Source organism: Puma concolor, chromosome D2, assembly GCF_028749965.1.
Source record: "Puma concolor isolate L17-30 chromosome D2, mPumCon1.1.hap2, whole genome shotgun sequence".
NCBI lineage: Eukaryota > Metazoa > Chordata > Mammalia > Carnivora > Felidae > Puma > Puma concolor.
Genome location: NC_141677.1, coordinates 17,114,804 through 17,186,120, shown reverse-complemented (window position 1 = coordinate 17,186,120; position 71,317 = coordinate 17,114,804). Strand labels below are relative to the sequence as shown.

At 47.8% G+C, this 71,317-nt stretch overlaps 1 protein-coding gene across 2 annotated transcripts; it reads left to right on the top strand.

The window, feature by feature from the left end:
- The first annotated feature begins 16,520 nt into the window (after positions 1-16,520).
- On the top strand, positions 16,521-70,802 carry TRIM67 (tripartite motif containing 67). 2 transcript variants are annotated; one of them, XM_025915063.2, is made up of 11 exons: positions 16,521-18,453; positions 53,458-53,553; positions 54,706-54,828; positions 55,868-55,978; positions 57,322-57,481; positions 59,515-59,660; positions 62,209-62,347; positions 63,684-63,987; positions 66,624-66,786; positions 67,924-70,035; positions 70,347-70,802. In XM_025915063.2, exons 1-10 carry the CDS (start codon positions 17,410-17,412, stop codon positions 67,987-67,989), a joined length of 2,352 nt encoding a protein of 783 aa, XP_025770848.1. In that variant the 5' UTR covers positions 16,521-17,409; the 3' UTR covers positions 67,990-70,035; positions 70,347-70,802. The 2 variants fall into 2 exon arrangements, with proteins under 2 accessions (XP_025770848.1, XP_086535814.1); XM_086679688.1 differs by lacking the exon at positions 70,347-70,802 and having other exon boundaries at positions 57,322-57,475; positions 67,924-68,614.
- The last annotated feature ends 515 nt before the right edge of the window (positions 70,803-71,317 follow it).

Genomic DNA, 71,317 nt, shown 5'->3' with positions numbered 1-71,317 from the left:
ATGTGTCAATGGCTCTTGGTCCTCCAACAGCTAAATCCCAGATGTTTCTGTAGTTTTATAGCTTAGAAAAGATGCGCCAAACACTTCTGAAGGATTGAAGGACAGACCCCACTCCAGAACCCTTCTTTGCGAGGCACGATTCTGTTCTGCCTAGCTCCTTGGTATTATTTCTTGCTTCTGCAGGAGCCTTGTCTTAACATCCAGACCAGCGTTTCTCAACCTTTTCCCCTGAGAGCACACTTCAAAAATGAGGACATGGGTGTAGATTGTGGGGGTAGGCAGGGGAAGCTTCTCTGGCCTCCCCTGACCCCTGGTACCCTCAGCCCATTGAAGACACTCCATTGAGAAACTCTGCCACCCCTCCCCCAAGACACCTTGATGGGGGCTACTTACAGCTTTGTCTCTATCACCCCTTTGTTCATGTTCCTTCTTTTTCTTGTTAGAAACAGAATCCCTGAATGACCCAGCTTTGTTTTCTGACATTTCTGCTCTCAAGTCCATGCATTGGAAGTTGTGCCTGCCTTCCCTTCCCCTCTATCTCCACTCCTATCATTTCCTTTGAATCAGAGGCCCTTTGATGCTTTATTTATGTAAAATGTCTAGCATGTGTCTGGCACATGGTAGACACTCAAAATATGTTCTCTCAGTCCCCCTCTCTCCTATCCTAACATATGTACCAGGAAAATAACTAGATCATATGGCAACGATATATACCAGATTTTCTGGGGCAGTCCCAAATTTAAATAATTTTATCCTTTTCAAAAAGGCAACATGTTAAATGTATAATTACATGAAATTTAATTTTTGAAGAAAGATTTATTCAAGTATGGTGCGGGCAGAATTCTATGATGGCCTCCAGGAATTCTTGCCCTGCATAATCCCCAGGACTGATATAATATGGATTTTACTCTCATACTCAGGATATGTTATATGACACAGTTGATCTTAAAATGGTGAAATTATCCACGTCGGCCTGACCTTTTTATATGAGCCCTTGAAAGCAGGGCTGGTCACAGAGTAGGAAGTCAGAGATTCAACATTGCTGGCTTGAACATGTGGAGGGTCATGTGGCCAGGAGTATGGGTGGCCTCTAGGGACCAAGAGCTGACCCAGCTGACAGCCAGCAAGGAAATAGGGACCTCATGCTTATAGTTACAAGGAATGAAATTCTGTCACTAAGAAGAATAGGCTTGGAAGTGGATTCTTCTGCAGAGTGTCCAGACGAGAACTCAGCCTGGCTGATCTCATGTTTTCAGCCTTGGGATGCCCTGAACCGAGAACTCAGCCACAGATTACCAGACTTCTGACTTGCAGAACTGTGAGCCCAATGGGTGTTATAAGCTGCTAGGATTGTGGTGATTTGCTACTGCAGTGGAAAACCAACACGGATATAACTTATATAAAATAAATTCATCACTTTGAAGTGGTCAGCTCCATGGGTTTTTCTAAAAGTTTATTTATTTTGAGAGAGAGAGAGGTAAAAAGAAAGAGAGAGAGAGAGTGTGTGTGTGTGTGTGGGGGGGGGTGATTCGGGGAGGGGCAGGGAGAAAGAGAGAGAGAGAATCCCAAGCAGGTTCCACACTGTAAATGCAGAGCCCCATGCTGGGCTCTATCTCACAAACCGTGAGATCATGACCTGAGCAGAAATCCAGAGCTGGTTACCTAACCAACCAAACCACCCAGGCACCCCTCAGTGAGTTGTGTTTTTTTTTAAGTATATTTATTTTGAGAGAGAGAGAGAGAGAGAGAGAGAGAGAGAGAGAGAGCGCATTCATGCATGTGCATGAGGAGGGGAGGGTCAGAGAGACGGAGAGAGAGAATCTTAAGCAGGCTCCTCGTTGTCAGCACAGAGCCCCACGTGGGGATCGATCTCATGAACTGTGAGATCATGACCTGAGTCAAAATCAAGAATCAGAAGCTTGACAGACTGAGCCACCCAGATACCCCAGGTTTTGACAAATTTATTCAGTCTTAAAACCACCATCATAATCAACATACAGAACATTTCCATCCCTCCAGAATTTCCCTACTCATTTAATTCTCTCCTTCCATCCCCAGTCCCTGAACTACCTGTTTCCTATCATATTTTTGCCTTTCTAGAAGGTCAGGTGAATGAAACACAGAATCTATAACCTTTTGTGTCTGATTTATTTCACTGAACACAATGCTTTTGGGATTCCTCTGCTGTTGCATGCATCTGGGGCTCCTTCTTTATTGTTGAGTAATATTCCATCAGATGTGTGCATCATAATTTATTCACCTGATGGTGCCGGTTTGGATTGTTGTCAGTTGTTGGCAATATTCTTATTTCTTTCAGTAAATATGTAAGTGTGGATTGTATGATATATTTGTATGTAACTTAGGAGAAATTGCCACACTGTTTTCCAAAGTGGAATATTTTCACCAGAAATATATGAGGGTTTCTGTTGTCCCACACACTCATTGACACTTCGTATTGTCAGACTTAAATTTTAGCCACTCATGTGAGTATGCAGTAGTATCTCATGAGATTTTCATCTGTATTTCCCTAACGGCTAATGTTGTTGATCATCTTTTCCTGCGCTTACTTGCCATCTGCGTCTCTCCCCTGGTGAAGAGTCTATGTGCATTGTTCGTCCGGTTTTTATTGGAATGTTCTAGATACAAGTCCTCTATCATCAGCCAGATATTTTGCAAACATTTTCTTCCAGTCTGTGACTTGTCTTTTCATTTTCTTGACAGTTTCATTTGAAGAACAGGAATTTTTAGTTTTGATAAAGCCCAATTTATGAATTTTTCTAATGGTTTGTGCTTTTTCTATGCCTAACTAAAGATCACAAAGCTTTTCTTCTAATAGTTTATTACAGTAGCTCTTATATTTTCTATGATCAATTTAAAATCAATTTATTATATATGATTCAAGGTAATTATAAGGGTTTGTTTTCTGCATATGAATATCCGATTGTTCCAGAACCACTTATAAAAGAGTGTCCTTTCTCCATTGAATTGCCTTTGTATCTTTGGAAAAAAATCAGTTGACCACACATACGTGAGTCTATTCTGTTCCATTTATCTATATATCTATTTTTAATCCATGCTCATTCTCTCACTGTACTTTTATAGTAAGGTTTTAAGTTATGTAGTGTGAATCTCTCAACTTTGTTCTTTTTTTCAAAATCCTTTCGGCTGTTTGAGATCTTTTGCATTTCTGCATACATTTTAGAATCAGCTTGTCAACTTTTATGAAAAAAATCTTCAGGGGTTTTTACTGAGATTGTGTTGAAACTATAAACTAATCTGGGAAGAAATTATATCTTAATAATATTGAGTTTTCTAATCTATGAACATAGTATATCCCTCTCTTATTTAGATCTTCTTTAATTTCTGTCAACAATGTGTTATAGTTTTCAGTGTACAGGTCTTGCACATATTTTGCTAAAATTTTTCCTAAATATTTAATTTTTTGATGCTCATATAGTGGTTATTTCAGCTTTTTAATATCCAATCATTCATTGTTAACATATAGAAATCTAATTTTTTTTATCTTGACCTTTGCAACATGGCTAAACCCACTTAGTTCTAGTAGCTTTTCAGTAGATGCCTTGGAATTTTCTGTCAATGATCATGTCATAAGCAAATAAAAAAATTTTAACCATGGGGCACCTGCGTGGCTCAGTTGATTGAGCACCCAACTCTTGGTTTCAGCTCAGGTCATGATCCCAGGGCTGTCGGATTGAGTCCTGCTAAGCGTGGAGCCTGATTGAGATTCTCTCTCTCTCTCTCCCTCTCTCTCTCTCTCTCTCTCCCCCTCCCTCTCTCTCTCCCCCTCTGCCTTTTCCCCTCTACCCCCCGCCCCCCCCAAAAAAAGTTTAACTCTTCCCTTCCTAATCTGTAGGCCTTTGATTTCATCTTCCTGGCTTATTGCATTGACTGAGACCACAAGTAAAATATTGAATAGAAGTGGTAAAAAGTATTCCTGGCCTTGTTCTTGAGGTTAAGGGGAAAGCATTCAGTTTTTCACCATTAAGTATGTTGTTAATTCTAGATTTTCCATAGATGTTCTCTGTCAGGTTAAGGAAGTTCCTGCCATTCTTAATTTGCCTAGAATTTTTTATTGTGTGTAAACCTTACCTTTCTTTCTTTTTTCATGCTATTTCTTCATTTATTGAGAGGATCATAGGTTTTTTTTCTTTTTCGGTATTATTGATGGGTGATTTATATTAATTAATTTTCTAATGCTGAAACAGACTTGCATTCGGGGAAAAGCCCTTCTTGGACATGAAGCACTTTTTATACATATTCCTTTTATATATGGAAGGATTTGAGTTGTTAAAATTTTGTTAAGGATTTTTGCTACCATGTTCATGAAGGATATTGGTCTGTAGCTTTCTCTTCTTATAAGATCTTTGCCTGTTTTTGGCATCAGGGTAATGCTGGTCTTACAGTATGAGTCGGAAAGTGTTGCCTTCTCTCATATTTTCTGAAAAAGCTTATATAAAATTGCTATTATTTATTCATTTTTTAAAAGTATATTAAGAGAGAAAGAGAGTACAAGCAGGGGAGGGGCAGAGGGAGTGGGGAGAGAATCTTAAGAGAGCTCCACGGTCAGCTTGAAGCCTGACATAGGGCTCAAACTCAGGATTGTTAGATCATGACCTGAGCTGAAATCAAGAGTCAGACGCTTAACCAAATAGGCCACCCAGCTTCCCCTTATTTCTTAATTTTTTGGTAAAATGCCTTACTTTTTTGGTAGAATTCACCAGTGAAGCCATCTGGACCTGGAGTGTTCTTTGTGAGAAGGTTTTCAACTATAAAGTCATTTTACTTATTTGATACAGGACCAATCATTATCTAGCTCTTCTTGAGTAGTTTGTGTCTTTTAAGAAGTTATCCATTTCATTTAAGTCGTAAAATTTATTGGCATAAAATTGTTCATGATAACCCCTTTTTTTCTTTCATGACAAGGGATTTACAGTGATGGTGCCTCTCTCATTCCTGATACTGGTAATTTATTTCTTGTCTCTTTTGCAGATTAGTCTTTCCAAGAGCTTATCAATTTTACTGATCTTAAAGAACCAATGTTTGGTTTTTAATTTCCTCTGTTATTTTTCAGTATCCTATTTCACCGATTTCTGCTCTGATCATCATTGTTTCCTATCTTCTGCTTACTTTTGTTATAATTTGCTCTACCATTTCTAGTTTCTTAAGGTGTTTTTAAGTTTAGGTTGTTGATTAAGGTGTTTCTTCTTTTCTGATTACAGCCATTTGGTGCTGTAAGTTTTTCTCTAGTCATTGCTTTCTCTCTAAGCTGCATCCTATACCTTTGATATGTTGTATTTTTGTTTCCATTCTGTTCAAAATATGAATTTCCCTTTTGATTTTTCTCTGATCCATGGGACTAGAAGTGTGTTATTTAGTTTCCAAGTGTTTAAAAATTTTCCAAAGATTGGGGCACCTGACTGGCTCAGTGGGTAGAGTATTCAACTCTTGATCTCACATTTAAAATTGCTCTCTCCTCTACATGGCCTGGAAATTCTATGAAGATAGCAATCATATCTGTCTTCTTTGTTAAGGGTCCCTGATACATAATAGGGACACAACTGCCTTCAAATGGATGATGATGTGAAATCAGAAAGTGTGGGTTAAATTTCAGCCCCACCACTTAATGGGCAAGCACACCTGAGCAGTAATGTATTCCATCCTTTACATTTTCTTCTAAAAAGTAGAGTCATCATAATCCTATTTTACAGGGACTTTGTGATGATTAAATTGGGGAATATACACATCAGGTATGATTCTCATGCCAAACACTTAGGAAAACAAGAAATGTAACTTTTTTATTGTCTTTGTAAGTGAATTCAGTTTCTATTTCAGCCACCAGTCTGCTGGATGATGGAAATATAATAACAATAATAATAATAATCTGCCAATTAAGTGTTTTCTTAGTCACGTCCAGGCAAACACTCCCTACTTCTGTCCTCCCTGGGGTTAACATGAGTTCTGGAGGGCTTTCCACTGTGAGAGCATGTGCCGTTGAAGAGACACTAAGCATCTAGTCTCATGTAACCATCATCTTCACGCACATTGGCATCAGCTGGCATATCCGGTTTCCATCTGGCTTCTAGTTATATGGTAGATTAACTAGTAGATTCTAGTAGATTCTAGTAGATTCTAAATCTAGTAGATTTAATCTACTAGAATTTAAATCTAGAATCTAGTAGATTCTAAAAGGTTGCTTTAGGTTTGCCAGATTTCTGGGGATAGATCTGAGCCATTATAAGTCACACACAAAAAAACATTCTGGTGCTTCTGGAACACTTGTGGGGAGTGCAGGGACCCAGCTGGGCTGCCTTGGCCTGTCTGGACACAATGTGTAGCTATTTCAGCTCTCCTGCCTTTTCACCCATCTGGGCCCTCCATGAAGCTTGAGGCTTCTCAGGCTACTCCCAGAAATTAAAACTCTGGTTCCCTCTGCTTTCAGATCCCCTGATCTACATGAAGTGTTTGCTCTCCCCATCCCTTCCTGCTGGGTCACTATGGGATCAGGGGTCAGCAACACCCACCTAGTGACATGCCAACACTCAACTCTCCAGCTCTCTTTCTGATTCTGTATCATTTTCTCTGAAGGACACTTTTGTTTGTTTGGTAATTGTTTCTTCCTGAAGCAGGAGAAACTGATTCTAACTGATCTTGTGTTCTGTTAAAAACTATTATTTATGACATAAATTATGTGCGCTGAGTTATTTCAAGCTCAGAACTTTTTCTATACTCCAAATTTGAAAATTACTTTCTTTTTTCTTAAAATATTGTCTTTGCCATGAGTTCAAAACCTTATTTGGAAGTCACAAGCCAAGACTTGACTCTTTTTCTCTCTCTGGTTCTACTATGAACACCATCCCTTTGAGATGGGTATGGAGTTTCAATGAAAGGATCTTGATATGAAGAGAAATCCTTGAAAATAAATTATTAAAAAATACTGAGACTGTTTGACTAATACATCAAAATATCATCCAGTTACATGCACATAAAAGACGTGCAAGTATGAGTTGGTCACAATTTTTTAATTTAACATTGTTTCACTAAAAGCTTTCAAATCAATGCTGTTAAACTTTAATCAATGCATAGTGTAAGCACTTAAAAGTCTCTCTTTGCTTCCTTTGTTTTAAAAAAAAAATCACTGTTCTCTATTTTTAGCAAGTTCATTACTTGCTGTTTTCTTTGTTCTGACTGTGATATCTGTCTTAGATATTAAGCTCCTCTGGAGCAGAGATTGTTTTTCCTAAATACTATACCCATTTCCTGATAGATTGGTTCTGATAGCTCATCTATCTTTCTCGCTCACACAAGACATGTGGCTCACTTTCCCTACTGTCCTCCAATGCGGTCCTATATTTGAGCCCAAATAGTCTACTTGCAGTTCATTTATTACCAATATCCATTGAGAATATAACACAACATATGTTGGGGGTGGGAGGCAGAAAAGTAAAAAAGTATTTATACCTAATATTTGTTGAAGACTACACACTGTCCACTTTTCTTGATGTTATGTTTTCTTATACATGTTACTTCACTAAGCTGTCCCAGCCCAAGGTATATGCTGTTATTATCTCCACTTACAGCTGAAAAGTCCAACTCTGAGGAATTAAGCATCTTGCCAAAATTTTTCCAGCTAGATTCCAACCCATGTAGTCTAGCTCTAAAGTGCACACTTCTAATCTGTATACTGCCTCAGAACCCAGAAGGTTTGTCATATTTCTCTTAAAACCTGAAGAATCCTTAGGTAGAAATAAGTCAAATATGACTGATGTTAAGAAACTACAGTGCTGGGGTGCCTGAGTGGCTCAGTTGGTTTAGCGTCCGACTTTGACTTGGGTCATAACCTCACAGTTTGTGGGTTCAAGTCTCACATCTGGCTCTCTGCTGGCAGCTTGAAGCCCGGAGCCTGCTTCAGATTCTATGCATCCCTCTCTCTCTCTCTCTCTGCATCTCCCGAGGTCTCTCTCTCTCTCTCTCTCTCTCTCTGCATCTCCCGAGGTCTCTCTCTCTCTCTCTCTCTCTCTCTCTCTCTCTCAAAAATAAGCAAACAGTTTTAAAAATTAAAAAAAAAAAAAAAAAGAAACTACAGTCTACCTAAGTTTGTAGTGACTTCCCTGTCATAAAGTAATGCTTTTGGATAGTGAATTGGATAGTGATGTGGTTTTGAGTGGTCTTCGGCACTTTGCCATAAAGAAGATGCCCTGTCTGGTGCCCTATGTGTTTTCTCTCCTTGGTGATATATCTTTACAGGGGAGATGGGTGAAAAGCTATCAGAGTTTGAAAGCACTTCTACACGATATTCCACTTCTTCTCTGATCTCTTATTCCCACCGATTAGCCAACAGGTTTATAAGCTTTGGGGGTTGGCCCTTTGTTTTAATATAGGAGACTGTTGGACTCAGAGGCACTACCATCCCATTCTAACATCCCATTAATTTCCTGTCTAAGAGAATATTGAGTGGAGAAAATAAGGACATCATGGAGCCATGACTTCTGCTGTGGTCAGTGAGAAACATGGAGGCCAACAAAGGGAAGTCAATGGCCCATTTGAGTTGGAGATTAGGGCAGGAGCAAAGGGTGAGGTGAAGTTTAAGAGACTGAAAAAGGACAAGCTATGGGTAGAAAACAGCACCTAATAAGGAAAAGAGCAAAAACGAAGAAAAGTTAAGGCTATTATTCAATAAAAACAGGTTGAGAGCAGAAAAATATCAACATCCAGACACAGTTGACTAAAGTATTCAACTAATCAAGGGCATTACCTTAATCATTTGAATAAGCAGATGGTCAACCCAATCTTGTCTTTCTGAACTCCTTTCTGAACCCGTATCTTTTCTGAAAGGAAAAGAAGGATATAAAAATATAAAAGCAGAGGGATATTTCATGAAACCTAAAGGTAGGAGTATAGCTCGGTGTCAGAACATGCAAGGTTGTAGGACCCTCAAAGGCCCTCTTTCTTCTCTGTCTCTGCATTTCTCCTTAATTCTTTACTGTTGCTTCTTTTGCTTTTTCTAAGATCACAACGGCTCATTAACTTTGGTGTTAGAAGCCCATCCCATCCAGATTCTTTCTCTGGATTCCAATACTACATTCTAGGAAGAGAAGATTCGAATTGACTCAGTCTGGTCAGATGACCACCATTGGACTAAACAATTGTGCCTAGGTTTGGGATCCAGTTATATTAGCATGGCTGGTGAGAAACTACCATGTAGGCCAGAGCCCATCCTTCAATTTCACCATCTCCCAGGCCAGTCTGTTTTGCTGTAAGGATCAGATTAGGTAACATACAGGAAAGGGTGCCATGAAAATGTAAAGTACCATTACAATTTTCGTGGCTGAAATTTGTAACCATAGAGAAATATTTGAAGCCAAATTGCTTTTATGGTAACAGGTATTAGTTTCCATGCACTATAAAGATACTCTGGGTATATAAAGAGCCCTGTAAATTGGAGTCAATTTGTTTCATCTGATATTTTATTCTAGACCTTCTGCTCGCAAAGGATGCTGTGAGAGAAGAACAGGCTTTCCGAGACCGTGTTTCCTGATCTGCAGAGAAGAGTCTCAGCCTTAGAGGGTGAGGCAGTCATTATTTGGTACTCAGAAAGTTAAAATAGAAGGTCGTTAGGCATCCATCAAGGATGTCTGAAGGAGAAAGTGGCTGGGTTTTAAGATTCCTCTATAGAATCTGTCTTCTGGAAAAGAAACCAATTTTGTACCCCGGAGAGGATGTTTTATGTTGCTAGTGGTAATTGTTCCTCATCAACTTTGCCACAAAAAAACTTTGGTGCACTGTGCATAGAGGGGGGGGGGGGGGGGGGGGGGCGTGGCAGCTTTTTTCTAGTTAAATGCAAACTACTTTAGACCATATGGTTCCTGGGCTGTAGATTTTGATTAAATTTCCTGAATCCTCCTATACCATAAAAAATAAGCCAACGAAAACGTAAAAGAAAAATATCATAAGCTTTCATTTAAAAATTTCAGAGATTCTTATGCCTGAGAATACGACATCTATTTTTAGTTGGTAAAGCCTTAAATACCATTCCAATTCATACTTGTAATTTGAAGGACAAATTAGATTGATTGTTTTACTTGTAACTTGCTGTGTTCATTGGAGTGAATTATTTAACTTATTTGTACTTTTTTGGGAGGAGAGGCAACATTATCCTGCCTCTTGAGTGTTTCTGGGACGCTTTAGCATAAAAAGTATCTGAAGCACAAATAAAAACTCATGGCAGAGTGTTTTTCTCTGCCTTGATGACAGTGCATTGTGGAGTTTAAATTACTAATGTGCTGTTCCAATGTGTCCAAATGCTTCCCTTTTAAAAGAAACAGGGCCATAGAAAATGGAGTGCTTAGTATGACAGTAGAGGGATTTATGTTCATAACCAGGAATTAAATATGGGGCCATCTTTCTGAGATTCATAAGCAGTTTAAAATAGAGATGGAGGGGCGCCTGGGTGGCGCAGTCGGTTAAGCGTCCGACTTCAGCCAGGTCACGATCTCGCGGTCCGTGGGTTCGAGCCCCGCGTCGGGCTCTGGGCTGATGGCTCAGAGCCTGGAGCCTGTTTCCGATTCTGTGTCTCCCTCTCTCTCTGCCCCTCCCCCGTTCATGCTCTGTCTCTCTCTGTCCCAAAAATAAATAAACGTTGGAAAAAAAATTAAAAAAAAAAAAATAATAAAATAGAGATGGAGAGGGGCGCCTGGGTGGCACAGTCGGTTAAGCGTCCGACTTCAGCCAGGTCACGATCTCGCGGTCCGTGAGTTCGAGCCCCGCGTCGGGCTCTGGGCTGATGGCTCAGAGCCTGGAGCCTGTTTCCGATTCTGTGTCTCCCTCTCTCTCTGCCTCTCCCCCGTTCATGCTCTGTCTCTCTCTGTCCCCCAAAAAATAAATAAACGTTGAAAAAAAAATTAAAAAAAAAAAATAGAGATGGAGATGACCAAAGGAAAGAGAAGCAAGTAGAAATAATTAAACACTGAAGACCAAAGTAAGTAAAGGATGTTAAGAGAACATTCACACTGCCAAAAAACAACAAGAATACATTTTAAAGGTCTTCTTAGTTTTATTCAGTGATTCATGAATTGGGCAGCACCCATCTAGCAGATAGAAAGGAGCTCTTTGGAGCTATACAAAAATGAAAGCCTTTTATAGGCAGAAAAGAGCAGGAACAAGGAAGTCATACTAGACAAAAAAAATGGGTTGGTTATTACCTGAAAGTGACTTTCCTCAGGGGATGACAAGGGTCTTACTAGGCAGACTACCTAACAAGTGTTGATCAGGCAATTCCAGATTCACTGGTTTCAGATTCCATTTCTAGGAGAGCTGAAACTGTAATTAAATCTCAGTTTGTTGATGTGGGGCTTAGCATAAGTGACTCTATTTTGAGCCTGTTGTCTTTAACAGCACATGTACACACACTCTCTCTCTCTCTCTCTCTCTCTCTCTCTCTCTCTCATGCTAAAGAACAAAAAGAACATAACCTATTTGAACCCGAGACTTAAAAGGAGAACATTTCCATGTGGATTTGTTGATACCTTCTGCAGAAAAAAATGGTTTCCCCCAGAACTATGCTTTTCAGGGGAGGTTATAGGGATGGACAATATTTTTTTTATATATAATTTGCTATCAAGTGAGCTAACCTACAGCATATACAGTGTGCTGTTGGTTCCAGGAGTACATTCCCATGATTCATCGCTTACATACAACCCCCAGTGCTCATCCCAACAAGTGCCCTCCTCAATGCCCATCACCCATTTTCTCTTCTCCCCCACCCCCCAATCAATCCTCAGTTTGTTCTCTGTATTTAAGAGTCTCTTATGGTTTGCTTCCCTCTCCATTTGAAACTATTTTTTCCTCTTCCCTTCCCCCATGGTCTTCTGTTAAGTTTCTCAAATTCCACGTATGAGTGAAAACATATGACATCTGTCTTTCTCTGACTGACTTATTTCACTCAGCATAATATAGGGATGGATAATCTTGAACACACAGCCAGTTGGTTGGTCCTCAAAGGTGGATACTTAGTAGGATCCAGGCAATGGTGGAAAAAACACAACATAGGGAACAAGACAGACATGATCCCATCCTTGGGGAGCTTCTTGTCTAGAGGAGACAGATACGTAAACAAAATGGCAGATGATGATAGTGCTACAGAGGAATAATATAGGGTACTTCCAGGAACATATGAGAGGCACACCTAACCTGGAGGGTAGGGGTAGCCTAGACAGGCAGAGAGAATTGCATATCTAATGCATGTTCAACAGTGCTGAGTAAGAACAGATAACTTGGCTTGTCTGCATGTTCCTAAGCTCCCCTCTACGAACCACCAGTTACTCAAAACTCAGAGGGAAGTTGACAGCTGTGGCTTAAAGGAAGATGCTTGAACTTGAAGTCAGACCAGTTCTAGGTCCATCATCACAAGTTGCAAGACCTTGAGTTTCCTCACTTCAGTTTCCTTGCTTGTAATTGGAAATAATAAAATATTTCCATGATTCTAAGTGATTATAAGATGCACATTAATTTAATAAGAAATTTTCAAGGTAAGGGTAATGAGAGAGAGAAATATCTGTCAATTGTAGGATACTTCCTGATTTTAGCAGCAACAAAATGTAAATATATGTACATCATAGGGGCACCTGAGGGGCTCAGTCAGTTAAGCATCCAACTTTGGCTCAGGTTATGATCTCATGGTTCATGACTTCGAGCCTGCATTGGGCTCTCTGCTGTCAGTACAGAGCCTGCTTCAGATCCTCTGTCTCCCTCTCTCTCTGCCTCTCCCACCCACTCTCAAAAATAAATCAACATTGAAAAAAATTTTTTTAAGTTGACACTAAAAAAAAGATATGTACATCATAAAGTTTAGGAAATGTCGTGACCTGTACTTCCCAAGGTTGTTTGTGAAGGTTAAATGAGATTATATGTGAGAATATATTTTCACATTGTGCTATGGACTGAGTGTGTATCCCCTCAAAATTCATATATTGAAATCCTAACCCCCAATATGATGGTATCAGAAGGCAGGACCTTTGGGAGGTAGTTTGGTGGTGAGGGTGGAGCCCTCATGAGTGGGATTAGAACCCCCATAAGAAAAGATGTGAGGGGTGCCTGGGTGGCTTAGTCGGTTAAGCATCTGACTTCGGCTCTGGTCATGATATCACAATCTGTGAGTTCGAGCCCACGTCAGGCGCTGTGCCGATAGCTCAGAGCCTGGAGCCTGCTTCGGATTCTGTGTCTCCCTCTCTCTCTCGGCCCCTCCCCCACTCGCACTCTGTCTCTCTCAAAAATAAAAACATAAAAAAAAGAAGTGATAGCTTGCTCTCCCCACTTACATGTAAGGACGCAAAGAGAGAAGGTTGCAGTCTACACATGAGCATGGGAGCCATCACCAGATACCAAATCTGCCCGTGTCTTGATCTTGGACCTCCCAGCCCTACTTGCCTCACCCTCTACATGGCCCAAACTTTTTTTTTAAGTTTATTAATTTATTTAGAGAGAGACAGAGATAGCACAAATGGCTAAGAGACAGAGAGAGAGAGAGGGAGAGAGAGAGAATCCCAAGCAGGCTCCAAGCTGCCAGCTATGGAGCCCGACGTGGGGCTTGAACTCATGAACCATGAGATCATGACTTGAGCTGAAAACAAGAGTTGGTTGCCCAACCAATAGAGCCACCCAGGTGCCCCAGTGGCCCAGCCTTTGATAATATACTAGTGACTTGAAAAACCGGATAGCGCATTCAATCCTGGGATCAAATTTCTTCATGAGTCATTTTTATGAAATGGGATATATTGTTATTAATAACTAATATACAAAGCCTTTTAGAACCAAAAGGAAATTTAAAGTTCAATGAATCCTATCCTTAAATTTTATAATCGAAGTAGACCGAGGATCAGAGATACTAAAGACTTTTTTTTTTTTTTTTTTTTTTTAAAGATCTCCAGTTGATTCTTTTTTTTAAATTTTTTTTTTTCAACGTTTATTTATTTTTGGGACAGAGAGAGACAGAGCATGAACGGGGGAGGGACAGAGAGAGAGGGAGACACAGAATCGGAAACAGGCTCCAGGCTCTGAGCCATCAGCCCAGAGCCCGACGCGGGGCTCGAACTCACGGACCGCGAGATCGTGACCTGGCTGAAGTCGGACGCTTAACCGACTGCGCCACCCAGGCGCCCCACTAAAGACTTTTCTACACACCTATGCACATGGCACAGTTGGGGCTGAAAGAGGCCTTTTGATAGATAATTGTTGACAATTATTAGTAATTATGGTTCTATAGAGTGAAGTATTGGAACTGGTTGTATCACATGAGCTCATCTGAAGCAGCTATAGAATACCAATCTCCCAAGTGAGCAATGCCTTAGCAACACGCAGTAGAAGGCTAGGCTGATTTAGGTCATGGAATTGAGACGGTGGGGCCTATGGTATACACTCACAGGCGTACATTCCTGATGTATTACATGAGCTTCCTTCCCAAGAGAAACAAATTCATGCTCAACCTGAGTGACAGTTATTGAAATGGTGGGTCCTCTGTAGGGTAAGATTTGCATGCTCCTCCAGCAGTCATCCTCACACCACCCCCAACCAGTTTACCTGGGTCTGAAAATAACAAAGTAGATTAGGTCTCAGGGTTATGACTGCTTGGTGGGGGAGGAGGGGCTGCTCACAAAAGAACCATAAGAGGTTATTACTCTCTTCGTAGTCACCAGGAAGCAGGGCTGGGCTGGGCTGGGCTGGACTGAGCAATGACAATGCTAAAATCACCAGAAATGCATCTTCAAGTGCATTCAGTCACAGATCTACCTATGCTCATGCCAACCATCCACGACCTGATACTGTAGCAACTTCCTTGAAGGCTTATCAAAGCGTTGCAGGCGGGATCCAGCTCATTGTGGCTTTATCTACAGAAGGCAGATGAGGACAGACTTGTCATCATCTCCCGCCTGGGGAGACTGATACCTGGTTAAATAATCGTTCTAAGCTCCCTGTCGCTGAAGGGAAGTCAAGTCAGGTCTCTTACTTCTGGGGTGCTCTATCTGGCACTGGGTTGGACTGCTCTTCAACCTTAAGACAAACTGGAAGCAGGCTGCTCAATAGTGGACAAAACAGAACTGAAAAGTCCTAGGATTTCAAAGCAGAAGGAGGCTATGCAATTTGCATTTAGGATTACTTCATTTAGCTCGAATACATAATTTGACCCATCTGACAGAGGTGGGATCCGAGACTAGGAAAGCTTAAGCAAGCTGCTCAAGATAGGACGACTGATCAGTTAGTTAAAGGGCCAACAATCCCAAAGTTCCGGGCGGGGCCACAAAGAGTACTGCGCAGAGTGTATCGCCACCCCGCTGCCCCAGCGGTGCACCCGCGAGTAATCCCTGTCCCTAAGGCAGCAAGCCGCAGGGCTGCAGCCTTTTCCTGCTGTGACCCGTCAGCCAGCTCAGCCCCCTCACCCGGTGACCCGCAGGCGCTGAGCCTCCACGCTTTGCTCTGTGGCGCCTATCTTGTCTTTGTTTGGAGTCCTGGAAAATCTGAGACCGGGGGAGGCGTGACTCCACTATTCATATCGCTTTTAAACAAACGATTTCCCAACGTGTGCCTGTTTCAAGGCTGCTGACACTTCCGCAGGCAGAGCCTGCCGCGCGGCGAGCCCTACCTTCTGCCTATCCCCACCCACCAAGCCCTCGGCCTCCCCCCACCGCGCTTCCCTCGGCAGCTGAGAGAGAACAGCGGAGCAGTCGAAACAGCCAGGGCCGCGGGTGGGAGGCTGTTCGCGTAGCTCGTGGCTGGCGTGGAGATCTCCCCATTCATAAAACTACCATCCCTGCTCGCTGAATTCCCTCCGGCCCCGCACCGCCCCCACGCGCAGCAGGGTAGGGCTGGGCCCCGGGTGCTCGGTTCCGAGGGCCACGGGGCCTAACGCGGCTCGTTTTCGCGCTTCGCCATGAAGTCCCAATTTACAAATCCCATCTCGTGTCCTCGCTCAGTCTGTATGGACGACTGACATCGACCGCGGATGAGCGCTCTCGGTTGAAAGCAAGAGAGAAAATGGCTTGGGGTTCAATGCATAAATAACACCTCACTCACCCTTTGACTTCAGGCTATCCGACATTTTGTGACTTGCATTTTTTGCTCTATCCTAGATTTAGGAAGCGCCTGTCAAACTATGCTACCTATTCATTTGTAAACAACTGGCTTTTTAGGTCCCTTTCTACCCTTTTACGGTGGTGGGTGGGAGCGCGGTAGTGGGCAAGAGAGCTGATGGCAGGGGCGGGGCGGGGCAGGGCGTTGTACTAATTTAAGATGCAATCTCCATCCAAATAATAGATTGTTATTAACAATGATCCTCTCCGCGAAACCCTTAAAATTGCCCCCTGACTCCCCTAGCAGCAAAAGGAGAGCCCTTATTCGCTGAGCTGACGCCTCCTCGTCTCCCCCCGCCCCCCACTACTCCTGCTCTGGAAATTACAACTCCTCAGCGCGCCGCGCGGGGAGGAGGCGGCGGCGGCGGCGGCGGCGGCGGCGGCGGCAGGAAGGCGGGGAGGGGATTCCCGAGCCAGCCGGACGCTCGCCCTCCGCCCGCCGGCTGCAGCGTCGCGCGGCCAAGGTCAGAGGCTCCGCCGCCGCAGCAGCAGCAGCAAACCAGATCAGCGGGTCAATCCTTGCCGCGGAGGGGAAAAGCCCCAGGGCGCATTTGGTTCGCACCAGCAGCCACCAGGGAGGGAGGCGAGAGAAGGTCTCCGAGCCTGCTGGGCCCCACCGAGACAGTCGCGGGCGCAGCGACCCGGCACGGCAGGTGGCCGCCTCTCAGTCTGCGCTCCAGGAGCTGGGGCGGCACTTTGAGCTCTGGGCGCTGTCCGTCGCCTCGTGGTGCTGAACCCAGCCACACGGCCAAGGGGCCTGCTCACCCGCCTTCTCGCCTACTGATCGCTCCGATTGGGGCAGGACAGGGGCAAAAGGGAGCCCCTGGGCAGCTGCCCACTGGAGCCGAGGGGTTGAAACAGGACAGCTAGGAAACGGCAGCCTGGCCGCTGCTCCTGATGTGCATAGGAGACGCGCGCTGCAGCCGGCGGCGGCGCTAGTGCTGATTCATCACCTAGAGCTCCTCACAGGCCATCGCGAGGGCAGCGGACTGACTCTGGACTCTGGCCGCAGGTTGAAGCCGCTGGCGCAGGAGCCCCGCGGGCAGGAGGTGAGGACCCCTTCCCTTCTCTTGCCCCCAGTCGTCCTAGGGCGGTGGCGCCAGGACACAGAGAGGGGCGTGCCCCCAGGCTGTGAAGTGGTCATGCCTGTGTAATGCCCTCGCCTGCAGTCTCTCCAGTGCTGACCACGCTTGGTCCCCTCCTCCGCCTGTCTCTGGAGCTTGGGCCGTTCCATCTCCCACCCTGAGCACCTCGGTCTGTTCGTGCCGCGATGGAGGAGGAGCTGAAGTGCCCCGTGTGCGGCTCCCTGTTTCGGGAGCCCATCATCTTGCCCTGTTCCCACAACGTCTGCCTTCCTTGCGCTCGTACCATCGCCGTGCAGACCCCGGACGGTGAGCCGCACCTGCCCCAGCCGCTCCTGCACTCCCGGGGCTCGGGGCTACCCGCCGGCGCCGCCGCTGCACCCCCTCTGGACCACGACGCGGCGGCTGGCCCGGCCTGCAGCGGCGGAGGCGGGAGCGCAGCTGGCGGCCTGGGCGGCGGTGCGGGCGGTGGCGGGGACCACGCGGACAAGCTGAGCTTGTACAGCGAGACAGACAGCGGTTATGGTTCCTACACGCCGAGCCTCAAGTCCCCCAACGGGGTTCGCGTGCTGCCCATGGTGCCCGCGCCGCCAGGCTCCTCGGCCGCCGCGGCCCGGGGTGCCGCCTGCTCTTCGCTGTCCTCGTCCTCTTCAAGCTCCATCACGTGCCCGCAGTGCCACCGCAGCGCTTCCCTGGACCACCGAGGCCTGCGCGGCTTCCAGCGCAACCGGCTGCTCGAGGCCATCGTGCAGCGGTACCAGCAGGGCCGCGGGGCCGCGCAGGGGGCGTCCGCAGCCTCTGCAGTGGCCATCTGCCAGTTGTGCGACCGCACCCCGCCGGAGCCGGCTGCCACGCTATGCGAGCAGTGCGACGTCCTCTACTGCGCTGCTTGCCAGCTCAAATGCCATCCATCCCGGGGACCCTTCGCTAAGCATCGCCTGGTGCAGCCGCCGCCGCCACCCGCGCCGGCGGAAGCAGCCTCAGCATCCCCGGGCGCGGCCCAGGGCGCCCCCAGCGGAGGTGGCGGCTGCAAGAGTCCGGGGGGCGCGGGGGCTGGAGCGGCTGGGGGCAGCGCCGCCCGCAAGTTCCCTACGTGCCCCGAACACGAAATGGAGAACTACAGCATGTACTGCGTGAGCTGCAGAACCCCGGTGTGCTATCTGTGCCTGGAGGAGGGCCGTCATGGCAAGCACGAGGTGAAGCCGCTGGGAGCCATGTGGAAACAGCACAAGGTGAGTGCAGGGCGCGCTAGCGTGGGATCACGGGTGCAAAGAGGGTGGGAGGAGAAAGGCTCCTGGTCTCTTCCCCGGAGAGTTGGCAGAGGCAGGGATTACTTTGTTCACTCCCTCATCAGTCATTTGACAAACACTTAAATGAATCCAAGTACTCTGAATTGGGTGTCGGAATGGGAAAGGCAGGGAAAGAGGACTTATTCGGTGCCCTTCCCCTGAGACCGTATGATTCTACACAAAGGGCACCCATAATGCAGAAACAGGGTTTTTTTTTTTCATTCCCAAAGTTGACTAATAAATTCCCCTGACGGCCTCTTCGGTTTTATGGCATCCAGGGCCCTCTTCCTCCATGGAAAAAGATTTTTTAAGTACAGATGTTCCCACCTGCTTGCAGGAAATTGCCAGGCAGGGAGGATTCTTTCCGAGCCCTCAGTGAAGGGACACACTATTTCCTACAGAGCAGAACTCCCCTCTGCTACCAGAACAGAAATTTACCTACTGTTTCAAGGAGTCTCTAGCACTTTCTACCCCCAGAATGCCTCTCAGCCAAGAGGGAAGATATAATTGCTCATGGGCTTTATTTGAGAATTTGGCGGTGCGCCCTCTTAAGAAAGGAGCATCATTTTCCCCCAGAGACTTTCTCTTCCTGGGACTCTGTCACTCATGCTGGTGGGAGTGTGGTGGCCCTGCAGAGCAAGCCACCCTTCCCTCTGCAAGCTGCTGCAAACCTTCTTCCCCTGCGACTGGCCTGGGGGTGCCACCTCCCAAGTGAAAATGGAACAGCCTCTAAGTGCCAGTTCACGGTTGCCAGTGTGTCTTCCTGTCTGACACTGGGCAAGAGAATCCTCAAAATCAGGTCATGCCCTTGTTCAGGCCCCCAGGCAAGAGTGGGTTCAACTCTTCTAATGAACATTGACCTTAATTTCCTATCCAAAGGCCAAGCCAAGCAGCTGGACTCAGGGGCACTGAAGGTCAGTGATTCTGGTCTGGCAGAGTTAGAGTCCCTGCTGGATGACCCCAACTACACCTGCACATTTGGACACTTACCATTCAATATCCTCTTTCCAGTAAATTCTCACTCCACAAAGAGGCAGAAGGTCTTAAGGTCCCAACAGAATTATGTATTCTGCTTGAGGAGGAAAGACACAGGAAATTAATCAATTTGCCATGGTTACCTTGTATCATCCAACTGGAAATGGACAGAAAAGGTAGCATACATGAGAGAAGGGACTAACTATTCCTATTATAGATTTATTATAGTCACAATAAGTAACGATTAACTATATAATTTCATCTACTGCAATGAGTATGCTATTATTGTAATTTAACATTTTCAAATCAGAAAATTAGAAAAGGAATGGGGAAAACTTTAGAAATCCCCCTTGGAGATGGAAATTTGCAGAAGAGACATCATGTCACAAATAAAACTTTTGCAAAGAGGGTGTGATCAGTTACCAAGACAAGAAGTATAGGTTCACATTCAGATGTCACAAACTGTTAAATTTTCACAGTCTTGAAGGCGAGAAATAATTCTAGGTATTGCCACCCAAATCTTTAGACTTAGTGAAGAGTGGAAACCAACATGAATTGAGATTTTTTTTTTAATTAATCTTTTTAAAAATTTTTTTAAATTTATTTATTTTAAAAATCTTTTTTAAAAATTTATTTATCTTGACAGGGAGAAAGAGAGTGTGAGTGGGGGAGGGGCAGAGAGAGAGAGAGATGGAGAGAGAGAGAGAATCCCAAGCAGGCTCTGCACTACCCGTGTAGAGCCTGACATGGGCTCAAACCCACAGACTGTGAGATCATGATCTGAATTGAAATCAAGAGTCGGATGCTTAACCGATCGAGCCACCCAGGCTCCCCCAGATGAATGTGCAGTCTTAAAAGAGATTAAGACTCTTGCCAGGAAAAGTGAGTTAGATCATGAGCTATGGTTTCCAGAACCTCTTGGTTCAACGTTTATTTATTTTTGGGACAGAGAGAGACAGAGCGTGAACGGGGGAGGGGCAGAGAGAGAGGGAGACACAGAATCAGAAACAGGCTCCAGGCTCCGAGCCATCAGCCCAGAGCCTGACGCGGGGCTCGAACTCACGGACCGCGAGATCATGACCTGGCTGAAGTCGGACGCGTAACCGACTGCGCCACCCAGGCGCCCCAGAACCTCTTGGTTCTTGCAGAAAAAATCATTAGTCATTCTTCCCTTGATGTCCACAGCACTTTTATAACATTTCTAACCTCAACCAACAATGCACAGTTATGAGAAAATACGGAAAGCACACGTGAAATTTGCTCAACGGACTGGGAAAGTTATCTATGGAAAACACAACTATGCAGAATCTGGTGTCTCAGATTCACAGCTTCACAAATCCAGAAGGAATGGTGGGAGATACTTTTGTGAAACCCCATTTCCAAGAATGAATAGAAGTTCTCCTGTTCTCTTTCAGTAGGTACTGGTTTTCTAAAGAAAGGAAAATTATTGAGTGCTTATGATGAGCAGCTCACTGAAGGGCATGGGATCAAAGGAAAAGATAAATGAGGAAGCACAGGTGGAACCTTTGGTCTTGCTTTGTGGTCAGGCATGTAGACTTCCACTGTGAGAGTGGCTTTTTTTTTTTAAGTTTATTTATTTGTTTGGTGGCGGAGGGGGATGCAGAGAGAGAGGGAGAGAGAGAGAGACTCTCAGCAGGCTCCACACTGTCAACACAGAGCCCATCGCAGGGCTGGATCCCACATCCGTCCTCAAGATCACGAACTGAGCTGATATCAAGAGTTGGGCGCTCAACCGACTGAGCCCCCCAGGTGCCCTGGTAGCTACCTTTGAAAGAGAAACTGGAACACTCAATTTCACAGTCCCACTGGGGCAGTTTAAGTTCTTCAGTAAAACTTAAAGTCTCTGTTGTTGTTATCATCCAAAAATCCCAGCCGCCATGACAAAGGCTTGCTGCCCTACCAGAACTGGACTTGGTATGGAAACATTTCCCTAACACTCCTGTGACTGCAGAAACCTTCATTTAAGCCCTGCTCTAATTCCTCCCAAGCATGACCAGAGCTTGCCATCTAATTAGTGACTCTTTAGCAAAGAGAAATGTAAGTGACACTGAAATCTATTTTAAAACGAGATTGATTATCACCTTTTGAAAACAGTGTAAAAACTTTAGGTGTTGGCTCAACACATTTTTATGTATTGAAGTATACTTGACATACAATATTCTATTAGCTTCACACGTACAAGTTAGTGATTGGACATTTATATACATTGTAAAAACTGACCACCATAATAGGTCTAATCTCCACCTGTCCCCATAGAAACTTAATACAATGTTATTGACTGTATTCCCCATGCTGTACATTGCATCCCCATGACTTGGTTTTTGTATAACTGAAAGTTTGTGTGTCTTGATCTTCTTCACCCATTCACACCACCCCCCTTTTGAGCCCCTTTCCCTCTGGCCACCACCACTCTATTCTCTGTATCTATCAGTGTGGGTGTTGTTTTATCTATTTGTCTTTTTTTTTTTTTTTAGATTCCACTTATAAGTGAAATCATGTGGTATTTCTCTTTCTCTGACTTATTTCACTTAGCACAATAACCTCAAGGTCCATCCATGTTGTCACAGGTGGCAAGATATTGTTCTTTTTTATGGCTCAGTAATGAGAGAGAGAAAGAGAGAGAGAGAGAGAGAGACCGCCTCTTCTTTATCCATTCATCTATTGATGAATGTTTAGGTTGTTTCCATATGTTGGCTATTGTAGCACTTTTTAGATGATTCTTCCAGAAAAGTATTCATCCTTTGAAAGACACGTTGATGTAAAGAAACAATGTGTGGGGAAAGATAGGACAAAGGAAGGGAAGCTTTCTAGGAGAGCTTTTGTCTTTCTGCATATTGAATATGGAATTCTAATTTTCCTGAAGCCAGGGGAAAAGGATTGTTGAAAGCTGTGTCTCTTCCCTAGACAGACATGTCATGGACTATCAACAAGTCCATCTGTAACTCCTACTGGGTGCCAGTGGTCAACGCTAAATTATTATCGGTAGAAGTTGATTCCTGAACTGAGGTACAAAATGCTAGATGAACCCTTCTTTAGAAGTCTTTGAAGATCCCCGAGAAAATAAGAGAGTATTAAAACAAAATCTCGGGGCGCCTGGGTGGCTCAGTCGGTTAAGCGTCTGACTTCGGCTCAGGTCACGATCTCGCGGTCCGCGGGTTCGAGCCCCGCATCGGGCTCTGGGCTGATGGCTCAGAGCCTGGAGCCTGCTTCCGATTCTGTGTCTCCCTCTCTCTCTGCCCCTCCCCCGTTCATGCTCTGTCTCTCTCTGTCTCAAAAATAAATAAACGTTAAAAAAAATTTTTTTTTAAAATAAAAAAAAATAAAAAAAAAAAAATCTCGTTGAGACCCCAGGATTACTGTTCCTAATGAGTCAGCACTTCACAAGAGCAAAGGAAGGGATGACGAGGCCTAGAAATCTCAGGGAAAACAAGACTTCAGGTTACTCTCATGTCTTGAGGTTCTGCCAGAGGGCACTTGACTTCTCAGCACCCTGTTCCTACCTGATTTTATTTTTATAAAAGGGATAAGGAAAGTCTTTTAGCCTTTAAAGCCCGAGTGTAAAGGCTTCCTCCATTAAAAGAAATAACACATAAATAACAAAGGCAGAACATGTCATTGTAGCTGAACTATGATCATTAGTACACTTATTTGAATATCGGCAGAATTTTATAACACAGTGATCAATGCTCATTGTTAAGACTTAGAATTACAAATCTAGAATTGTAAGAAAAGAAATAGCCCTAAATCCCAATTTGGAGAGAAAAAAAAATTTCTAATGTTTTAGGTTTTCCTTGTAGAATTCTATCATACATTTATTTTGTGTCCTTTTTTCATTAATCATACAATATAAATATCTTTTCTGTCAATTAATGTACATCGTTTTTGATACAGCACGCCATTGCTGCATAAAGATTTAGTATTTTACTTCAGCCACACCTTAGTGCTGGACTTTAGGTTGTTTTCAGTCTATGCCTATACTCTTAATTATTTAAATCTATGCCTATACTCTTAATCATTTCCTTACGTTACATTTCTAAACATGGAGTTACTATGTGAAAACATACCTGGCTTTAAGATATGTGATTAATGTGGGGCGCCTGGGTGGCTCAGTCCGCTGAGTGTCCGACTTCAGCTCAGGTCATGATTGCACAGCTTGTGAGTTCAAGCCCCACATCAGGCTCTGTGCTGACAGCTCAGAACCTGGAGCCTGCTTCGCATTCTGTCTCCCTCTCTCTCTGCCCCTCCCCCACTCATGCTCTGTCTCTCTCAAAAATAAATAAACATTAAAAAAAATGTTTTTAAAGAAATCCTCGGGGCGCCTGGGTGGCGCAGTCGGTTAAGCGTCCGACTTCAGCCAGGTCACGATCTCGCGGTCTGTGAGTTCGAGCCCCGCGTCAGGCTCTGGGCTGATGGCTCAGAGCCTGGAGCCTGTTTCCGATTCTGTGTCTCCCTCTCTCTCTGCCCCTCCCCCGTTCGTGCTCTGTCTCTCTCTGTCCTAAAAATAAATAAACGTTGAAAAAAAAAAATTTAAGAAATCCTATATATAAAAAAGATATTTGATTAATGTTACCAAATTACCTTTCATAAAGGTTATACTTATTTTATCCCAAGAGAAAAATTATGTAAATAATAAAAAAGTCGTGTAGAGAGGGACCATGGTGGGGCAGGAAAAAGGTGGATTATTTTGTGTCTAGTAATTACTACTTGCTATTTTCATCACATTATTGATAGAATTATTTTTAAAAAGAAGATCACAAATACAGTAAAATCTTGGATTGCGAGTAACTTGTTCTGCGAGTGTTCCACAAGATGAGCAAACATTTTTAATAAATTTTAACTTGATAAGAGAGCAACATCTTGCAATACGAGTTGTACGTGATGCTGAATGTCACATGATCACAACTGAGCCAATGGCTCTTGAAATTCAATTGATATATGAGTGCTTTGGATTACGAGCAGATTTCCGGAACAAATTATGCTTGCAAACCAAGGTTTTACCATATGTAGAATTTAAAAAATTTTTTTAAGGTTTATTCATTTTTCAGAGACAGAGAGTGAGCAGGGGAGGGGCAGAGAGAGAGGGAGACACAGAATCCGAAACAGGCTCCAGGCTCTGAGCTGTCAGCACAGAGCCCGACGTGGAGCCGAACTCACAGACGGAGAGATCATGACCTGAGCTGAAGTCGGACACTCAACGGACTGAGCCACCCAGGCGCCCCCATATGTAGAATTTTAGATCCCTAACTACTAGTTGGGGATCTGCCTTCTCTCAAAACTTGGTTTGATCTGCATGGCTGTTGTCCAAATAGCCCTCTTGATCTTGAAGGCCTATGAAAAGACCAGGCCTTGAGGGCCCACCTACGGCACTTTAGGGTGGGGTTGGGTGGGGAGAAAGAGTTCAGTAGAGAGAAGTGCTTGGCAAAATCCTTTGGGGAGGTCTGAGTTCTATTACTCTATAGCTGATTGCTGCACAAGAGCTGAGCTGCCTGTTCTAAGCCAACTGCTACTGAGTGAAAATGCATCAGTGTCATCAGAGCATGTGGCATGGAAACATGTGCAATCTGAGAGAAAGTCTGGATTAAAAAAAAAAAAAAAGGAGCATGCGCAAGCAGGGGAGGGGCAGAGAGAGAGGGGAGACACAGAATCTGAAGCAAGCTCCAGGTTCCCAGCTGTCAGCACAGAGCCCCTCCCGGGGCTCGAACTCACGAACCATGAGCCAAAGTCAGACACTTAACCAACTGAGGCACCCAGGCACCCCAGAAAGTCTGGATTTTCGAGAAGCTGAATCTGTCACCAACTCTGAAGTTCTGAGAAATGTACTGTAGGCTGGCTTCTGTTCCATGTGCCCCAGGCCAGCTAAGAACCAATGGCTAATCTGTTTAGACTTCTGGAAACATGAGTTCACTCTGATAACTAGAGACCACCACGTCCTCTCAAACCACCCTCCATGTTCACATCACCACTGTCTTCAAAGACACCTGGGCTATAGTCCTGCTCTTTTCTTGGATTTAATCCCAAGCAGGTTGGTGATTTCAGAACAATTACTCGAAAGAACCCTTATGTTAACAACCTTTGAAATATATGCTTTCCTCATCACTCCACACATTTGGAAAACAGAAGTGGGTTTCAGAGAAGAAGGCAAAAATCCATAAGCTTGAACTGCTTTCCTTGAAGGCTGTTTATAGAGATAGGAGTACTTAGAATTTAGGAAGACCTTAAAGAATGTGAAAGGACATTGCTAGTGATAAATAGATTTCATACTGTGTGCTATGGTAGTCATTCCATGGCTGAGGTGTTGTATTTTTAGCCTGCACTGGGAAGTATGGATGGATATTTATGGTGGGTGGATATTCATGGTGATGGGACTTTAGCTGTGGATGTCAACAACGTGGAATATTCCAGAGGGGAGCTTATCGCTTCCTCTCTGAGGCAGACTAGGGAGAGGGTTGACAAACTGTAGCCCACCGTCTGTTTTTGTGAATAAACTTTTACTGGAACTGAGCCATGCTTGTTGGTTTACATATTGCCCATGGCTGCATTTGGCTACAGTTGCTGTTGGGGAGAGTTGAGTGGCTCCAACAGAGACCTGTGGCTTGCAGAGCCGAAACTATTTACCATCTGGTCCTTTGTGGAAAAAAGCATGCTGACCTCTAGACAAGGACCTGCGACCACAGTGTGGTCTGCTGAGCAGCAAGCAGCAATGGCAATACCCAGGAGCTTGTTGGAAATGCCACAGTCTTAATGACTCCAGATTTGAATGTTAACAACATCCCGTGTTGATTTGTGTGTACTTCAAAGTTTGAAAAACCCTGATGGGAATGCTTTCTGGGCTTCAGGGCACTGGGCCCATCATTCTAACTGTGCAAGTCGTTTGAGAAGTGGGATGCCCCCTCAAGCCTGAAGCTGATACTCAGTAAGTGGACTCTAGGGAGTCTAAGCAGATTGAACCAGAAGCCTTACTTAATTACTCTGGCACCAAACAGAATCTTTAGGTTCAGCAAATTCTGGGTGCTGGGAGACATTTCAGTGTTCGAAGAACACCTGGCCCGGAGGGGCAGGAATCTCTGAGGAGTGGAGGCGTGTGCAAAGCTGAGCCTTCCTGGGCTCAAGTGTAGGTATCACAGGAGAAGGGAACGCTGGACAAATGCTCTTTGCTGCTTCCCTGGGATTGAACAGAAATGGATTTACTGTGTATCTCTGGATTTCCTTTGGGTTGGTGACTTAGTTGTTCTGTAAAGAAGCAAAGAGAGTCTTTATCCACTCTTTAGCCAGGTTTGAAGGGCCTGCCCAGGGAATGGTGGAGTTTGGAAGTATCAAAACCATGGAACCTAAGGGGCAAGGGAAAATCCAGGCAGAGATGTGGGGAGGGGTATGAATTCACCCTTCCCTGCTTGCAATTTCCTCTTGCAAAGCAAGAGCTGTGAAGGATTTTAAGTTTTTCATTCCTAGAATAGACTGTTTCCGGCAGATGTGGTGAATTCCAGCCTCCTCATTTTGCAGATGAGGAACTTGAGGCCCAGGGGCTTGCTATTGTTGCACAGCAAGTTGTGAAATGATTTCGTAAAAAGATGATCCTTTCAACCTCTTCATTGTACCTTTTGATTAACTACAAAAATGTAACAGAATGCTGTGTATGTATCTGAACAAAAACATGTGTATGGCATCACTGAGAGAGTAATTGTGAATGGAAGAAATATTCTAAAAAGTAGGGACAGAGATTGGGCATGGCCTCTCTTTCATTCAACTGCAATGGGGCAGCATTAAATAAAGTGGAAATAAAAGGATGTGGAGGAGGCAAAGCATCCAGTTTAGAATAAATAGGGTGAAAGAATTTGAGGGCTGGAGGGAATGTAACAGATCACCTAACACCGCCTCTTTATTTTCCAGGTGGCTATAGAGGGGTTAAGTGGTTTGGAGGCGAGAGTGGGGAATGGTCCAGAAGGGACAGGAACGGTGAGGTGGGGCTAGTGAGCTCAAGAGTGTAGAAGAGGTCTAAGTGACAGAGATAGCAGAATGGAATACTGGCACCTGCCAGAAGACGGGGCCTTGGTCATATGTCATTTGAAAAATCTTTTCGGACAGGACATTGTTTTTGTTTGTTTGTTTGTTTGTTTGTTTGTTTTTAAGATATATATACATATATATATTATTTTTTAGAGAGTGAGTGCAAGTGGGGGAGGGTCAGAGGGAGGGAAAGAGAGAGAGAGAGAGTGAGTGAGAGAGAGAAAGAGAGAATTTTAAGCAGGCTTCATGCTCAGTGCAGAGCCCAACTTGGGGCTTGATCCCACAACGCTGGGATCATGACCTGAGCTGAAATCAAGAGTCCGATGTTCGATCAACTGAGCCACCCAGGCACCCCAGACAATACATAGTTGTTGGTTTTTTTATGTTTGTTGTTTATTTATTTATTTATTTATTTATTTATTTGGAGAGAGAGAAAGAGAGAGAGAATGAGAGAGGCAGAGGCTGTCAGCACAGAGCCCAACAGGGGACTCCATCCCATGAACAGTAAAATCATGACCTGACCTGAAACAAAGAGTCAGATGCTTAACCTACTGAGCCACCCAGGCACCCACAGACAGTACATAGTTTTTAAAAATGAGGTCAAGGCTGTGTTAAGAAATGTAAGCAAATGTTGTCCAATCTCTTAATTCTTATTAATTGTTGGATTCTGGGTGGTACTAATAAAGGCTGGAAACCAATAAAATATCAGAAATTATCTGATATCCACTAAGATGGAAGTAAAATAATGTGATAAAAAAAAAACTTGGCGGACTTCTTTGGGGGAAAGATGGAAAAAGCAAGACTTGGAAACCGGATGAGATGTGGCCAGCCCTGCCCAGTTCTGAAAGTAGCATATTTCATAGGGAAAACAAGAACCAAGAACCAGAGGTGGAAGGTGCCCAGTGTGTTTGTAGGACAGAAATGGGCCCCTGTGTTTGGAGTATAAGAAAGATGAATAAGTGGCAGAAGCAGAAAGATAGGCAGGGTCTGGAGGACACAGGACCTGGCAGGCCACAGGAAACAGGTTGGATTTTATGGTAAATGAATGCAGTGGGAGATTGCCAGAGACCTTCAAGCTTGGAAGTGATTTTTTTTTTAAATATCATTTTTGACTGCTGTTTGCAAAATGCATAGTAGGGGGACAAGAATAGAGGCAGGAAGACAAATTGGAGGTGATTGCAGTAGTCTGGGCTACTTTAATTGGGAGAGAGGCAGCAGTGATGGAGAGAAGTTTATATATTCATGTCCCGCTTGGAATTCTCTGAGCTTCTTGGATTTGTGGTCTGATGTCTTTTATTATTTTGGGAAAATTCTCTTATATTGTCTCTTTAGATAATTTTTTTGCTCTGCTCTCTCTCTCTTGTCCTTTTTTTAAAAATTCTTTTTACCATTTATTCATTTTTGAGAGACAAACAGAGTACAAGCAGGGGAAGGGCAGAGAGAGAAGGAGAACACAGAATCCAAAGCAGGTTCCAAGCTCCGAGCTGTCAGCACAGAGCCTGACGTGGTGCTTGAACTCATGAGCTGTGAGATCATGACCTGAGCCAAAGTCAAATACCCATCCGACTGAGCCACCCAGGAGCCCCTCTCTTGTCCTTTTGGAGTTCCAATAACATATATGTTAGATTGTTTGATATCATCCTACAGTTCTTGGATGCTCTGTTCTTTTTTCTTTAATCATTTTTCTTGTCTCTTTGTGTTATGGTTTCAATAATTTCTATTGACTATTCTTCAAACTCGCTGATTCTTTCCTAGACCGTGCCCTGTCAACTGATTAGTTTATTTCCAGATTTCCTCTGCATTTTCTTAGTTGTCTTGTCCCTTCTCCAGCAGTAGGAAGCTTCAAATAGTCTGGACCCATGACTGTTTTCTGCATATCCCCCAGAAACATAGGGTTTTTCTCTTTCCCTTTCTCCAGCCATAAGAGGTCTTCACCTTATTCAGAGCAATGAGGTAGAAGGACAGGAGTTGCTGTCTGTCCTCAGTGGCTTAGGATTTTGTTCTGGATGGAAGAAGGATCCCAGTGGAGCTTTGTCCTTCCCTGTAGTGATTGTCACATTCCTCCTTCAACGCAACTTCTGGGGTGCAGAAGTTTCCCTTTTTTAATCTAATGATCACTTTAGACTATGTAACTAATCAGGTTCCCTTTTCTCTTCAGCTGTCAAAATGTCTAGAGCCAAATATTTGATACATACATAATAGATTTAATTATGTTACGGATTCCAAGCTTTATTTCTGGCTCCATTTATGTCCTCACCCTTCTTTTTCTCTCGTTTAAGTGATGCACTATTGAATTCTATAGCCCCTTGCAAACTGCCTTAAATACCTTTTGAAATAGATTAATAAAGAAGCAAACAGTGGCCTACTTGAATCAAACCAAAAAGAATAAGAAACCTCATTAAGATAGTACCCTACTTCTGAGCAGTGCTCGGTCACTGCTAAAGAAATGCTGCTTGAAAACATTCAGTTCAGGGAACAGGGATCTTCCCAGTCACTGGGACATGTGGCTTCTCCCTTTCAGTCCTATGTAATAAAGAGACTCCAAAATGACTGCCTGCTCTAGACAATAGATCATTCACCCTATTTCACATTCTTCATGGGAACAACACCATATACCATTGGCTTGTTTGGAGGGTGTGATTACTACCTCTCAAATTGGCTTCCTTTCCAAGTATTTGCAGCTTATCACTGATGAATGTGTGTCCTCCTTACAGTCCAATCTAGCAGGGGCCACACCTGTAGCTTTTAGTGAATACGAAGATGCACAAAGGGGCAAGCCAGGGCACATTAAAGTCAAGAAGATCCTGCTGGGAGTAGCAGGGTCAGGAACTGTGAGACGTTTGAAATTTTAGCCTATGTACAAGCTCTCGAATCCAGTTACTACAATTTCATGCATGAAGGCAGAAGACATGAGACTCGAGGCAGAGATGAAGAACAATTTATCACTCCCAGCAATAGCAGTAGTCAGAGTATCAGTCAGTATATCTGTGCCAATTCCCTGAGCCTCCATTCACCCTGGGTTGTATGCAGAGGGACAGATCCACCTGCACACATTGTAGGTTGCATCACAAGACAGGAAGCGTGAACTTAGAGAGCCCAAATATTTTATAAAGGGCAGTTATCATGGGGCACTTTGCTCCAGAGAGAAACAGCTGTCTAGTTTCCAAGATTGTTGTCTCTACAAACGTTCTTGGAAAGACTGTCCAGAAAAAGAGAGTAATCAGTACTTCATGGTCAGACTTGCAGAAATGTGTGAGACCCACAGAAAAGTGTATTCCAACAGGATTAAAAAAAATTTAAATAGTTCCTCGAGTGATTTCCACCTCATGTGCTTCATGGGAAGTCCCCTCTGGTGCCCAAAGCTTCTTTTCAGTTCAGGTACACAGGCCTCAGGGCCACCTGGGTAAAGCAGGAAGGATACATGCTGTTATCTGTCACGTTTCTTGCTCCTTTAGGGTTTGCCAGGTGTCATGATGGTGATGGTGATGGAATCTGTGTAATGGAGCCCAAGTAATGTTATAACATTGCACAGTTAAGGTAGCTTTCGTTCCTGAGTCTATTCATGTTTCCTCTAGCATATGAATGACAACAAACATCATTTCATGGCTCTGTATTATCTAATCAAAACATTCCATTGGATAAGCATTTGTTGGGCACCTACTGTAATTCACAGGCTGTGCTGGGGACTGGGGATACACATAAAACAGGCCACAGGAGAGCTCAGCGCCAACTGGAGAAGAAGGATCATTTGATAATGTTGTTCTATGTACAACCTTATGTGCATAGAATTAATATTAAACAGTAGAACAGATGGGGTGCCTGGGTGGCTCAGTGGGTTAAGCATCCAGCTCTTGATTTCAGCTCAGGTCATGCATGACCCCACGGTTGGTGAGATCTAGCCCCACATCGGGCTCTGCACTGACAGTGAGGAGCCTCCTTGGGATTCTCGGTCTCCCTCTCTCTGCCCCTCCCTCACCTGTGTTCTCTCGTGCTCTAAGTAAATAAATATTTTTTTTTAAGTTGAACAAGTGCCATATTTTAAATGTGAATAAGCCAGTGAGGGAACAGAGAGGAAAAGGCAGTTAATTCTGCCTAGAGTTTCAAATGGGGAGGGGGAAAAGAGTAGTAAGGGGGAGACTGAAGACAAGATCTTTGAGCTAATGTTATGAATGATGAGTGTGAGTTTTATCAGTCAAGAAAGAAAGAAAGAAGGAACTTACACGTACAGCAATGTGTGAGGTGTTAAGAAGAATGTTTTATGGTAGAGTAAGCCAGGGCTTAACATATATCCACTTGAAGCAAAGGGACATTGAGAAATATGACGCCATTCCTGATTTAAAAAAAACAAACAAACAAGGGATCCTCAGTTACCCATTTTTTTAGCACCTGAGACTTACTAAAAACTTATTGGATCTGGAGTGGTAAAAGAATAATGAGGGTAATTGGATTCCAGCAGCTGCATTTAAGGGGACATCTAGCTTGAGAGGCTAAGAAAGGTTAAACATTAGCTTTATTTCAATTTCAATGGAGAACAGGAACAGCTTGGGCATAATCCTTTAGAAGATTCTTGTAATGTTTCATCATTTCCCCAGGTGTTATATTTACCCTGTTTGCCAGTAAAACCTGGTAACAAAAATCTGTGAACATTTCAACTTGCTTTGCTCGGTTAATGGGTTAGGGGAGGGAAGAGAGGAAACAAAAGGAGAAGAAGAAGGAGAAAGAGAGGAAGGAGGAGGAGAAGGAAGAGAAGAAGGAGGAGAAGAAGAAGGAGAAGAAGAAGGAGGAGAAGGAGAAAGAGAAGAAGAAGAACAAGAAGAAGAAAGAAGAAGAAAAGAAGGAGGAGGAGAAGGAGAAGGAGAAGAAGGAGAAGGAAAATAAGAAGGAAAAGGAGGAAGAGAAGAAGAAGTGAGAGAGCTGGATGAGAAAAGAGATTCACAGGACAAAGGAGGCGATAAAAGGGACTGGACCCAAGGGCTGATTAATAGGGTGATTTTGGATTGGTCATTAGATAGACAGGAAGGCTCATCTCTCCACTGAGGCACAAAAGATAAAGAACAACTCCAGAGCACGAGTAACTTGTACTGAAAGTGCATGGAACCAACCTAAGAATGAACGGGCTCAGAGTAGGGAGTCATACCAGCAGAGACGTCAGGGAGGGCTGTGAGGAAAGGGGGAGGTGCAGTTGAGTTTCAGAGAACTGGAAGAATTTGGAGGGGTGAAAAGGAAGGAGGTGTCCCAACAAAAAGGCAAATGGTATTTTCCGTAATTTGACCACGGAAAGAAAACTCTCAATTCTCATCAAACGTGATTCTCACAAAAACAATTCTATTATGGTTACCAGTGACGACAGTTGGCCTGATCCTAACGAAGCAGTTTGGGTTACTGGGCCATGAAAAGGTCCCCTCGCCTTTACTCAGCAAATGTTTTTTTGTGCGTTGGCAAAGTCAGGATTCTGGTCCCGTGGGGTCTGTGGGCCCGACATCCTATCCCAGGCTTGTTTGGTACCACCCACACATGATCTGAATTACTGTCTGCTCTCTGGCCGGTCTTCATGGTCATGGCTGTGCCCAATTTTACTTTTCTGCCAATAGGGTCCTCTCAGAGTCTTTATTACTCCGAGAAGTAGTTTATTACAGAGACGAGACTTTATTATAACAGGTAATACTCATTGTAATACTCCAGAGAGCTTTAAAAATAAAATCCCATCTTGATTAGACTTTCCTTATTTATACATATCGATGGGGTCTTGCAGCTAACAGAGACTTACCAGGTGTCTGTCCTTATTTAACCAACTTTATACATCACATGCATAAATAACACTGTACTTTGAACATCTTGACAGCAAGAACTGTCTTATTTATCTTTGTATTCACAGTACCCAGCAGAGCGGCTGGCACCCAGTAGGCAATGAGAAACATTTATTTAATAAAGGAATAGTGACAATACCAAAATGTGTTTTAAGAGCAATGCCACAAATGACTATTCCAGTGGAATCTTTATGAATCCACGGTGAATCACGAAACAGAGTGTGATTCAGCCAACGGTACGGAAAATGAGGGGAGGAGGGATTTTGCATTTTTCTGGTCCCCCTATTGAAAAGAGCCATCCACACTTGCTGGCATGGCACTCCCTTCTCTCGTTATATATGGAAGTGGTATCAGAAACAGTGAGCTGATCTCATGGCATGACAGAAGCTAGCTGGAAATGTTGGTGGATTTTTCCTAGATGTTAGCATTGCTACATCGCTTTTGTCATTAAGTTTTTTTTTTTTTAATTTTTTTTTTTCAACGTTTTTATTTATTTATGGGACAGACAGAGACAGAGCATGAACGGGGGAGGGGCAGAGAGAGAGGGAGACACAGAATCGGAAACAGGCTCCAGGCTCCGAGCCATCAGCCCAGAGCCTGACGCGGGGCTCGAACTCACGGACCGTGAGATCGTGACCTGGCTGAAGTCGGACGCCTAACCGACTGCGCCACCCAGGCGCCCCTGTCATTAAGTTTTAAAATTTTAATTCCAGTGTAATTAATATACAGTGTAATATTAGCTCCATCACTTGCCAGGGAATGACCTTGTACTAAATGAGATAATGCACTTTAAGAAACTAAGGCAGTGCACATGCCGTAGTAGGTGTTCAAAAAAGGAAAGCCACTATTATCATCATTGTTGTGGTATTATTGTCAGGGTCAAGTGTGGTGTGAAAGGGCACTGGGTCCATCTTCCAGTGTCGGTCCTCTGGCGGGACCACTTCACACCATCACGTAAAATGGATGTCTAGAGAGATCTATCCCAGGATCGTCGGGACCGACCTTCTGGTCCTTCACTGGCTGAAGTCATGGGAAGGATTTGAATTGAAATCAAAAGATCTAGGATCACTTCGGAGCTGTGTCTTTGGGTTAGTGTTTAATGGCTCTCCTGCCTCAGTTTCCCTCCACTTGAAAGGCTGGTGTGGGATGAAATGAGATGGAGTAAAGGTCCCTATCATACCTTTGAGGCAATCATTCCTTGCGGTCCTCGACTTCTCTCCTGAAGGTACGAGGAACTTGTCCTGCCTTCCCTTTAACTCAGTACTTGTATTTATGATGTGGAGACTGAGGACGTGTGATATGATCCCATGCGGTGAATACATATGAAAGAATACATGGTTAGATAGATAGGTAAAAGAAGTATACATCATGGCCCCTTGTTAGGGCCGCTGAAACAAATTGTCACAAAGGGTGACTTAAAACCACCACAATTTATTCTCTCCCAGTACTGGAGGTCAGAAGTCAGAGATCAAGGTGCCAGCAGGGCCACGCCCCCTCTGAAAGCTCTAGGGAAGGATGCAGCCCAGGCCTCTTTCCTACTTCGGTGTGTTTCCTCGGCTTGTGGCCATGAACTCCCAGTTTCACATGGCATTTTCCAGGGGTGTGTGTGTGTGTGTGTGTGTGTGTGTGTGTGTCTCAGTATCCAAACTCCCCTCCCTTGCTTTTTAAGTTTATTTACTTATTTTGAAGTGGCGGGGGGGGGGGGGGGCGCGCTGCAGAGAGAGAGAAGGAAAGAGAGAATCCCAAACAGGCTCCACACTGTCAGCAAAGAGCCCTATATGGTGCTCGAACTCATGAACCCTTAAGATCATGACCTGAGCCAAAATCACAAGTTGGACGCTTAACCGACTGAGCCACCCAGACCTCCCCCAACTTCCCCTTTTTATAAAGACATCAGTCACATCCAATAAGGGCTCACCCTACTCCACTGTGACTTCATATATATATATATTTTTTTTTACTTAACTAATTACATCTGCAATGACCCTCAGCCCAAATAAGTTACATTCTGAGATACTGGAGATTAGGACTTCAATATAGGAAGTTTTGTGGGACACAATTCAACCCATGGCACACAATAACATTCATAAATCAACCTGGACGGAGAAATGAAACAAAAAAAGAGCTGGCAATCAAGAGACAGAAGTTACAAATCCAAGCAGGTCAAACCAACTGTTTCCTAAAACCCTGTGACAATATTCAGCCACATTGACTGGCTTTGCTCCTGACGTTGCAGAGACCAGACTCACTAAGGGCCGTGGGGGTTTAGACTCCAATTGTGGGTCAGGGGCAATGAAGGTCCTGTGGTAGGGGAAGGACCGAGGGTGTTAGGTGGCAGTGCTGGACATCTGCAGGTGTCTGAAGACTCCGGGCAAAGAGTAGGAGAAGGGATGGAGGGGAAGGTGGCTTCACAGGAGCCTTTTCAGCCTTACCATTTTCCCATGAGTCCTCACGATAATCGCCAGAAGTAACTATATTGAAAATATTAACCATCCAGGATTACAGCAAAGAAATATCATCGCTTAACACTGTATGTTAGCTACTCTGGAATTACAATACAGAAATAAAAGCAGCAACAATACATATGTATTATTGCTGCGTCAAGACGTTGTTCTCACATTTAAATCCTGCATTAGAAGGTATTTGGGGGAAAGAACATGGGGCTGTTAGTTTTCGTTCTAAAATTGCTTAGTGGTGGAGATTTCAAATGAGATCTTAGTCACGTTATTTTTTTTTAAACAGAAATAGCTTTATTGTTTTTTCTGATTGAAAAAGAAGAATAACACTCATTGTTTAAAAAATCCAGAAAATACAAAGATGCGAAGAAAAATGTGAAAAATCACCTGTACCTTTACAACTTACAATGTGTGACACACACACACACATATATAATTACCTTAATAGTGGCTAGATAGATAGATACATACACACACACACACACACACACACACACACACACACACGGTATATACCATGTATACACACACACTACTTACTTATATATATAATTTTTTAAATATTTTTTAATGTTTATTTATTTTTGAGACGGAGACAGAGCACGAGTGGGGGAGGGGCAGAGAGAGAAGGAGACACAGAATCTAAAACAGGCTCCGGGCTCTGAGCTGTCAGCACAGAGCCCATGTGGGGCTGGAACCGATGAACCGTGAGATCATGACCTGAGCCAAAGTCGGACGCTTAACCGACTGAGCCACCCAGGCACCCCTATATATATAATTTTTTAATGAGATTTTTTTTTTTAATTTTTTTTTTTCAACGTTTATTTATTTTTGGGACAGAGAGAGACAGAGCATGAACGGGGGAGGGGCAGAGAGAGAGGGAGACACAGAATCGGAAACAGGCTCCAGGCTCTGAGCCATCAGCCCAGAGCCTGACGCGGGGCTCGAACCCACGGACCGCGAGATCGTGACCTGGCTGAAGTCGGACGCTTAACCGACTGCGCCACCCAGGCGCCCCTAATGAGATTTTTTATATGTGTTTTTTGGTGTTATGTTCTTCTTTCTACTGAACAATCTATCATGGAGATTGTTCTATGTCAAAATAGAAATATATTTGCCATTTTAATGGATGCTGAGTATTCAGTTACCTGAATAAAGCACCATTTATCTAATCATTATTCCTGAAAATTTAGATTGTGTATAAATTTTTACCACAAATTTTACAAATGTAGTCGCCATTCATATGTATCTTTGCATGTTATTTTTTAGCCTGTTACTTCCTTTAAAATAAAGTCATATACAAATAGTGAAACACATTAGGGATGTATTTCTTATTTCTCCCTGAATATATAAAGCCACAATCTTGTCTTTAAGAAGCAATTGTCAGCACTTGTATTTAAGAAGCAATTCTTCCCACCGTCTCTGTCTTCCTTTCCTGTCCCCCTCACTCGAATACTTGCCTTGCCCTAAGCTGTTCTGACTCCTATCAGATCCATTGCATTGAAGTCAACAGCATGGAAGGTAGAGGATGGAGGAAGAAGGCAATCGTAGAAGGAGGGGTGGATGACCCAAGGGAAGGAAGAAAAAAAAAGGCACAGGGTGTGATATGTTTTTCAATTTTAATTGTCACAAGTCAGAAGTAGGTGCTGTAATCCACAACATATAGATTCTATAGAAGAGCAAAGACTTGCCCAAGAGCCCATGGCTAGTAAAGGGACTGACTCCAGACATCATGTTGCTACATTAAAAAGAATTTTTTAAATGTTATTTATTTTTGAGGGGGGTGGCGATGCACAGAGAGAGTGAGACACAGAATCTGAAGCAGGCTCCAGGCTCTGAGCTGTCAGCACAGAGCCTGATTCGGGGCTGGAACTCATGAACCACAAGATCATGACCTGAGTTGAAGTCAGACACTAACAGACTGAGCCACCCAGGTGCCCCATCTATATATATATATATTTTAAGAACATCCCTTTTTTTAAAGTTTATTTATTTTGAGAGAGAGAGAAAGAGAGAGGGAGAAAGAGAGAGAATTAGCAGGGGAGGGGCAGAGTGGATCCAAAGCAATCTCCATGGTGCCAGTGGAGAGCCTGATGTGCGACTCGAACTCCCAAACTAGGAGATCATGACCAGAGCCAAAGTCGGGATGCTTAACCAACCAAGTCATCCAGGCATCCCGTGTTACTACATTTTATTATTTCTTCAAAGCACCTTCTGCCCTCCTTGTGGGATGGTTGTACTTCCTGCCCCATCCGTACAAGGAATGAGAGCAAGAAGTAGATGTTTGCTGTTGGAAGCGTCTGAGTTGTGTGTGGGAGTGTTTGTTACAATGGCTTAACTAGCTTCACACTGTCTGATACAACCACACTCTTTCCACTTCACTATCTTGCCTCTCCCTTCTGAGCCTTGCTCTGTTTCTTGGTCAAAATGTTTCTATCTTTTCGCGGTGCCTCGTTGCTCAGTCGGTTGAGTGTCTGACTCTGGATTTCGGTTCAGGTCATGATCCCAGGGTCATGGGATTGAGCCCCGCATCGGGCTCCTAACTGAGCGTGGATTCTCTCTCTGTCTCACCCTCTGCCCCTCCCCCACTGTCACACACACACTCACTCTCTCTCTCTTTCTAAAATAAAAAAATTCTATCTTTTCATTTGATTTCATAATAATGAGGAACCACTTTTTAAATCTAGCACTGTCCTCTACCAGAACCATGTTTAGATTTGTTTTCAGACCTGATTTTTTTTTTTAATTGGGCTTTTTCTCATGAACCCCTGAACGATGAAGGGGTAGATATTCCCTGTCACACATACGACTCCTGGAAGAGGGCATCCTGTCCGGAGGTGACTTTTTTATCACTTTGGTTTTCCTTGAACTTCTTTTCTCTGTCCTGAACCTTTTTCTGGATGGTTTCATTTTGCTTAAAATCCATGTATTCTACTATGGTGGAAACATAAATCTAATACTTCCTGAGCAAGTTTAAAAGTGACAGTTTGAGGGGCTCCTGAGAGGCTCAGTCAGTTAAGCGTCCAACTCTTGGTTTCAGCTCAGGTCATGATATCACGGTTTGCGAGTTTAATCCCAACATCGGGCTCTGTGCTTATCAGCACAGAGCCTGCTTGGCATTCTCTCTCTCTCCTTTCTCTCTCTCTCTCTCTGTCCCTCCCCCACTCATGCTCTCTCTCTCAAAATAAATAAATAAATAAACTTAAGAAAAAAAATTCAAAGCTAAAATAGAGCTCTAATCCTTGCTTCCAATCCGTGGTTCACGTTACAAAATTCCATGTCTTGTTGTCTAATAAAAAACATAATTCATTTTTTCAACAAATACTTTGTACCCTGGTAGTTCATACAGAGGTGGAGCAAACAGAATTTCCATCCTCTAGGACCACGCAGCTTAGCCGAAGAGAAAATAAACGCATGACAACAGTATAATATAATAAGGTGTAGGGTGACATGGGGGCCCAGAAAAGGGGCATCTCCATAGACTCCAGGAGAGTGAAGGAGGGAGGGGACAGGACAACCTGGAGGAGGGACACTTGAGCCGATTTTCGAATGACAACTGCGTGCGTCGGCAAAGCGGAGGACACATCAGGCAGGTGAACAGCAAGGCAAGGGTGCAAAGGTGTGGCGCAGCCCGACAGGTTGTGCTAAGGTGGTTTGTGTCTGGAAGGTGGCCGCAGCCGCTGCCCTTGCCTGTTAACCGCGACAGGAACTGACAAGCCCGAGTCCCAGGGGGGACAGGCAATTTCCAATTATTCTGAGTCTGGTTCCTGCACATGGGCACCCTTGAGGGTCACTTGGCTCTAATGGACCCCCTTCTCGGAATAAGAAGCAACCGCGTGCCCATGGGTATATTTAATGATTAGAAGCTACTTCCTGGTGATATCAGCCAGGAGGCCTGCCTCTTCTTATTTTTGACCTCAGCATGAAGTCCCAGCCAGGAAGTTTGGTTGGGGGCTCTGATATATCAATATTGGCAGCTTCAAGATCCCAGCGGACAGGCCGGACTGCCCCCCAACCCTTGCATGCCTGGGGGCAAGAGCTCATGGAGAACTCCTGAGCTGTCAGCATTTGGAGAGTCGGGAGTCTGAAGCTGAGTCGTGGGTAGGAAGGAAAAGAGGTCTCCCCGTCTCCCCATCTCCATAATGATCAGATTCATCGAATCATGAATGATAACACAGCTATCTGTGTTTGTTTGGCCTCCTTGCCACTAAATTAGTTAGAGTTCTGTGTTGCAAACAAAAGAATTCAATTCTGGGCAACTCGAATCGAAGAGGATTTATTGGAAATATCATCCTTTTTTGCTGAGTGCTCGCTGAGTCAGGGGGAGCTTTGAGGGCCGGGATTGAAGGCATAGCAGTGGTGAGCACATGCACAGCACTGCATGGGAGATGCGCTCTGTTCTCAGCTCCTCGCACGTCTGAACGCACTTTATCACGCTAGAAGGTACCTACTGTCATTATCCCCCTTTCCGTGGTTGAGAAATATGGGGGCAGGGAGAGATGAAATGATTCACCCGAGGACACGGGAGTATGTGAGCCGGGATTCGAACCCAGCATTCCAGTTCCAAAGGCTTTTCCAAATGCTGAGAAGCAAGCCCAACAGGAATGGTCTAATAGCAGGAATCTGGTCAGGGAGCAATGGAAAAAACGCTTATTTTTCCAGGTCTGTTTGTCCCTTTGCTGAGTTTTGAATTCTAAGGAGCTGGTATACTAAGGGCCTAGATCAGGGCATGTGTTTGCCCCTTGTAGGAGTGAAGGCGATGATATCAGGGCTGATTCCAGTCCCACCAGACTCCATGGGGGAAAAGGCGGTTTCTCAAAGCAGCATAAAGTACTATTATGAAGAACTGGATGGCCAACAGCAGGGAAACTATGGTCCTGGGCGCCTCGGTGGCTCAGTTGGTTAAGCATCTGACTTGATCTCCACTCAGGTCATGATCTCACAGTTCGTGGGCTCGAGCCCCACATCCAGCTCTGTGCTGACAGTGTGGAGCCTGCTTGGGATTCTCTCTCTCCCTCTCTCTCTCTCTGCCCCCTCCCACTCAAAATAAATAAATAAAGTTTAAAAAGAAAAGAAAAGAAAAGTATGGCCCTGCAATTGCCTGGAGAAGCCCTCTCTGGGGTCTCATTATGCTCAGAACCACCATCAGTGGAATGCCCCTGAACCCAGGGCTTTCTGTGAACGCTCTCACTAATACCCTGCCACGGCCCTATGGGGGCATGTATCATTACCCCATTTCACAGTTAAGGACACAAAGTCTCAGAGAGGGTAAGAAACTTGGTCACATAAAATTAGGGTTTGCATTCAGACCCGGACTCCAAAGTCCCTTTCTAGGAGTCACTGGGTGAACATGGGGCAGGGCATCTGAACTCGTGGCTGGCAGGTGGTAGAGGGTCAGCTTATCGTGCTCTCAGGGCCTGAGTTAGTGTGAAGCTGAACTGGGACCTTGGAAGCACTTCAGTCATCGTCTCCCATCTACCAAAGCCTGAGTGGCTGACTTAGGGAAAATATCCATCTGCAGGAAATTCTGAGTCAAGCCAGCCAACATGTAGCTACACGGCATCCATTCCTGGCCACACTCCACCGTTGTCTGGATTGGCATAGCCTTTATCTGAAACCTCTCTGCAAGAAAGGAGCCTCCCCTCCCCCCAGACCTCCCTCCATTCCACCCATCTGCTTTGGAGGGATCTAAGGAAAGCAAAGGAAGGAAGTCAGAAAAGCGTCTGGCTCTATGTTTCTCATCTTAAATGGGGAAGAATCTAAAATTGCCCAAAGGAGTGGAGCTCAGGCACCCCCACCAGGATAGGACCCCTGGAAGGGGCCATGAAGCTGGGATGAGCCAGACAGGGCAGGCCAGGAGGTAACGCTACCTCAGGAACGGGGCATCAGAGTCCCTAGAAATAGAACAAAGTACAGTCCACAGCTGCTCCCCTGGACCTCACCCAAGGGAACTAAGACTTATCCCTGCTTTTCTGTTGCCCCCAGAGTCCCTGGCACGAGATTCAGTCAATTCACTATTCACTAACGAGCAATTCACAGACACTACTGAGTGCCTGTTCTATGCAGGCACAGAACTTCTCACTCTGAAAGTCCCAAGCCAGTGAGTGACACCAGCAGGTAGGCAAGGAACTAGATCTCAAGACACACAGTGATAAGGACTATCACTGGGGAAAGCAAAAGGCCAAGGTAGAACAGTGGAGAAGGGGTCCCACAAACTCATGGACTCTTGGAAGGCTTCATGGAAGAGGAGAACTGTGAGTGAGACTTGGGCAAGCAGAGTCCATTATTAGTGGAAGTGACAGCTGGGATAAGGGCTCACAGCTGTGGGGGAGAAGCCAGGGTTGTGGATCTGCTGGAACGTAGGTGCCTGGGTTTCAAGTTAGCCCAGGGAGGGAGAAGGTGCTAATCCTTCCAGCCATATAACGTGTCTTCCTCATCTATGGGAGGCCAACAGATGGTTGTTGATTGAGTAAACCAATGAGTGGATGAAAATCTTGACGGCCTGGTGGAGTTCTGACTTTGTTCTGCATGAGCTGCAGAAGAGAAAACCTTGAACCCCAAGGGTCAGAGGGAGAGATGTTGTTGCAGAGACAGGATTTTTTATAGAAGGAGGAATCCATTTCAAGGTAGGACAGAACAGATCAGGATCAACCCCTGGCTTTATGGTTTAAGCAGGACTTCTGTGAATGTCTTGCTTAGACCCTTTTGCATTTTGCCAAGGCTGCCATTACAGAGTAGCACAAACTGGGGCACCTGGGTGGCTCAGTCAGTTGAGTATCCGACTTTGGCTCAGGTCATGATCTCATGGTCTGTGAGTTTGAGCCCCACATGGGGCTCTCCCCTGTCAGCACAGAGCCTGCTTCAGATCCTCTGTCTCCCTCTCTCCCTCTGCCCCTCCCCTGCTTGAGCTCTCTCTCACTCTCTCTCACTCTCTCTCTCTCTCTCTCTCTCAAAAAGTAAATAAACAGGGCACCTGGGTGGCTTAGTCGGTTAAGCGTCTGACTTCAGCTCATGTCATGATCTCACAGTTTGTGGGTTCGAGCCCCGCATTGGGCTCTGTGCTGACAGCTCAGAACCTGGAGCCTGCTTCGGCTTCTGTGTCTCCCTCTCTCTCTGCCCCTCCCCTGCTCACACTCTGTCTTTCTCCATCTCTCAAAAATAAATAAATGTAAAAAAAAAGTTTTTAAGTAAATAAACAACAGCAACAAAAAACACCAAAGTACCACAAACTGAGTGACTTGGAATGCCATAAATTTATTCTCTCGCAATTCTGGAGGCCAGAAGTCTGAAATCAAGGCAACACAAGGCCACTTGGTTCAAAGGCTCTAGGGAAAGATTGGTTCCAGGCCTCTCTCCCAGCTTCTGATAGTTCCTTGGCCTGTGGCTGCATAACCCAAGTCTTCACATGGTGTCTTCCCTCCACGAGTGTCTATCTCTGTGTCTGTATATAAGGACCCCAGTCATATTGGGTTAAGGCCCACCCTAACGACGTCATTTGATCTTGAACACCTCTGTAAAGACCATATCTCCAGATAAGCTCACATTCTGAGGTACTAGGGCTAGGACTCCAACATATCTCTTTGGGAAGACACAATTAAACCCATAACACATCCCCTTGAAGCTGATCAAGGGTGAGGGCTTGAATTGAGAAGTATCTTGACTGCGGGAAAACGGCAGTCAGCCTCTCCCTGCTCCCTTCCAGATGGAAGCTGGGATAATGGAAAGATATTGCTCTGGCCATCTGGATTGCTTCTATCCCCTGTCAGAGGCCTGCCCGTCTTACTAACATAGTCCCATGGCATCTACGTCTGCCTGATCAGCAAGGTCATGTGTCTTACCAGGCACATGAATCTCGAACAGAAGATAAATCTACGAACGGAAAGCTCAGAGGCCTCCCGGGGGAATGATGAAGCTGGAAGGTCACCACTGTGTTAGTCGTTGGGGTCCTAGTTGCTGGGTCCTCCGGCTCTTACCCAGCAGAAGAGAACATTTCAGAAGATGCAAGGAAAAGACGTCAGTGGGCTTGGACTCCCCAAGTGGGGAGTAGGATTCTACCCTGGGAGACTGAGGAGGCCACCTGCTTGGGTGGGGGCGGGTATGTCTTAACACTGCTCATGCGTCTCCAGCCACAAATTTTAAAAACCAACACATTACTACTAGCAGAGGATGAAAAGGTGGGAGAAATACCCTGGGGCCCATGCAACCCCATTTCACCACCTCCTCCTCTGTGTGAGCGTGCCAGATGCTCTGTGAATATCCAGCTCCTTTTTCAATGTATCCCTTCTCTAGTGTCTCCCGAGGGGGTGTCACGCTGCAGAGGAGGTGTGGGAAAGGCAGGTCCAGAGGAAGCCAAGTACCCCAGAAGCACAGGAAGAGGAGGGACAGCAAACTGTCTCTAAGCCGGGCTGTGTGCAGAGGGCTCCTGGTGGTACTTCCCTGTGGAGACTTGCTGGATGTGGGCACTTGATTAGGCTGAGGGACAGGACATCTAGTTTTAGTGACAGCAGAGAGAGCCATTGGGAATGCCCTTCACAGATGAAAAGCAAGTCCTCTTTTCTGTTTGCTCTTCTAGAGTTTAGCTGCCCGTGTGCCCCTCCCCCACCTCTCTAGTCTGCCTCTCACACCCTCCTAATGCGATGATAGTGTGATATTGTGATTTAAAAATAAAATATATATGTGGTCTTCATCCCAGTTCCTGGCACAGAGCTCCTAAAACTCTAGAAATTTCCTAAGTGATGAGAGCAATAAAGGTTTCTTTTACATTAATGAGGTGACTTTTGGGAAGCCCCTAGGTAACCTACAGTTGGCCATGGGACCAGAGGGTTAAGCTGTTCAGCCCCTCCCCACTCTGGCACCCTCTCCTCCACCCCCAACCCAACTTCCAGGGAGGGGAGAGGGGCTAGAGGTTGAATCAATTGCCAGTGTCCAATGACTTAATCCATCATGCCTCTGTAATGAAGCCTCCATCAAAATCCAAAAGGATAGGGTTCAGAGAGCTTCCTGGCTGGTGAATTCATGGACATTTGGGGAGAGTGATGGCTCAGAGAGGACATGGTCACTCTGCACTCTTTCCCCAGGCCTTACCCTATGCATCTCTTCAATCTGACTGATCTTGAGTTATATCCCATTTTAATAAATTAATAATCTAGTAAGTAAAGTGTTTCTCTGAGTTCTGTGAGCTGCTGTAGCAAATTAATCAAACCCCGAGGAGGGGGTCATGGGAACCTCCCATCTGTAGCCAGTCTGTCAGAAGCCCCACGTCGGGCTCTGTGTTCACAGCTCCGGGACTGGAGCCTGGCTCAGAGTCTGCGTCTCCCTCTCTTTCTGCCCCACCCCCACTCACGCTCTCTCTCTCTCTCTCAAAAATAAACATTAAAAAAAAAAGTGTTCATGGAAAAGATAAATTCAGCTGCCAGGTGTAGCAGGCTAAATAATGGCCCCAAGAACATCCCCTTCCCAATCCTCAGACCTGTGAATATGTTACCTGATATGGTAAAAAGGACTTTGTAAGGAGTCTGAGATAAGAAGACGGTCCTGGATTACTCAACTGGGTCCAATGTCATCGTAAGCGTCCCTGTAAGAGGAGGCAGGAGGCCAAAGTTGGTAGTTGAAGACATGAGGACAACAGCAAGAGGCTGGATGATGAAGGAAGAGCCAGATGGGGGTAGTGCCTCTAGACAGTGGTAGAGACAGGGAAACAGATTCTCCCTTAGCCTTCAGAAAGAATGAGCCATGATTTTACCTTGATTTTAGCCCCATAAGACTCACTTTGAACTTCTGGCCTCCAGAACTGTAAGAGAATAAAACCAGTGTTGGCATGGGTCACTAAGTTTACTGTAACGTGTCATAGCAGCAACAGGCAACTAATACAGCCTAAGAACTCACAACCAGGGGAACTGAATGAGTCTGAGAAGTCAAGACAAGGCAGATCCTCTCAGAACATTCTCTTATTTCGCATCAACGCTGTGTGGGGGCAGTAAGGGAGGGTGGGGTCTTCGTAGATAACAATTCTTCAGTGTTGACAGGGCCATGGCAGTAGCCTCCATCTAGAGGTTCTGGGGTTGGCAGGCTCATAGAGCAGAGCATTGGATTAGCATCTAGAGCCCCATTCAAACACCATGTCTCTTCCTTACTGGCTTAGTGGCCAGAAACACAGGGAGCCAGTGGGGACAGAGCTGTGATCCTCTAAACTGTTTTGCTTCAGGGGACTCCCCACAAACCTGGCCCATATCCACTGGAAAGAAGCTGTCTGGGTAACCCCTGGTTTCTTAGTTCTTCCGGCAAAGATATTTTGTGCTACTGGGGGAGGGGGTCCCCTTAGCCTGTGACCCACAGTAAACCCAGAAGAAGTCTGCCATTCAGCATTGCTCCCCTCAGAGGAAATACCGGTCTGATCTGTCTCAAAGCAGACTTCTACCTAAGGGCCCTGTCTATGTTGCCCCTTAGTATCAGTCCTTCACACCCTGTGGATCAAAGTCTCTATGACTTGGCCCCTTGGGGGTGGGGGCTGAGTCCTGGGAGCCGACTGGGAAGGAAGGGTCTTATGGGTTAGAGGATTCTGGGAGGCCTGGCTGCCACTGCTCATTGTGGGGAGGGTATTCTCATTCCCATCTCAGCACCCTGCGTGGGTCTATCCACTCCTCCCTCCTGGGAACTCCATGTACCCACCTGTCCCTGTGAGCCGTCTCCAAGGACTGGAGTGCTAGGCTTTCCAGTCTCCAGCTCTGTCACTGCATCTGCTTCAATAGTAACGGCAATCAAATCCCACCACTGGCTTTCCGAGCCTCACTTCAGGCTGACAACTAGGACAGTTTTATTCATTTAGTTACTGGGCTCTTGAAGCGTGTGGCTAGCAGGTTGGAGAAGACTGGAAAACAAAGCTGTTGTCTGCCAGCTAGAAAGGAGGGTGCTGCTATGAGACAGGGCTTTTCCAGCTGTTGGCAGTTTGCTCAGGTCTTCAAGCAGGAGCCAGGAGTGGAAGGACATCAGAAGTCCCACCTAGTATGGCTACCTTTGGGTGGATCTGTGGTGGCAATTAACTAGAAAGAGTTAACACCCAGAAGTCATGAAAATCATCTCAATCACTAGGGTAGGGTCAGATTGCCAATGACCAGTACCATATGGGGCTCTGTGCCCTGGAAATGGTGGGTTCAGAGTGGCCACATGGCCATTTTAATTATGCCCAGCAGGTGGGAGAATTGAGTCTTGAATAGCTCAAGGGAGCTAGTCAGACAAAATCCAGAACAAAATCAATTCACTGACACAGATATTTATGCAGCACATTCTAGGTGTAAGGCATCGTGCTGCCCACACAACATGCACAGGGCAAGCTTGCCAGGCACCAGGGGCTGGGACTGGCCAACAGGACAGGAAAGTTAATGCACTTCTCCTGGGCCACCTGTCTCAAAGACAGTGAGGTATGTCCTAGAAGCCAGCCCTGTTTGAGGAATTCAAAGGGAACACTCCATTTGCTGAAGGTCGCAAAACTTCAGGAGGAGGTAGCATTTGGGAAGGGTCTTTATGGATGGATGGATGGATGGATGGATGGATGGAAGGATGGATGGATGGATGGAAAGATGGATGGGATGTTAACAGGCAACAGCAGGCAAAGCAGAAGTGAGAGAGCTTGTGAGGCAGAGGGAACTGCAGGAGCCCAAGCAAGGAGGAGGGGAGCCCAGGGGTTGCTGAGTCCAGTCTGACCGAAGGGTGGAAACCACATGGGCAGCCCTGGGAGGTAACGCCAGAGAGGGTGACAATGTCCAGAGCCTTGGACATTGAGCTAAGGACTGGACCGTGGTTCAGTGGGGAGTGGAGGCCATTGGTGAGAGGGGAAATGACATGGTCAGAGCTGTTTGAGAGACAACAGTCACAAGGTAATTTGGATATGCAGGATTCAGTTTCCTGGCATGACCTTTAAGTGGTGAGCTTCATCATGTAACCACACATTTCCCCCATCAGGGCATATGGGCAGCGTTGAACTCAAAGCCCTACCTCACTCCCCAGTTGATGGGGGCTAACAGTTCTACTGGGAGCCTTGCCTTTTCTCATTTGGTAGTGGGGTCTCTAGTGCTAAAAGGAAGGATTCAGCAGCTCATGGGAAAAATGTTCTCCAAATGTTAGTAGCTGGTGTTAAATGAACACAAATAGACACTGTAATAACATGGGTCTCATTCCTCCACCCCCTTCAAGCCTATGGACAATATTTTCCTTGAGAGGGGTGCCTAGGGGGTTCTAGACCTTTTACATTCAAACAGGAATGGCTTTTAGTAAGCTGTATGACCTTGGGCAACTTCACGAAAGAAACATTTCATGAGTGTTTACTGTGTGTAAGGCATACTACCCGTATAATTTGTGCCATCTACCATCAAGGTAATACGCTAATGCATTTGTGCACTCCTTGACAGTCACCTTTTACTAGGGGCTCAGTTTTTTCGTGTATGAAATGGAAGGTTGGACTGAGCCATGTCTAGACCCCTGGTGTCTAGCCAAGGATGTTCGAGAACAAGGACCGAGTTTAAACAGAGGCAGCTTAGGACCTTCTGCACAGAGCCCATGACAAATGGATGAGAATGATCTCTGAGGCCATTTGCAATGAAAATATAATAGATTCCAGTCAGGTAACTTAGATAAATTCACGCCCTGGTCTCTTTCAGCCCCTCTAACAAAACACCACACACCGAGGTAATCAACAACAGATTCATTTTTTACTGTCCTGGAGACTGCAAGTCCAAGATCAAGGTGCTGACTGAGTCACTTCCTGTTAAGACCTCTCTTCCTGCCTTACCAATGGCCAGCCACCCCATCACTGTATCCTCACATGGTCTTTGCATAATGGTAAGATGTCTTTGGAGGGAGGGGTTATTACTATCATCCCCGTCTTGTCGAGGACACTACAGAACAAAGAGATGGCGTATGGAAGGAAGAAATAAAAATGATACACAGCCGGTGACAGAGCCAGGATTTGAACCACGCTGGCCCAGAGTTCTCATGCCCCATGCGTTATAATGCTCTGCACCGCCATCCAGAATATGGAAGACGAAGGCAGAGGACTGCCCTGTGTACCTAGAAGCTGCTCTTGGTGAAGACAGTTTGCTGGGCCAGGCAGGCAGCTGGTTTGACCCAGCTGGGAAATACTTATATTTTCAAGCTGCCTGTCTCCATTCAGAGACTTTACAGGAATGTAATTCCAGCCTTAAAAGAATAGGGAGACATAATGGGTACCTGGGTGGCTCAGTTGGTTAAGCGTCTGACTTCGGCTCAGGTCATGATCTCATGGTTGGTGAGTTCCAGCCCCGCATTGGGCTCTCTGCTCTTGGTGCCAAGCCTGCTTTGGACCCTCTGTCTCCCTCTCTCTGCCCCTCCCCCGCTTGCTGTCTCTCATCCTCTCTCTCTCTCTCTCTCAAAAATAAATAAACATTAAAAAAAAAAAGAATAGGGAGACATAACATGCAACTTTTTTGATTCAGGTTAAAATCCATGCAGTCATGAATCACTGTATTGTACACCTGAAACTAATATAACACTGTATGTTAACCATCCTGGAATCAAAGATTTTTTAAAAATCCATTCAGTCATGAAAAAAATTTCACCTTCTGCCTGGATATTTCCTTTCTTTCCAAGAGTTTGGTATAGTCACCATCCAAAGAGACAACACGATCCATTCTTATTTCTCAGACCAGAAAGAGACAATTCTCGGGGCACCTAGATGGCTCAGTCAGTTAAGCATCTGACTCTCTGTTTTGGCTCAGATCATGATCTCATGGTTATGTGAGTTCGAGCCCCCAAGTCGGGCTGACAGTGACAGTGTGGAGCCTCCTTGGGATTCTCTCTCTCCCTCTCTCTCTACCCCTCCCCTGCTCACACTGTCTCTGTCTCTCTCAAAATAAATAAGTAAAACTTTAAAAAATGTTCTTTATAAAATAAATAAATAAAAGGACAATTGTCCATGTCCTCTGCTAGCACTCCAAATAGTCCCTGTAGAAAAGAAAAAGCATGTATCTTAAGGAAAACTGAAGCGGGGCACCTGGGTGGCTCAGTCAGTTGGGCATCCGGCTTCGGCTCGGGCCATGATCTCGCAGTTGATGGGTTCGAGCCCCGCGTCAGGCTCTGTGCTGACAGCTCAGAGCCTGGAGCCTGCTTTGGATTCTGTGTCTCCCTCTCTCTCTGCCCCTCCCCTGCTCATGTTCTGCCTCTTTCTGTCTCAAAAATAGAATCAAACATTTAAAAAATTAAAAAAAAAGAAAAACTGAAGCAAAACACAATATGCTGTAACCCCCTAACACATAGCCAACATATAAACCATTTGTCCCTCGAGAAGTGATTTCCACCTTTGCCCCCAAAACCTTTGCTCCTTTTCCACTAGAATGCCCAGGTCCAGCTTCTACAATGCTGTCCCCCCGGCAAGTAGAGGTGACTTGTGGCCATTTCACGCACAGAGCAATGGGGGTCAAGAAAAGTACAAGTGTGTGCTTGTGGGACTTCCAATGATGCCCCCCGGCATTCACACTGCCATCAGAGGCTCTTCCGTGGGGGAAACAGCAGACCAGAGTACAGGAGCCCCCACATGGATGAGCACGCTGCTGGGCCCTGGGATGGTGTGTGCTTGGACAGCCTCTCTGGGGGTGCATTGAGAAGAAGGAGCTGGAAAGATCAGGCAGCAAGGCTGGTGGGTCTGGAAGCAGTGTCTACCAAGCTGTGAGATTATTCCCCTTTGAGCTGGGTATTTGCCTAAGGTCACTTGTGTCCTTCAAAATCACTCTGTTCTTGGGCTCCTTGCCACACTCCTTGGTCTACTTGCCAAGCAGGAAGCAGGTGGACAGGCCCTGCGGTGGGCTGGGCTGCTGGGAGGCCGGTGCTGGCCGGATGGAGTGGGGACAGAGCCATGTTGGCTCCAAGTACCAGGAGGAGGGTGAAGGACCCTCACTAATGCCGCCTCTCAGAACTTCTTGCTGGCAAAGGGTGTGCGCAGCAGTGATAGGTCTCCTGGAATCTGTCCCATGTTAGCATGTACCTCCAGTGAAGCAATCAATCTGTTTTGTTTTGTTTTTTATCCGGCCAGTGAGGCTTTTCTGAGCCCCTGCTTTGTGCCGGCATCACTGGCTAGAAATGCAAAGACAAAAGACAAAGTCCCCAGCATCAAGGACTATATAGGTTCATGGGAGATGCCTCCCCCCTACTTGGGGAAGGAACTGTTGCAGCCACTGTGGGCCCCATGCTTTGGGAGAGTGTAATAGGGAGGAAGGTGCCACACTTTTCTGGACACTGATAAACTTGCATTTAAAATCCCTATTGTATGGGAATACAAGCTGGTGCAGCCACTCTGGAAAACAGTATGCAGGTTCCTCAAAAAACTAAAAATAGAACTACCCTACAACCCAGCAATTGCACTACTAGGCATTTATCCACGGGATACAGGTGTGCTGTTTCGAAGGGACACATGCACCCCCATGTTTCTAGCAGCACTATCAACAATAGCCAAAGTATGGGAAGAGCCCAAATGTCCATTGACGGATGCATAGATAAAGAAGATGTGGTATATATATACAATGGAGTATTACTCGGCAATCAAAAAGAATGAAATCTTGCCATTTGCAACTACATGGATGGAACTGGAGGGTATTATGCTAAGTGAAATTAGGCAGTCAGAGAAAGACAAAAATCATACGACTTCACTCATATGAGGACTTTAAGACACAGAACAGATGAACACAAGGGAAGGGACACAAAAATAATATAAAAACAGGGAGGGGGACAAAACAGAAGAGACTCAAAATATGGAGAACAAACAGAGGGTTACTGGAGGGGGTGTGGGAGGGGGGATGGGCTAAACGGGTAAGGGGCATTAAGGAATCTACTCCTGAAATCATTGTTGCCCTCTATGCTAACTAATTTGGATGTAAATTTTAAAAAATTAAATTAAAAAAATAAATATATCTTGAAAAAATAAATAAATAAAATCCCGATTGTTGAAGATCCTCTTGGGGCCCATGAACGATCCTGACATCTCAGTCTCTTTGTGGGTGCAGCTTTCTGGGGATGGGCTGAGTTATCCTGGGACCTGTAACCTTCCAAGGCTGTCCACACCAGCAGCCACTGGCCACATGTGAAGCATTAACTAAATACAATTTAAAATGCACCTCCTCAGTTACATTGGCTACTTTTCAGTGCTCAGCAGCCACGCATGGCTGGTGGCTGCCGAATCAGAGCAGACACGGAACCCTTCTGTCATTCCCGTAAGTTCCATTGGCTAGTCTTCGTGCATAGATACTTATAATAGAAAGTGGTACCCCCAGTGTGAGCTGTGGGGGGCGGAGCCTAAACCACCTGGGGTGGGGATAGGGATGGGGAGGCCAGTGGAGAAAGGGGCAGGACAGGGCCCAGACCTCACCCTGACCTCATCTTGAGTGTGGATGCTTCCTGGGTCTGAGGCTCCCTCCTTCTCTCTCCTCATTTTTCCCTGAGTGGTCTTTTCCACTCCATGGCTTCATTTACCATGTTCCCCAGAGACGTTCAACCAGGCTGTGTTGGTACAGTTCAGTGGATCTCAAACTACATCAGATCCCCTGAGAGGGCTTCATAAAAGCCAGGCTCCTGGGCCTTCACTCCCAGTTTCTGATCAGCAGGGCCGAGGGTGGGGCCAGAGAAGTCGCGTTTCAAAGTCCCAGGTGACAGGTGACCCCGATGTTGCCGGTCTAGGAACCACACTTTGAGAATCATTGGTACGGTCTAAAGAATCACCTTCACTGGGGCACATGGGTGGCTCGGTTAAGTGTCCAACTCTGGGCGCAGGTCATGATCTCATGGGTCATGGGATCGAGCCCTGCATTGGGCTCTGTGCTGACAGTGTGGAGCCTGCTGGGGATTCCCTCTCTCCCTCTCTCTCTGCCCCTCTCCTGCTTGCATGCATGTGCACGCTCTCTCTCTCAAAAGAAATAAACTTAAAAAAAAAAAAAAGAATCTCATTCACGAATTCACCCATTCTGCAAATATTCATGTAGTTCTACCATGTGCCCAGTGCTAGAGGTGAACAAACCAGGCAAGGTCCCTGCTCTAGGGAGCTTACGTGCAGGCTAGGGGAGACCGTCAGTAAACAAACCTGTGTCAGGTGGTGATGAATGTTATAAAGAAGAACAGAGCAGAGCGAGGGGAGAGGGCTATTTCATAGGGTCATCAGGAAAGGCCTCGCTGACCAGGTGACATTGAACAAAGACCTGAAGCTAGAGGGGAAGGGCGGGCCGGATATGACCCTGGCCTTTCTGGCCCCGTCTTCAGTTTTTTAATTAGCAAAATGTGACTCATGGTCAATATGGCCACAATCAAGGTCATCAGTCTCCAGCAGCTAGGTTCGAAAACCAATTCGATTGCACGTGTATGCATTTTGTTAAAAAGGCCATAGATTCCATCCGGGCTGGCAGTTCCACCTCTGGGTGCCAGCAACTGGTGTCCCCTCCGAGCCCCCTCTGTCCACACCACCCTCTGCAAGGGGAGGACTCTGGAGGGCTAAGGGGACCGCCACAGGAGGCTGCGTCCCACTTCCAGAGGATGCCTTAGGGCTCCCAGTCCATACGGCTCCAGCACGTGGGATCCGTTCTAGCCCCTCACATACCCACAAGCCTTTCGGGTGCGGCGCAAACTCTGGGCCGTTCACGCCGGATTTGTCTTTTCACCGCTCGGTATCTTTTTAGGCCCAACTGTCACAGGCCTTAAATGGAGTTTCCGATAAGGCAAAAGAAGCAAAGGAGTTTCTGGTTCAGCTGAAGAACATCCTGCAGCAGGTCCAGGTGAGCAGAGCTGCAGCACGGGGAGGGCGGGCGTGTAGCAAGGGAGGGTCCTGTGGCGAGCGTCTTGTGGGGGACGAACACAGGAGGCTTAACTGTCCTGCTGCACAGCCTCGGACGTTGCAGACATTACCCGCTCAAGCTGCTGACAGTCATGTGGCACCTGATACTGGAAAGGGATCCCACATGCACCCAGTTACGGAGAATCGTAGAACGAGAGCTGGAAAGGGGCCAGCACTCCCTGCGGCCACGGAGGCCTATGTAATATCTGTGCACGGCGCTTCTGTACCCAGGGAATCGATACATCATTTACCGCATAAATGTGTTTACTGTGCCACATACTGAGCCCAACACAGATCAGTAAGTCTCTGGCTTCAGGAGCTGTCCGCAGGGGAGAGGACACACGCGTGTGTGCTCTATACGAATGTGCATGCGTGGAGGGCCCATTCATACAGACCGGACCAAAGGCACCGACTTCTTAATCTTGGAGCAGCCCCCCCACGAATGACTCCATTGTAATGTCATCACCTCTCCAGAGGCCTTGTCTCCAAACACGGTCACATTCTGAGTTCCTGGGTGTGAGAGCTTCACCAGAGGTCATAGCACGAGGTCCGGATCCCTGCTGATCTCTGAGACCTAGAAGGATTCTTTTTTAAGACTGACCGAGATCCTACAGTCTTCCGTTGTTTTCCTGCTTTCCGATTATAAAAAGCAAAAGCATGTATTATAGAAATTTTGGAAAGTAGAGAGTGAGAGAGCCACGGAAAGGTTCACCAATATCTCCCCCCCTGGGGTGACCACCTCACCATTCTGCCATGTTCTTCTGCAATGTAGACACGCGTGTGCACGCACACACAGGACGGAATTATGCTGTGTGCAACTTGTAGCCCCCCTTTTGTTTTCTTCCCAGTCTCTCATGAGCATTTTCCAAGACGTTAAAAACTCTCAACGGACGAGGTTTGAATGACTACCGGATATTTCACCATACTGGTGTGCCAGGATTCATGGTACCCTCTCCTGATTCGTATTTACGTTGTTTCCAATGTAGTAATGTTACAGATGACTCTGGGGAAAGCTTCTCTGAAATACGTCTTCGTGGCTAGCACTGGCCGGGTTTCAGCATGTCTTCTGTCTAAAGCTCTCTGCTCCCCCCAGGAAAACGGACTGGACTACGAAGCCTGCCTGGTTGCTCAGTGTGATGCGCTGGTCGATGCTTTAACTCGGCAGAAAGCCAAGCTGCTCACCAAGGTCACCAAAGAGAGAGAGCACAAGCTGAAGGTACGTCCCCGGGTGATGACACCCTCGTTTCCCATCGTGGCCTCCACACCGCGAGTGGACTGGAGCACACAGTAGGTACTGGGTCAATATTAGGTGGGTGAGAGAATGAATGAATGAATGCATGAGGCAAGGAAGGGATAAGCCAGCGGCCCCGGACGTGCTCACACCCACGTGACTTTCCCCAAAGCCAGCCATCACCCACACTGTCCCTGCAAAGCCACAGTCAGGTGCGCTGAATCCTGCTGTTCTCAGGTCAGAGGTACCCTTCTCCTATCTTCTCTGAAGTCCTGTTTTCCATCTAAGGGACTCCGCCTGTTCTCAGCTTGCAGAGCAGTAGTGACCAGTGACCGTAGTGAGGCCGCCCTCTGTTCGGGTCGCTAGCTCTGTCACCTTCTTCAGGCCCTCTCTAACATCTCACACATTCGATAAGCAGCAATAATAATGCAATATTGTTATGGCATTATTAAATATTAAATATTTATTGCGTTGTTAAATATCCACCACGGGAAGGGGACGGTGTCCCCTCACGGGACGCTGGGCTCCTGCTCCGGGCAGGTGCCGTGAACGCTCTGCGTTGACAGAGGACGGCTTCATTGCCTTGACGGCTCAACCGATTTCATAGACATTTCCCAACTGAAGCAGGAAATATTACTTTCAAGGAAAGGAGGAATGCGTGTTGGGGATAGCCCATGGTTTCCAAGTGAAGAGGCCGAGCCCATGGAGTTATCCACGACCACCAACGATGAAAAGTAAGACAGGAGGTGGTCACTGGTCACATGGACAGTTTCAGACCATGCACTTTCTCTAGTGCCCAGGGTTCAGGCAGAGAGTTTGTTCTGTTGGGCGGTGGGTCCGTTTATTCCCCAAGGAAGAGGGCACGTGGAGCTCAGGAGCAGAACAGCCAGAGGCGAGGGTGCAAGGTGGCGCAGACCAGCGCTGCAGCGTCTAGGGCTTTCTCTGTGCTAATTCTCCAACTTCCACTGCAGCCTGGCTGCCCCTCCTCTGATGAGATGGTTACTAGGGGTTCTTTTCATCACAGATGGTTTGGGACCAGATCAATCACTGCACACTGAAGCTGCGTCAGTCAACCGGGCTGATGGAGTACTGCCTAGAGGTGATCAAGGAGAACGACCCCTCTGGCTTCCTACAGGTGAGCCTGCGCACTGGGAGGACCCAGGGAGTCTTGGCTTCCTGCCTCCAAATCCACCGCCGCTTCCTAAGCTATCCAGAGTTTTAGGACGGTCCCTACCAGTGGCTTGGAATTGAGTAGATTCTCCCTTGCTCAGAGATTCCAGAAGACCCAGGTTCTCGTCTCGTCTGACTCTCACTAGCTGTGACCCTGATTCTGTGCCCTCGTTAAAAGAGGAGGTCAAGTGTCATAATACCTAGGGCCAACGTGTCGTGCATTTATGCTTTGACTTCCAGAGACCCCAACTCAACATTCTCTCCACAAATGGGAAAGGACAGTCTTTGCCAAACAAGCTGGAGGCTTGGAGGAAGTGAGTTAGCAGAATCCACACGGCCCATTACCTCAATGTGCGGAGTGCCACAGGCCTGGACAGATGGCCGCTGCCTGCAGAGCCCAGGCAGGTTTGCCAGGGCATCCCTCCAACAGCCAGGCTGACTCAGGGCCACGAGCATCTCTAGAGGACAGGGCAGTAACAGGGGCTCAGCCCTCCATCTATGGGGAAATGATGGCCCCCTTCACTAGTCCCCACGAAGGGTTCACAGGATGGCTCGACAGGGACATGTAAGTGTCTGAATGAGCAGGACTTTCCAGCGGAAGACAGCAGAGCTGGGAGTGCAATGGAGGGACAGTTTGGAGCAACTTGGGAGGAGGGGGAGGACACACTGTTGGGAGCAAGCTTCAAAATTCCGGGGATACAGGAAGCGCTCTCTTCAGACCCTGGGAGGAACTGCTAGTATGTTTCACTTTGCAAAGTACTGGATCTCACAAAAGCAGTATAAGGAAGAATGCTTTTGCGTATTTGCTTCACAAAACGGTTTGGCCTGATATCTTCATATTTTTTAATGTGTATTTATTTTGAGAGAGAGAGAAAGAGAGAGAGGCCAGGGGAGGGGTAGGGAGACAGGAAGAGAGAGAGAATCCCAAGCGGGCTCTGCACTGTCACTCCAGCCTCGATCCTACCAACCATGAGATCATGACCTGAGCTGAAATCAAGGGTCAGACGCTCAACCGACTGAGCCACCCGAGCGCCCCACCTGATACCTTTAGATAGCAGGTTCTTCTTTATATTTAAATTATTGCCCTTTTAGAATACGATTTAAACAATACAGTTCACTTTTATTTGCACGGTGGCATGCCGGCAGGGATCATATACTCCCTGCCCTGGCTGGCCTGAGAGCATACGGCTGACACAGCCCCTTCCTGTCCCCAAGCCACAGACACCAAGCCCCTCCTCCTAACCCATCACTTGCTGCATGATTTTCCCTTTGCACATCGAAACCCTAAACTCTGTGCTCCCCTTTAAGATCTCGGATGCTCTGATCAAGCGCGTCCAGGTGTCTCAGGAGCAGTGGGTCAAAGGCGCCCTGGAGCCAAAAGTGTCTGCGGAGTTTGACCTGACCTTGGACAGCGAGCCGCTGCTGCAAGCCATCCACCAGCTGGACTTCATCCAGATGAAATGTAGGGGTGAGCCGTGGTTGGCCCAGTTCTGTCTGTGCCTCTTTTGGAAGGGGCATCCACTCTGAGGGGGGCAGCTTAGTGTCACCAGAAGACGGGTGACACACAGAGTGAGGCAGAGCGGGAGGGGAAGGCCGCCCGAGTCACAGGCCGGGGCCCAAGTCCCAGTTCAGCCTGGGTCACCCTGGGTAGCTGGAGGACCTAGGGCGGGTGGCATCCCAGTCTGAGTCCAAGTTCTCTCCTTTGTAAAAGAGGGTTCTTTGTTTATTCAGACACTTAGTGAGTGTCCACCCTGTGCCAGGCACTGTTCTAGGTGCAGGACATCGCTTTGAACAAGTCAACACACTCGCTCACAAGACTCAGCTGATATTCCAGAAAAGTAAACAGACAGTACACAGATACATCGTCTCATGGCCAAAAGAGGCTTTTGGGGAAAGCGGGATGTTTTGAGGGGAGAGAGATGCAATATAGGGAAAGAACATTCCAGGTGGCAGAGGAGTGGCAAATGCAAAGGCCCTGAGGCAGGAATCCATTTTCTGGGTTCCAAGAAGAAGAGCAAGAAGGTCAGAGGTGAGAGCAGAATGAACAAGGTGGAGGAGGCTGGGAGGTGAGCTCAGAGAGCCACGAGGGACACAGGCTAAGGGTCAGATAAAGTTGCGTGGCTTGCACCAGGTTACAAAGTAGCAAGCGATGGCCCAAACCAGTCCTGATCCAAAGGCCGCCTCTCCAGAGGCATCGAGGCCACATTCAGGAGAGGCAAGGAAGCTGTTTGGTTTTTTTAAACCAGAATATCGAAGGATGGAGTGCTACACCTGCAGAATCTGTGAGCGCAGGAAATCCTTACCCGCCAAACGTGTGGCCATTTTTACGCCAAAGATGAAACAGGAGTCTTGCACATCTGCGTGCTCCCTCCCACACTCGGTTTGCACCTCGGGCCAGGTTTGGAAAGGCTGCCTGCCCTAGGTGTGAATGAGACGTGGTGCTGAGGAGCAGGAGGAGCCTGGCAGAGTGTGCAGGGGTGCGGCAGAAGACAGGGGGGCTCGGGAAAGCTGAGGTGCCAAAGGTGGAGGCCTGGAGCCGCTCTGGACGCTGCTCCGGGAGGGATTCACAGAGGGCGTGGGAGAGCCTAGGGATAGAGGGGGACCCCTACCTGTTTGTAAACCGAGGCCCCAGGGGAGTCAGCTACACTCAGCCAGCCCTGAGACCAAGTCTGTAAGTAAGACAGGGCTGCACCCAGCTAAACCATGGGAGGAAATCAGGGAGACACCCCTAATAACAGGAGCCAAATGGAAATCTGGAAGTTTTACAAATCTGATGTTGCAGTTTTCCCTTTAAAAACTGTCAGTGTGGACTGTATTTATTTCTAAAATCTCCGGAGCCGGAACAAGGCTAGAATATAAAAACTTTCTCCGGATCTTGCTGTGACAGAACTTACCATGATAACATTTGATTCAAATCCCTGATTCCGAGGGTTGACCACTGGATACTCTGATTGCCTCTCCTTCCCGGCTCTGGTTCCCTGGGCCTCTAACGTGCTTCCAGCCAAAGGTTTAAATGTGTCCTTGAATTCACCCCACCAGCACCTTCCCAGCCTAGTGTCAGCTGCACGCTGGCCCCGCAGTGGCTCCGAGGCACTTGGAACCCGGCTCTGTTGGCAACCCTCACGGGCTCCTTGTGGGTCTGAGACTCAAAACTAGGGGTTCTCAGTGGGTAGGTGGGGCTCCTCCTTGGGGCTCCAGATGCAGAGTCGTGGAGGCACGGGCCATGCCTCTCCCACCTCCCACCCCAGATTCCAGGACAGGCTGGAAGTGCACGGTCACCTGAGATCTCGCTGCCCCCACCCTCCCTCTGCCAGCCTTGAGACTGAGATCCCGGGGCTGAGGTGAGGTGTGCCTGCGAGAGGCTGGGAGGGACCGCAGGGTGGCGCCACTGTTCCTCCTGGGGGCCGGGGGACCCTGAGATGGGGGAGGAGAGTCCACACAGGTGTCTGGCATGCTGCCGGGATCCGTGAGCTGAACCCGCCGTTCCTGCTCCTGTCACAGTGCCGCCCGGCCCCCTGCTGCAGCTGGAGAAGTGTTGCACCCACAACAATAGTGTCACACTGGCCTGGAGGATGCCGCCCTTCACCCACAGCCCCGTGGACGGCTACATCCTGGAGCTGGATGACGGCGACGGGGGCCAGTTCCGGGTGAGGCCCTGATGCTGGACTGGGGGGTCCTAACGCGGAGGCCTCTGGACTGCCCTGGGCTCCATTGCTGCCCCTAGAGGGCGTTGGCCCAAACACAGAGGGCTGGTGGGTCTGGAACCTTGGGAAATGGGGCTTCTCTGTCGGGGGCTACGTCTGGACAGCTGGGGCAGGCAGAGGTGACAGCCACAGAGAAAGTTTAGGATGGCCTTTCTGCAGAGACTGACACAGGTCTGAGGCAGAGGAAGAGCTCAGAAAAGGTATCCCCTGCCCTGATCTACTTCCTGCTTCACCCCACCAGTGCAGTCCCGCTATTCCTCAGCACCTTCCCAGATATCCCCGCTCACGCAGGCTCCCCCCCCGCCCCCCCCTCCCCCGCCACTCCCTCAAGGCTCTATCCCTCCTTGCCCCGCCTGGGTCACTGACTGTTCTACCTGGCGAGGTGCTCTGTGGGTGAGGACAGCCACTTGGTAAATGGCCATTGGGTTAAGATGAACTTCTACCTTCGTGTTTCCAGGGATGAAATGTCATGGGGACAAGAGAGGCTCTTAGTGAGCCAGAAAATGGTGTTCTACTCCCCCATCCGGTAGAAACCCCCCAAAGCCAGGCCCCCTAAAGAACCCTTCCCTGAGTTTTCACACAGCAAAGTTCAGGTCACTGTCAAGTTGCTTTGTTGACCAGGGTCTTCTTAGAGCTCCTCCTTTTCCATTCCCGAGGAGACTGCATAAAGATGTTCCGGAACAAAGCACTGCAACCATGACAGTTCCAACATCCCTTCTCCTGGGGGGCTGCCCCATTCAACAAATCTTGCTGAAGATCAATATTCCTTTTGTTTCTCTCAAAGGGATTTATGCATAGGCCATTTCATTTTCTGTTTGAGACCTACCCTACAAGAACGTAAGCATTGGGGAAATAATAGCAACCTTCCCTTGGGAATTATTGGGTCCCGTGTGAATATATGGGCAATTTAGGGGACAGAGGAGTTGAGGAATGGCAGATCATTCACTGGGTTCAGAACCTCAGTCGTCGTGGCTGTGCAGAGAAGCTAAGGTTGGAAAGAACTCCTGGACTGGAAACCAGGAAAAGAGCCCCTGTTTCTGAAACGGGAAGGGAAGACTGTTTCCGGATGTTAAAAGAAGCAGCCACAGGGCTCACATACTGATGGCCCCTTCCCTCCGAGACATAGGCACCAGCAAAAGCTGGATACAAGGGCTAGAATTTATGAGGAACCACCTGTTAAAGTGGGAAGAGTGTCGGCTTTCAGTGCAGGCAGGCCTGGATTTGAACCCTGGCTTCCAAATGGGTTCATCTGGATCTTGGTCAGGTTTCCAACCTTCTCCGAGTCTCCTTCTGTATGAAATACAACAACAACAACAAACCAATAACAACATCCAAGGGTTGTGTGAGGATTAAAATGCCCTACACAATGCCTTGCACCCAGCTGTTATTATTAATGACTTGGCATAACAAATGAAGAGTGAACCCCCTAGACAACGAGAGAGGAAAGATGTTTTAGACCAAGTAGAAATGGTGACACAGGACGGGGTGCAGGGCTGTGCATTTGAGGGAGTTAATAGGACAAAGGTAAGTTTGAAGTGAGTGGGGAACAAAGTCAATCCCTACTAACGGATCTTTGGGGTCCCCTGCAGAAATGTCTCACCTCTCAGGAGGCCATGAGCAAAGCCGTTCAGGGGGCAGGGGGGCCAACGAGGGGAAGATGGCAACCTCAGGGGTGGCGGAAGTTGGGGAGGGGGGCAGAATGCCCCTCTCGATCCAGAAGCGATACCGGCCCAAACCCACCTGAACCCACCTGTGCTTGGTCACGCCCTTCCTCTGTCCACTTTTTCCCATCATGGGTGATGACCCTTCTTCTTTTTTTTTTTTTTTTTAATTTATTTTGAGAGAGAGAGAGAGAGAGAAAGCACAGGTCAGGGAGGGGCAGAGAGAGAGGGAGTGAGAATCCAAGCAGGCGCCTCACTGTCAGCGCAGGCTCCAACGTGGGGCTCGAACCCACAACCTGCGAAATCATGACCTGAGCCAAAGTCAGACGCTTAACCGACGGAGCCACGCAGGCGCCCCTGTGATGACCCTTCTTTTAAAAGTATTCCTTATTTTGTTTATTTAGCTGCTTTAGCTCATGTTCGCTAGCTTAAATTCCCACCGACAACCAAGAAGGAGGTGGGGGTTTCTGCACCTCCACCCCTCCTGGAGGAGTGGGTGTCCCTGGGATCCAGGGTTCTATCTGATCGGCTGGCCTCAGCAGAGGTAGAACATTCTCGGGCAGCTGCCTAGCTGGCTACACACCTGCCATCCCTCCCCGCCTCCCTAAGACCCCGTCACACCTCACATTCTCACGGGCAGAGGGTCTGGCCAGCCAGGAGTAGAGTTTGTGCCCAACTTGGACACGGTCTATGACCCTGCCTCCAGTCCTCCAAATGTCCCTTGTTCAAGAACTCTGCTGAGGCGCTAGCACTTTGAATGTCAACATGTTGCTAAGAGAAACTTTCCAAATAACGGAGGCACCTCCTGAGCAGTCTTGGCCATCTTTTAGGAAGTGTATGTGGGCAAGGAGACCCTGTGCACCATCGATGGTCTTCACTTCAACAGTACCTACAATGCCAGGGTCAAGGCTTTCAACTCCTCCGGCGTCGGGCCTTATAGTAAAACTGTAGTCCTGCAGACATCTGACGGTGAGCACTGGGGTGCTGGGGGAGGACCAGATTCAGGCACGGGCGGATGAGCTTCTAAAGGAGGATGGCAGGGGGTGAGGGGTGGGGGGAGACTATCAGCTGTGCAGGGCAGGGGAGTGAAGGGATGGAGGAAATTCAGCAGCAGCGAAATGTATGCGTCTCCTCCCAGCCCTGTCCCTGCCCTTCTCACCACGGCCCCTTGCCTACTTCTCCCTACTCATGAGCCACAAAAAAAAAAAAAAAAAAAAAAAAAAAAGGCCATTTCTTCACCCCATTTGCTGGCGTGGGAAAGGAGACAAGGATGTGAGAGGCTCAGGGAGACCCAGAGACTGAGACTGCATAGGACAGACCTGGAGAAAAGGCCACTTAGTCCCTGGGTTTGACCTTCCCCCCAGTGGGAAACTATCCCTCGAACACCTGGCACGAGAGCCCAGATCTGATGGCTCACATACCCAGCTGCGTCCTTTCAGGTTTCAGGCAAGAGGAGCACATCAGCATCAGTGGGATGTTGGTCATCTGTGTCCTTAGCAGAAGAGATGATGTAAATAAAGAACATGTCCCAACAAGAGCCTGCCCTGCTAACCCGGGCATCCCAGGATGGTGTCAATCCTGTTTATCGTCATCGTGCATCCCAGCACATCCTGCGGTCGCCCTGAGGAAGATGTGACACGCCTGGCTTGTCTCCCCAGGACGCAGGGGAGAGAGGGCAGGGGCAGATGCTGTTGTCAAGGGCATGGCTGGGGACGCTTTTCTGAAGATCACCAGCTTTCTGACCTTAGGTGCCCTCCGCCCTGCAGAACGGTAGTTCTTGCCCTGAGCACTGTGGTCACAATTCTAGAGTCAGGACCTCACGTCCCGCAGCCTGAGGATAACAGAAGGAGGACTGCAAAACAGGAGGATGGAGCGTGGGGACTTTGGTTATGTCACTTCGCCACTCCGGGTCTCAGATCCCACACCCACAAAGTGGGGCAGGGATTACCTCCTTCCTCTTTAACTTACAACGGCGTAGGAAGCGTAACGGAAGGGTGTCGGAAACCAAGACTCCATAGAATGCATTTAGATTTGGGGCTCCGGGGCTCGAATGTCTGTGTTCCTTGGCAAGGCTGGGTTCGTGGGACCGAGAGCTGGGGTGAACAGAGATCGGGGAGTGTGTGTGTGTGTGTGTTCGCGTGTGTGCGCGTGTGTCCCTGTGTGTGCCTGGGAATCACACAGGGAAAAGCGTGTGTGATGCTGGATGCCACCTTGCTGGGAGATGTGGGTGAGTGAGTCTGTCTCCGAGCCTAGGTCGGAGACTGCTAGCGAGTCCCATCCCTGACTCTGCTTCCTTCCTTTCCAGTGGCCTGGTTCACCTTTGACCCCAACTCTGGGCACCGGGACATCATCTTATCCAATGACAACCAGACGGCCACCTGCAGCAGCTATGATGACCGGGTGGTGCTGGGCACAGCCGCGTTCTCCAAGGGCGTGCACTACTGGGAGCTGCACGTGGACCGGTACGACAACCACCCAGACCCCGCCTTCGGGGTGGCCAGGGCCAGCGTGGTCAAGGACATGATGCTGGGCAAGGACGACAAGGCCTGGGCCATGTACGTGGACAACAACCGCAGCTGGTTCATGCACTGCAACTCCCACACCAACAGGTGCGTTGCCAGTGGCGGGGGGGGGAGGCAGTTGGGGAATGAGGCCCCTGTGGGGGACAGCATCCCTTCTGCTAGGCATCAGGAATGTGGGGGAGGCCTTTCAGCCACTTGGGTGTCCCATTTCCAGGGAGAAGTGAGTGTGTGCCCAAGGGACAGCATGCAACAGAGACTAGAGTGGCCCCAGGGCATGTGGCTTTACAGGTCACCCGGCCAGCCACACGGACCAGGCTCTGCCAGGTTCCTCGGCTGCCACTCCCTTCCCACTTCTGCTCCGTTTCCCTTTAGACACTGTCAGCCAGGGGCACAGCCGGTGTCCTCGCGGCTGTGACCATGTCTCTACAGACGTAGCAGGTGCCATTGCCCTGGCAGTGACCCCCCCCCCCACTGCCCAGCCTTGTGTGGGCTTTGACCCAAGAACAGTGCCCCCAAAAGGGCAGGCCTGGGCGTGGCAGGCACTGTTGGGGTGCTCACTGCCGGGGACTCTGTCAAGGGCCCTGCCAGGGCTGCCTTACTCTGAGGCCAGGCCTGGGAGTGGTGTTACCAGGGCGGACACAGGAAGATGGGTCCTTTGGGGTCGCCCTGGGAAGATGTCCCTGATACCTGGGCTCCTTCAGGGACTTGTGGGCACCTTGATCTCTCTCCTCAGAGAAGGCAGTGGGCCCCCCACCCCCCCCATCATAGCTCAGTGCTTACTTTCTCCTCACCCAGGGATTCCGTGTTCACACCTGGCCTGTGTGTCCAGGGTGGGGGTGGGGGATGGAAAACCTTTTAAGGCCAGCACTGGCCAAGGAGCCCAGAAATAAAGAATGGTAGTCACCTGGAGCTGCCCTCTCCCCGCGTGATCTCCTTCCTGGCCTGCTCAGGGCCATCTCCCCAGGAGGAGCCAACCTCATGGGGCCCAGCTCTAGGCCATGTCAGTGAGCCTGGAGGCTCTCAGTGTTCTGGCCCCAGGAGTCCTGATCTGGGGCAGGGACTTGCCTGAGGGTCCCCAGGGAAGCAGACTGCACCTCTCCCACCTGCCATTTCTCTGGCAGTGACCTCTAGCTCTGGAGGCCTGCGGGAGGGTAGCACCTCGTCCCTCTGTCCCCTCTGCCTGGGCCCTGCAGGCTGACTGGGTGTTGCAGGCTGCCAGGTGCTGCGGGCTGACCCGGCACTGGATCTACCCCCCGCCGCTGTTCCCAAACCACAGAAGAGTGGAGTCCAGCTCCATCTCTACCTGCTTAAACCAAATGGTGCCCAGATACACGGCTGATGGGGGTAATAACGGAGCGTTATTGAGCTTACTTGGTGCCTGAGGCTGTAGGGAGCACCTGACTTCCATGATCTCCCTTAGTCCTCCGAAAAGTACTATTGTGATTGGCATTTTACCCATTAGACCAAGGGCTTAGGTGAAACAAGCGTCCCAAGTCACAGGGCTACTTAGCGGCGCTGTCAGGACTCGGCTCAGAGTCCTCCGGTTCTTGGCAGGGGGGTGCTGCGGTGGGGTGCCCATGAACCTGGGGCAGCCAGCGCTTGGGTGGGAATCACGTGTTTGCGCCTCACGCCGGTCTCTACCGCCACCCGGCGGTCAGTGTCTGAATAGCACCAGGAGCCCGGTCGTAGCTCCCTTTTCCCACCTGCAGGATCCTGTCCTGGGGTCCTGACAACGCTCCCCACCCCCACCCCACGCCTCCCGCCCTGGGGAAATTTGACCTCCTGGGAAGTGCCTTTCCCGTCAGCGCACCGAGTTTTCCTCACGACTTTCCTGTGCTCTCTGCCATGCCATCAGCCCCCAGCTAATCAGCACCTGACCCATCAGGAAAGGCTAAAAATGGTTTTCTCATCAGAGCCGAGCAGCTGGGGTGGAGGATGAGACCTCAGCCCTCAGCCCTCAGCTAAGGGAAGGGAGTCTGATGGACCCTCTTCTTCCACGGACAGGAAGCGGATCAGCCAGGGAGCCTGGGGAGAGCATCTGAAGAGATGCTTCTCGCGGGCCGATATGAATTCCCACCACTGCCGAATGTGGGATCACAGACATTTATCAAGAGCTCCACAATTTAGTCTCAAGGCTCCACCGCTGGCGCTCATGGGATGGCAACTCGGGACAGGGGACTTGATTCCAGATTCATCTGTCCCCTGCCACGCATGGCTGTTCAAGAGTCCCTGGGATGTTTCGGAGAGCAGCTGAAGTCGAGTGGGCCTCGAGATCTCCCGAAGGGCTGGTTCTCTGCCTCTTTGTGGATCTCAACGTTCTCACTGGTTAAAACTATAACGGGTGCCAAGCTAGTTCTTTCCCTTGGAGGGCAAAGGAGCCTTCCCTACCCAGGCTCCAAGCTCCGGTTGTTCAGGTGGGACCCGCTCATCCACACCCCAATTCCCTGGGTGCCCAGGTCTCAGGGACTGCCAGGAAACCAGGGACTGAACAAGCCGATCCCTCCGGGGTAAGGAAACTTACACGAAGGGTAAGGTCTTCCTGTATGGCCCTTAACTGGAGAGTGCGTTTCAAGGCAAGTCTCACAGCCCAGAAGAACAGCTCCCTGCACCTCCATGAGGGCTGTGTGTTTTAGGTGAGGATATTCCTAGCATCTTCTGAACCACCACCTACATCCCAGGCTAGATGTGGTGGTGATGGGGCTTCCTGGGGCTTCTCTTCCCAGGACGGAAGGCGGTGTGTGCAAGGGGGCCACTGTCGGCGTGCTCCTGGACCTAAATAAGCACACGCTGACCTTCTTCATCAACGGGCAGCAGCAGGGCCCCACAGCCTTCAGCCATGTGGATGGGGTGTTCATGCCAGCCCTCAGCCTCAACCGCAACGTGCAGGTACCACTTACCCTTCCGGGCGGGAGCCCCTCTAGCTGTTCCTCTCGGGGTGCTGGGGCCTCCGAAGTGCACTTGGACGATGTGGGCTATAAAGAAGCTGACTGCTGCCCGCCCGGGCAGAGAGGCACCTACCAGCTCCCCTTGGGCATTCCCCGGGGACCGTCCTCTGTGGCATGATCAGTTCGTACTTGTTCACTTGAGATAAGTGGAGGCGCTAAGCTGCCAGCTTGTGGAGCCACAGTGGGAGGGAGGGGGGAAAAGGGAATGGAGGGGGAGGCAGGTGGGGGTTCCATTTTCTGGGACGGGTGCGATGGAGGCATTCGTTAAGCCATCAGGAGGAAGTCAGTGCCCCCTGCCCAGCTTGAGCCGATGGCCAGGTGTGCGCTGGGGCCTTTCAGGTATGGCTTTCCCCAGAGAGGAGAAGCACAGAGGGGCTGGGAGAGACCAGTCCCAGGGGCTTTGAGTCTCCTTCTGCCCCCTCTCACCCCTCCCTGCCCCCTCTGGCTCCCACCTGAAGCAGGCAGGAATGTTGTGCTTTTAGATCTCAGGGCTGGAGCCAGTCCTGGGGGGCTGGCGAGGGCTCGGGAGGCCCCAAGTGGACAGAGACAAAATGGGAGCTCAGTGAGGGGGCGAGGGTGGGAGAAAAATGTGGGGGCACTACCCTTAGCTTCTAGCAGAGCCCTCCTCCCTCTGGGAGTCCTGGCTGTGAATACTGACAGGCCTACATCAATCACTGATTGATTGATTTGTACCTGCACTCACGAAAGGGCTTTGAGGCAGCCTGAAATATAACAGATGTAAGAAAGGAACGAAGGCCATGGGAAGAACGCAGAGACAAATATACAACCATGAGAACCGTTCACCTGCTGCAATGGAGCATCAGCCTTGCCGGGGCTCCTGGGACAAGGTGGGAAACCCAGGCCCAGACCGGCTCCTCAGGATGAACTCGGGGACATTACGTTAGTGAGACTGGGTGACAATAAACAGCATACCCCGCAGTACAGAGAGGCCCTCAGGCTGCTGCCTGTGGTGACCCCAGCGAACAGGGGGCCTCGCACGCGGCCGCTGGGCTGTCTGAGCACTCAGGATTCTCGTAGTGGCCTCCCCCATCCTCACTGACTGGGTCGTCTTTTCCAGGTCACCCTGCACACAGGATTGGAAGTACCAACAAACCTGGGGCGGCCAAAGTTATTGGGCAACTAGCCTCCCGGCCCCAGCTGTTCACCGGCGTCTGGGAAAAGCCCCACCATCCCTCGCTGAGGTCGAAGGACCCGCGAGGGCAGGACGATCGCCTTGAGGGGTGCAGCCCAGCAGCCGCTCAGTATCTTAGAGACGTGTTTTCTTTGGAGGGTGAGAATAGGTCTGCAGGCCACGCTTGTTGAGGCAGCTGGTTAATAAGTGGCCACTGGTCGGTGGTGAAGCTGCGTGTGTGTGTGTGTGTGTTTCTCTCATTCCTCCTGGACATTACGAATGCTCACAGAGAAGGAACTTTCTCGAGGGAGGGAGAAGGCATCCGGGGTTTATGATTATGTTTCCTGCCATCTGTTTTCAAAGCTTGTCTTTTTTGCTGGTGGGGGGGCAAGAGGAGGGCCGACTTTGAGACTGGCATCCTGAGAGCAGAAGCAGGAAGGCACTTCCGGAATCCCACTCCCCAAGTGTTGATTGACCCTTTGCTGGGACACCTCTCTGTCCCGAGGCTGCAGGTTCTCATCTCCACCAGGAAAGGTTCTCCTTTTTGCTTTTTTGGTCCTGGAGTCACCACAACATTATGCCCTTGCAGACCTAATCCAAGGTCGATAGAAAGGGGCATTAATCTTGACCTTCACCATTCCCACTGACCTTCACCATTCCCACTGAACTATTGAGAACCTTTAAAATGGTTTCTTTTGGTCCTTCATTAATCATCTCTCTCTCTCTCTCTCTCTCTCTCTCTCTGTCACACACACACACACACACACACAAACACACACACACACACACACGTCTGCTAAAATGCATTCAGTCAGTTCTTAGTCCTTAAACACAAAAGAAAACAATGGAATTGGAGTGACCACATGAAGCGTGTCTGCTGGCCGGCAGCTGTTTTCTGGAACTGCAAGCTTGTCTGAGTTGCTCTCTTCCAGGCTTTGGTCCTCCCAGGGGGACCCTGGGGAAGCCTCTTAGAATCTGCCTACCTTTTCTTCCAGACCCACCCTACTGTCATCATGAAAGTAGGAGATGGCCCCCCATGGCAGTGGTGCCTCTGCCTTGGGATGGGCAGATCCTCTAATGAAGGCAGGAAATAGCAATATCAGCATGTCCCTTACACCCCAGACTCCCGGGGTGAGCCTGGCTGTGCCAGAGGCCCAGGCCGAGCCCCCTAGCAGGGCGCCCTCATGGGCCCAGGAGGTCCCCATAGAGTCATTTGCATCTCTCAGAAACAGAGCTCGCTTTCGGGGGTCTGAGCCCGGAGCCCGCCGCGGTCCTGTCCCCAGAGCACCTTCCTGTCCCCTCCTGCTCTTCCTCTTTGTCACCTGCCACCTCCATTTCCATCTGGTGGCGAAACTTTCTCCTTTTTAAAAAGAATATATTTTATCAAGCATTTTATTTTTGAGGTTGAGGAGTACCTTGTCCATTTGCTGGATTGGATTTTTATAAAACTTAGCCCATAAACCGGCAGCAACTGTGTTTACTCGGTTCTACCTGCTTGTGTAGACACTGCCCTTGTTTTCTGAGCGGCCAAGGCCAATGCTGTGTAGATCCTGCCCCCCTAGCAGCAGATCCTACAATCCTACCTCAGAGCCCGTGCACCCTCGGACCTCGAGGCTGCCTTGTCCCCGCCGTGTGGGCAGACGTGGCCAGCTAGGCCACCTGCCCGGCGTCTTCAGGAGCTGCTTGGTGCTGTTTCGGCCTCCGAGCTCGGGTCCTGGCAACCACCTGCGTGTGGAGCTGAGGTCTTGCCTCTTGGTTCTCCGCCAGTGGCGTGGTTTCTCAGGCACCCGGAGGTCTTCCTCGTCCTGTCCCGGACCCCCGCCAGAGCCCCGAGGGGGATGCAGCCTCCTGCCTGTCCTCCTGCCTGCACCTGCCTCTCCGTTTCACTCCTTAGCCATAGCTCCGGGTGGACTCAGCTTGGAAGCTGGTGAAGCTTCCTGAAGATTGGAGGACACAGAGGAGCCATGGCCTTGCTGGGGCTGATGAAGCATGGCCAGCAGGTCCAGATGCATCGGCTTTGGGAAAAGACTGGCCAGCGTGCTGGGAGTGACACCAGGAGTGAGTGTGGCTGGGGAAGGTGGCAGTGGCTTCCTGCGGCGGGGGCTGGATGAAAGGCTGGGGAGCTTCCAGAATCCTCGAAGCTGGGCTCCCCAGGCGGCCCTGGCTCTGCCTTTCTGGAAAGGAGCTGCTGGAGTTCAGCTGGACTTGGTGACACCCTCAGGACAGCCAGCACCGGGGTCAGAGGGAAATGTGGAACAGAGAGAAGCAGCAGTCCCAAAATGGCAGGGGGGGGGGGGGGGAAGGTCTCTTTAGGAAGAAAAAGGTAATTTTTCAGAGGGAAGCCGCCAGAACTTGCCACCTCCCTGCAGGGGTCAGCAGCTCCAGGAGGCCCCGTGAGTGTCCCCAGCAGGCACCTTTCCAGCTTTGCTCCTCCTCCAGGAACCCAGCAGCACCGTGTCAGGCTGTCCTGAAGCCACCTCTCCTGTCCTCAGCACAAAACACCTTTCAGGGACAAGAACGAACCTAGGAGAGAAGGCAGGTCTGTGCCACACTTGTTTTCGAGGGATCGGCCAAACAAAGAAGGAATCATCAGCAGCTGTGGCCTGACTTACATCACCCTCCCAGGAAGCCCCTGGGGTTCGGAGCAGAGGCTACAGGTCGTGAATTTCTCATTGGCCATCGAATTCCCTGTCCCCTTACAATGTGGTGGCATTTTTGTACTTAGAATTGTATCAAAATGATGCTTTTGTTGGGCTGGCTGAGGAATCACTTGGTGTTTGTCTATCAAGCAGTTTCAGTGAGAAGAGAATTCAAAGTAACTTAAATGTCAGGTCCCAATGCATTGTAAATAATGCCTCCTTGACGTAGTTCCGCGGTTCGTGCTCTGCTCGTGAGCAAGTTTGCTCAAAGCATATGCCTTTCCTTTTAGAATGAATCCCTTTTAAGCATCCACTAGCGACTCACCGCAAAGCACCCTAGCTCCTAATTCAAAGCAAAAGCTAAAACATTGCACACAGCCCTCTCTGCCCCGTCAGGGAAAATAATGATTCTAATCAAAGTGGACATCAGTAATCCTGACCCACAAAGTAACTGGCATAAAAACTATGTATACAGTTTTATATATAGCTCTGGGCTGAAATCTTCAGCCCTCCGTGAACTCTGTGGTTGTGACAGCGCCCTCGGGCGCCTCGTGGCCCACCGAGAGTGAGGAGGGTCATGCTTTCCAGAGTGAGCCTGGGCAGAACCGGAGTTCACCAGGGACGCTGGGAACAGGTTCGTGCTTCCTGCTCTTGGTGCCCGGGAAAGCCCAGCCTCGCGGTGCCCGTGCCCTCTGCCTACA

Coding starts and splice junctions, on each gene's coding strand:
- TRIM67 (XM_025915063.2), top strand. CDS start 17,410: ATGGAGGAGGAGCTGAAGTGCCCCGTGTGCGGCTCCCTGTTTCGGGAG. Junction 53,554..54,705: donor ACATCCTGCAGCAGGTCCAG/GTGAGCAGAGCT, acceptor TGCTCCCCCCAG/GAAAACGGACTGGACTACGA. Junction 55,979..57,321: donor ACCCCTCTGGCTTCCTACAG/GTGAGCCTGCGC, acceptor CTCCCCTTTAAG/ATCTCGGATGCTCTGATCAA.